Source organism: Mobula birostris, chromosome 1 (assembly GCF_030028105.1).
Source record: "Mobula birostris isolate sMobBir1 chromosome 1, sMobBir1.hap1, whole genome shotgun sequence".
Taxonomy (NCBI): Eukaryota; Metazoa; Chordata; class Chondrichthyes; order Myliobatiformes; family Myliobatidae; genus Mobula; species Mobula birostris.
In genome coordinates this window covers 242,975,861-243,047,949 of record NC_092370.1, presented here as the reverse complement: position 1 = coordinate 243,047,949, position 72,089 = coordinate 242,975,861, and the positions used below count along the sequence as shown (strand labels likewise).

The 72,089-nt window shown below is 41.4% G+C and overlaps 1 protein-coding gene across 1 annotated transcript; it reads left to right on the top strand.

Moving 5' to 3' along the window:
* The first annotated feature begins 13,218 nt into the window (after nucleotides 1-13,218).
* LOC140206153 (protein sel-1 homolog 1-like) lies at nucleotides 13,219-69,009 on the top strand. Its single transcript, XM_072274395.1, has 21 exons — nucleotides 13,219-13,401; nucleotides 26,329-26,363; nucleotides 27,452-27,611; nucleotides 33,460-33,618; nucleotides 36,900-37,005; nucleotides 39,966-40,128; nucleotides 43,129-43,182; nucleotides 43,298-43,357; nucleotides 43,580-43,661; nucleotides 49,638-49,792; nucleotides 50,028-50,084; nucleotides 50,461-50,529; nucleotides 50,612-50,689; nucleotides 52,659-52,721; nucleotides 55,175-55,262; nucleotides 55,868-56,016; nucleotides 58,301-58,466; nucleotides 61,154-61,228; nucleotides 62,068-62,240; nucleotides 66,006-66,134; nucleotides 67,566-69,009. Exons 1-21 carry the CDS (start codon nucleotides 13,317-13,319, stop codon nucleotides 67,731-67,733), a joined length of 2,274 nt encoding a protein of 757 aa, XP_072130496.1. The 5' UTR covers nucleotides 13,219-13,316; the 3' UTR covers nucleotides 67,734-69,009.
* The last annotated feature ends 3,080 nt before the right edge of the window (nucleotides 69,010-72,089 follow it).

Genomic DNA, 72,089 nt, shown 5'->3' with positions numbered 1-72,089 from the left:
CCGTCCGTGGACTCACTTTACACCGCATGCTGTTTGAGCAGTGCTGCCAGGATAATTAAGGACACGACCCACCCAGCCAACACACTTTTCATCCCTATTCCCTCCGGGAGAAGGCTCAGGAGCCTGAAGACTCGTACGGCCAAATTTGGGAACAGCTTCTTTCCAACTGTGATAAGACTGCTGAACAGATCCTGACCTGGATCTGGGCCGAACCCTCCAAATATCCGGACCTGCCTCTCAGTTTTTTTGCACTACCTTACTTTCCATTCTTCTATTTTCTATTTATGATTTATAATTTAAATTTTTAGTATGTACTAATTTTTACTATTTTTAATATTTATTATTTGTAATCTAGGGAGTGGGAAGCGCAGAATCAAACATCACTGTGATGATTGTATGTTCTAGTACCAATTGTTTGGCGACAATTAAGTATAAAGTATAATGAAAAGGCTTGGCCCAAAGTGGGAAGTCACCAGAACAAAAAGGTGGGGGAGCGGAAGGAGGACGAGGTAGAAGGTGATAGGTGAAGCCAGGTGAGCACCCCCCGCCTTCCTTCCCATTCCTGATGAAGGGTTTCGACTGTTCATTCAACTTCATTGATGCTGCCTTACCTGCTGAGTTCCTCCAGCATTTTGAGTATTGACAACAGTTAAGCTGCACCACCACATTTAAAATACATTACAGTCTGAATATTATCAAAGACAGCATAAATTGTACAGAATATTTGTACACAGTGTTGAAAACACGAGGATGGGTGAAGAAAGCAGAGTAAATGTAAGGTGATATGTAGTAGATTGAAATGACTACATTAAAATGCTGAGGCGATGGAAGACACAAAAGTCTCATCATTGAGTGCGGTGGCTGTTATTGAGAGGTTAACGAGCCGCATCTCTTGGGATGCCCAGTGAAAAGGGGTTTCATTGTAGGGGCTATCATCCTGGATTGAATTTATTGAATACTGCATAATTGCTCGAAGAATTGATTGAGTGGTTTTGTGTTTAAGCCATGTGAAACTATTGTCCAGGAAAGTGATTAAGATACGTGGCTATGGATGCTGCAGGGATCAAGCGTTGGTGTGATTCAAAGAGATTACCTGTTACTAATGTTTGTGTTCTGAGCAGGGTGGATACCTGCAGGCCAGAAGAATTGTTGATTCGGGTTTTAAGTACCGTTAGAGTACTGTATTAGGGAATGTTATGATCAGGGAATGGCAGTTTGACCAAACAGTGAGCAAATATGTCATTTTAGTTCAGGCTAGCTATGATGTGACGGCAGTGGACCCGCCTGGTACCATTGGGGTACCCAGGGAGACTGGGCCATGGGCCTTCCACACTTTCAGAGAAGACGTGAGTGTAGGTGAAGGTGCTGAATAGGAAGTCATATTTCCCATAGCTGAGGGTGGAGATTTTAAAAAAAGTCACTCTCATTTCTGTAGAGTGAGGAGAAGGAATTGTCCAATGTGACCAGTCTAATAAGGCTTTCAGCTGTTGATTTAACTTCTGAATTCGTTTTGGCTATTACATCATTGGTTGATAAATGCAGAAGTGTACCTGCAGAGAGCCAAAGTTATTGTAGGCTGGGAGTGTTCTCTGGGGTGAAGCCCACAGCCGATGGGGAAGAAGAATATGAGGCTTGGGCTGAGCAGACATCTCAGTTACTGGATGAATAGCCGTGTTCAGATAATATGAAAAAACAGACACTGGTACAGAGCTTAAAGGGGCCGGTGACTGATATAGTGAGGTTCCCCAAGGCAGAAAATCTATTAGCCACATCAACTAATTATCTGCAAGCTCTGGAAGATGCTTTTGGCACTGCGGAATGTGCAGCCGATCTAAGATAAAGTTTAGGCACACATTCCAAGAGGAAGGAGACAAGTTGTCTGGCCACATTTTCAGGTTGGAGAAGCTACTGCACTGTTTGTGCCACAAAGGGGCCATTCTACTGTCTGAGAGAAATCACTTGAGGACGGAGCAGTTGTGAAGAGCGTAACATGACGTAATTAGAAACATAGAAAACCTACAGCACAATACAGGTCCTTCGGCCCATAATGCTGTGCCGAACATGTACTTACTTTAGAAATTACCTCGGGTTACACATAGCCCTCTATTTTTCTAAGCTCCAGGTACCTATCCAGGAGTCTCTTCAAAAACCCTAACCTATCCGCTTCCACCACCATTGCCAGCAGCCCATTCCAAGCGCTGACCACTCTGCGTAAAAAACTTACCCCTGACATCTCTTCTGTACCTGCTCCCAAGCACCTTAAACCTGTGCCCTCTTGTGGCAACCATTTCAGCCCTGGGAAAAAGCCTCTGACTATCCACACCATCAATGCCTCTCGTCATCTTATACACCTCTATCAGGTCACCTCTCATCCTCCGTCGCTCCAAAGAGAAAAGGCCAAGTTCACTCAACCTGTTTTCATAAGGCATGCTCCCTAATCCAGGCAACATCCGTGTAAATCTCTTCTGCAACCTTTCTATGGTTTCCACATCCTTCCTGTGGTGAGGCAACCAGAACTGAGCACAGTACTCCAAGGGGGGTGTGACCAGGGTCTTATATAGCTGCAACATTACCTCTTGGCTCCTAAATTCACTTCCACGATCGATGAAGGCCAATACACCGTATGCCTTCTTAACCACAGAGTCAACCTGCGCAGCTGCTTTGAGTGTCCCATGGACTCGGACCCCAAGATCCCCCTGATCTTCCACACTGCCAAGAGTCTTACCATTAATACTATATTCTGCCATCATATTTGACCTACCAAAATGAACCACTTCACACTTATCTGGGTTGAACTCCATCTGCCACTTCTCAGCCCAGTTTTGCATCCTATCAATGTCCTGCTGTAACCTCTGACAGCTGTCCACACTATCCACAACACCCCCAACCTTTGTGTCATCACCAAACTTACTAACCCATCCCTCCACTTCCTCATCCAGGTCACTTATAAAATTCACGAAGAGTAAGGGCCCCAGAACAGATCCCTGAGGCACACCACTGGTCACCAACCTCCATGCAGAATATGCCCCATCTACAACCACTCTTTGCCTTCTGTGGGCCGCCCGTTCTGGATCCACAAAGCAATGTCCCCTTGGATCCCATGCCTCCTTACTCTCTCAATAAGCCTTGCATGGGGTACCTTATCAAATGCCTTGCTGAAATCCATATACACTACATCTACTGCTCTTCCTTCATCAATGTGTTTAGTCACATCCTCAAAAAATTCAATCAGGCTCGTAAGGCATGACCTGCCCTTGACAAAGCCATGCTGACTATTCCTAATCCTATTATACCTCTCTATATATTCAATATACATTATACCTCTCCATAATTGCTCTACATATTCAAATGACCCCCAAGATGCACCCTCCTCCATCTTTTACCGAGTTACTTAGAGAAGTTCGAGGGAAGGAAAGCACGGTGGACGAGCGGGATACCTCTATCAGCAGGGTACAGTCTTCAGTCGTAGCCTCTGTTGCTACAGCAACCCCTGATATCACACCAGCGGGGGTGTTGCAGGATGTCATGAAAGATATGAGGGCTGAGGTATTTCAGATGATATCTGTTGGTGCTGCCACCAAGCATGATAAGGCCAATAGGAAGCTGGATCCACTGGTGAGACATATCAGGGCAAAATCTGCTACTGAGCAGCGTCTCTTGACCAGGGAAGCGATTGGTGTTTTCTGTTACAACTGGGAGTATGAGAAGAGAGAACGTTTTGAGAACCTTTTCCATTTACTGTGTTCAGAACTGCTTTTGAGAAGGTGCAAGTTCCTCCTAAGCAAGATGACGAGCAGAAACGAAGAATTGTGTAGTACACCCAATCTAAACCTGTCATGTTACATTGGGAAGGAGTAGCTAAAGTGACAGGAGCCCCTGAATTTGCTGGAATGTCCAAGGATTGCAAAAGGAGATTCACTGAGAAGTTGGGATGTGAAGGTGTGTTTTCGACTGGTGAGTCTGATGTTGGTTACTCCAGGAGCACTTGCCACATTATTGGAGTGAATCAGGACACCCCTTTCCGAGAGAGATCTCACTGGTTAGCAGCACCAGAGAATGAAGATGTTTGGCAACACCAACTTAAACTGATGCAAGGATGCTCTACTTTTAGCATGTTTGGGTTTGAGCTAAAGATAAGGGGCTTTATTGCTCAACTTAGGAATGTTGTGTCAGCCAATCAGGATGGTGGAATCGGGAGAAGGCTCTGGAGAGCACTGAGCAGAGAGGTTTTTGTGAGGCAAACTGGTGTGGGTCGAGGTTTTTTCAGTGGGAGCTGGGAGAAGACAGGATGGAAGATGGCTGAAGATGCCATCCCTGTTGCACAAGGTGCTTTGTGCAGATGAATGGCTCCAAGCAGGAAGGACCAATACTCCCATGGGGGAGCCCATTTGTTCTTGATTTTGAGTGACATTCGGAAGGTGATATGTACTGAGGGGATTTAAGCCTACACAGAATAGCTGTGGGGATAGTATATCACCCTGGTATATTCCATATCTGATGGCCACTTGTGCTCTTGGCTTTGAGTTAACTTCTAGCATTCTCCTCCAATGGTCCATTGAGTTCTTGATGAAGGCCCTTAGTGTCTTGTTGACCTTGTATAGAGACAGGTATTCCAGGATCCATGCGTGGGGCATTTCTGGTAGTCAATCCAGACTGTGCTTAGGTTGGTTTGCCTGGTTTTGGAGTCTTGCATGACTGCTTTGTGTACCCATAGTTGGTGCTCAAAGCCTTTGGTTCCTTTAAAAATTACCCTCTGAGCAGGGCTCAGGAATTTACATACATGTTCCTTCAGCTTGGTGGCTACGATGCCTGATAGGAGCTTCCATGTTATTGACAGGCAGGTTATAGGCCAATAGTTTGATGGTGTTGCTTCTTTGTGAGAATCCTTCGTTATGACTACTGTCCATCATTGAGTTAGCCAGTCAGGGTGGGAGTCTGCTTCACTTGCTTCAAGCAATATATATATAGCCAAGCACACTCATTTCTCAATTGTTCAGAACTTTTGGACTATTTTAGTGGTGTTTAGTATTGGGGCTTTCTGAAGATTTACATAAATATTGCTGTGTAGCTATCTGTAATAATGGATCAGTCATAACATAATTTGCAGGACTCTGACTCTAAAACTGGATCAGGCTTGTATTCATAGTAAGGTATGAGGTCTTTTATGAGTTTGTATTTTAATGCAAGGTTTTGGTGAATAATGTTCTCCACTTGATTGTGCCTGTGTAAGTAATCAGATTGAGTTAAATTTCTGCAGGATTCTGTAATGTGCTGGATTGTTTCTAGTTTCTCTTGTCATTTTCTATATTTATCATCTTGAATCTGTTGGGTTTTTTTTGTATTTTTGATAATTTTTTTGTGTTAACCACCTGATCCTGTTTTGCCACAAGGAACCTTCTGTTTCTTTAAAGAGGTCTGCAACTTTGAACCAGGTGTTCAATGCTTTCTTGTTGACATCTAGTCTGTTCAGATTATGGGGATGTCTTCCATGGAGGGTCATGCTCTTCCATAACTTTTTCTTCAATAATGTTAATTTCTTCATTTTTCTGGATTGTGCTTCCATTTATGTTTTGTCGTGTTAACATTCCAAACGTTAAAAGGCCTGAACAGATGAGATAAAGCAAAGTTAGGTTCTTGATTAGCCCGGGCATCAAAGGGAATAGGGAGAAGGCAGGGGAGTGGGGATGACCGGAAGAATTGGATTAGACCAGGATTAAATGGCAGAGCAGACTTGATGGGCCAAATGGGTTACTTCTGCTCCAATATCTTATGGTCTTATCAGAATAGTATATGCTTGCATGGAATGCTGAATCCTGTTTTCATTGGTGAAAATATATCTGTAGAAGTTTTATCTGACTGTTGTGTCTGTTATATATCTTCCTCCTTCTGTCCTAGGTGGTGTTAACCTAAGTGTGTTCAAGTGTGCATTGCTCTTTCTAAAATTTGTCATCTAATTTCTTATTTTTCTTTGTAAATTTTCCAGATCAGTTTCAGACCAAGATATTATGCCAAATGAGAAAGTTAATATGGGTATACCAGAAGTGTTAATTGTCTTTATTATATTAAAGGAAACTTTGTCACATGGTATGAGCAGAATTATCTGCAGCTTAATGTGAAAAAGACTAAGGAGCTGGTGGTAGACCTGAGGAGAGCTAAGGTACTGGTGACCCCTGTTTCCATCCAGGGGGTCAGTATGGACATGGTGGAGGACTACAAATACCTGGAGATACGAATTGACAATAAACTGGACTGGTCAAAGAACATTGAGGCTGTCTACAAGAAGGGTCAGAGCCGTCTCTATTTCCTGAGGAGACTGAGGTCCTTTAACATCTACCGGACGATGCTGAGGATGTTCTACGAGTCTGTGGTGGCCAGTGCTATCATGTTTGTTGTTGTGTGCTGGGGCAGCAGGCTGAGGGTAGCAGACACCGAGAGAATCAACAAACTCATTCGTAAGGCCAGTGATGTTGTGGGGATGGAACTGGACTCTCTGACAGTGGTGTCTGAAAAGAGGATGCTGTCCAAGTCACATGCCATCTTGGACAATGTCTCCCATCCACTACATAATGTACTGGGTGGGCACAGGAGTACATTCAGCCAGAGACTCATTCCACCGAGATGCAACACATCAAAGGCTATAGGGAGAAGGCCAGGAATGGGCTTGAGGAATGGAAGAAAGGATCTGCCATGATTGAATGGCGGAGCAGACTTGATGGGCCAAATGGCCTCATTCTGTTCCTATGTCTTATGGTCTTATGAAGGAATGTAGAATTGTCCATGATATAATTTGTGTGTCTTGATATAATTTGTTGTGTTGTTTCTGATTTGATACCCAATTTTCATTTTTGTATTTGCACATTTTGTTGTGTTTGTCTACCGTTTGGGTCAGACTTTCATTGATTCTATTTTGTTTCTTATATTTACTGAACTGTTTAAGGCATCTGTTAGTCTTGTGAGACCATGGATCTGCGCCTGGAAAGTCTTCACTCTCCAGGGCGCAGGCCTAGGCAAGGTTGTATGGAAGACCAGCAGTTGCCCATGCTGCAAGTCTCCCCTCTCCACGCCACCAATGTTGTCCAAGGGAAGGGCATTAGGACCCATACAGCTTGGCACCGGTGTTGTTGCAGAGCAATGTGTGGTTAAGTGCCTTGCTCAAGGACACAACATGTTCCCTCAGCTGGGGCTCGAACTCACGACCTTCAGGTCGCTAGTCCAATGCCTTAACCGCTTGGCCATGTGCCCACATTTACTGAACTATAAATATATTTACTTATAGTTACATCTCAGGGTTGTATATAGGGACCTACATGTACCTTGATGATACATGGAACTTTACACTTTGATCTTAGAAGAACAGCAGAACAGTCAGCTGTAACGCAAATGTTGACTGGCCATTTCCTTCCATAGATGCTGTCTGACCCACTGATTCAATCCATCTCCTTTCTGTGTTGCTCCAGATACACTGAGATGCTTGAATCCACTGATGCTGCCTGACCAGTTTCTTTATATTTTTGTTTGTGTTTTCAGCCCGAAATGTCAACTGTCAGAATCAGAATCAGAATCAGAATCAGGTTTAATATCACCGGCACAGAAACATAGAAAACCTATAACACAATACAGGCCCTTCGGCCCACAATGGTGTGCCAAACATGTACTTACTTTAGAAATTACCTCAGGTCCCTCTTCCCTCCGGGAGAAGGCTCAGGAGCTTGAAGATTCGTACGGCCAGATTTGGGAACAGCTTCTTTCCAACTGTGATAAGACTGCTGAACGGATCCTGACCCGGATCTGGGCCGTACCCTCCAAATATCCGGACCTGCCTCTCAGTTTTTTGCACTACTTTACTTTCCATTTTTCTGTTTTCTATTTATGATTTATAATTTATATTTTTAATATTTACTATCGATTTGTAATCCAGCGAGCGGGAAGCGCAGAATCAAATATCGCTGTGATGATTGTACGTTCTAGTATTAATTATTTGGCGACAATAAAGTATAAAGTAAAGTAAAAGTAAAGCCCTCTATTTTTCTAAGCTCCAGGTACCTATCCAGGAGTCCCTATTGTATCTGCCTCCACTACCGTCACCAGCAGCCCATTACACGCACTCACCACTCTGTGTAAAAAACATCTCCCCTGTACCTACTTCCAAGCAGCTTAAAACTGTGTCCTCTTGTGTTAGCCATTTCAGTACTGGGAAAAAGCCTCTGAGTATCGACACGAACAATGCTTCTCATCATCTTATACACCTCTATCAGGTCACCTCTCATCCTACGTCGCTGCAAGGAGAAAAGGCCAAGTTCACTTCTCATAAGGCATGCTCCCCAATCCAGGCAACATCCTTGTAAATCTCCTCTGCACCCTTTCTATAGTTTCCACATCCTTCCTATAGTGAGGTGACCAGAACTGAGAACAGTACTCCAAGTGAGGTCTGACCATGGGCCTATAAAGCCGTAACATTACCTCTCAGCTCTTGAGCTCAATCCCACAGTTGATGAAGGCCAATACACTATATGCCTTCTTAACCACACAGTCAACCTGCATAGCAGTTTTGAGTGTCCCATGGACTTGGATCCCAAGATCCCTCTGATCCTCTACACTGCCAAAAGTCTTACCATTAATACAATATTCTGCCATCATATTTGACCTACCAAAATGAACCACCTCACACCTACCTGGGTTGAACTCCATCTGCCACTTCTCAGCCCAGTTTTGCATCCCATCGATGTCCCACTGTAACTTCTGACAGCACTCCACACTATCCATAACACCACCAACCTTTGTGTCATCAGCAAATTTACTAACCTATCCTTCCACTTCCTCATCCAGATCATTTATAAAAATCACGAAGAGAAGGGGTCCCAGAACAGATCCCTGTGGCACACTACTGGTCACTAACCTCCATGCGGAATATGACCCGTCTACAACCACTCTTTGCCTTCTGTGTGCAAGCCAGTTCTGGATCCACAGAGCAATGTCCCCTTGGATCCCACGCCTCCTTAATTTCTCAATAAGCCTTGCATGGGATAACTTGTCAAATGCTTTGCTGAAATCCATATACACTATATCTACTACTCTACCTTCATCAATGTGTTTAGTCACATCCTCAAAAATACAATCAGAGTCATAAGGTATGATCTGCTTTTCACAAAGCCATGCTGACTATTCCTAATCATATTATGCTGCTCCAAATGTTCATAAATCCTCCATGATCTTCTCCATCAACTTACCAATCACTGAAGTAAGACTCACTGGCCTATAATTTCCTGGGATATCTCTACTCCCTTTATTGAACAAAGGAACAACATCTGCAAACCTCCAATCCTCTGGAACCTCTCCCATCCCATTTGATGATGCAAAGATCATTGGTAGAGGCTCAGCAATCTCCTCCCTCACCTCCCACAGTAGCCTGAGGCATATTTTGTCCGGTCCCAGCGACTTATCCAACTTGATGCTCTCTAAAAACTCAAGCACATCCTCATGAGAGAATCGGACCAATCAAGTATGACAGTGGAAAAGAGTGTATGGAAACGGGGGAGATACAGAGGTACTTAATGAATACTTTACTTCAGTATTCACTACGGAAAAGGATCTTGGCGATTGAAGGGATGACTTGCAACGGACTGAAAAGCTTGAGCATCTAGATATTAAGGAAGAGGATGTGCTGAAGCTTTTGGAAAGCAACAAGTTGGATATGTCACCAGGATCGGATGGGATGTGCCCCAGGCTACTGTAGGAAGTGAGGGAGGAGACTGCTGAGTCTCTGGTGATGTTCTTCGCATCATCAATGGGACGGGAGAGGTTGTGGAGGATACTTTATACTTTATTGCTGCCAAACAATTGGTACTAGAACGTATAATCATCACAGCGATATTTGATTTTGCGCTTCACACTCCCTGATTACAAATATTAAATATTAAAGATATTAAAAATAGTAAATATTAAAAATTTAAATTTTAAATCATAAATAGAAAATAGAAAAAATGGAAGTAAGGTAGTGCAAAAAAAACCTAGAGACAGGTCCGGATATTTGGAGGGTACGGCCCAGATCCGGGTCAGGATCCGTTCAGCAGTCTTATCACAGTTGGAAAGAAGATGTTCCCAAATCTGGCCGTATGATTCTTCAAGCTCCTGAACCTTCTCCCGGAGGGAAGAGGGACGAAAAGTCTGTTGGCTGGGTGGGTCGTGTCCTTGATTATCCTGGCAGCACTGCTCCGACAGCGTGCGGTGTAAAGTGAGTCTACTGATGGAAGGTTGGTCTGTGTGATGTGCTGCGTCGTGTTCACGATCTTCTGCAGCTTCTTCCGGTCTTGGACAGGACAACTTCCATACCAGGTTGCGATGCACCCTAGAAGAATGCTTTCTACGGTGCATCTATAAAAATTAGTGAGGGTTTTAGGGGACAGGCCAAATTTATTTAGTTTTCTCAGGAAGTAAAGGTGCTGGTGGGTTGGAGGGTTGTGAATGTTTTTCCCTTATTCAAGAAAGGGAGTAGAGATAGCCCAGGAAATTATAGACCAGTGAGTCTTACTTCAGTGGTTGGTAAGTTGATGGAGAAGATCCTGAGAGGCAGGATTTACAAACATTTGGAGAGGCATAATATGATTAGGAATAGTCAGCATGGCTTTTTCTCCTTGCATTAAAATAGACACATCTCAAACCATCAGAGCGCCTCTACCACCTGCCTATCCTCCTTCTCACACTGCCTACAAGCTTTCTCTATTTGTCAGCTAACCACCCCTTTCTCCATTTCTTCAGTTCAGTTACCACCCCCCAGCAATTCTAGTTTAAACTCTCCCCAACAGCCCTAGCAAACATCTCTGTCAGGTTACTGGTTCCCTCGGGATTCAGGTCCCTGCTCTCTGCTCCAATCCCTCACCCACAGATTTACCCTCCACCTCACTCTGTTGCTATACTCACTGTCGCATGGCACAGGCAGTAATCCCAAGATTATAACCTTGGAGGCATGTGTCATGAAATTTGTTAACTTAGCAGGAGCAGTTCAATGCAATATGTAATATAGAAGAAAAATAATAAATCAATCAAAATCGTGCAAAAACAGAATATATTTAAAAAGTGAGGTAGTGTTCACAGATCCATTTAGGAATTGGATGGCAGAGGGGAAGAAGCTGTTCTTGAATTGCTTCAGGCTTCTGTACCTCCTGCCTGATAGTAATAGTGAGAAAAGGGCATGCCCTGGGTGCTAGTGGTCCTTAATAATGGACACTGCCTTTCTGAGACACCGCCCCTTGAAGATGCCTTGGGTACTTTGTAGACTAGTACCCAAGACAGAGCCAACTAGATTTACAAACCTCTGCAGCTTCTTTTGGTCCTTTGCAGTAGCCCCCCACCACATACCAGACAGTGATGCAGCCTATCAGAATGCTCTCCACAGTACATCTATAGAAGTTTTTGAGTGTATTTGTTGACATGTCAAATCTCTTCAAACTCCTAATGAAATATTGTCACTGTCTAGCCTTCTTCATAGCTGCATTGATATGTTGGGACCAGGTTGGGTCCTCAGAGATCTTGACAGCCAGGAACTTGAAACTGCTCACTCTCTCCACTTCTGATCCCTCTATGAGGATTGGTGTATGTTCCTTTATCTTACCCTTCCTGAAGTTCGCAATCAGTTCTTTTGTCTTACTGACGTTGAGCGCAAATTTGTTGCTGTGACATCACTCCACTATTTGATATATCTCACTCCTGTACACCCTCTCGTCTCCGTCTGAGATTCTACCAACAAGGTTGCATCATCAGCAAATTTATAGACAGTACTTGAGCTATGCCTAGCCACACAGTCATGGGTATACAGAGAGTACAGCAGTGGGCTAAGCACACACCCCTGAAATGCGCCAGTATTGATCGTCAGCGAGGAGGAGATATTATCACCAACCCACACAGATTGTGGCCTTTCGGTTAGGAAGTCAAGGGTTCAATTGCAGAGGGAGGTACAGAGGCCCAGTTTCAGTAACTTATCAATCAGGATTGTGGGAATGATGATGTTAAATGTTGAGCTATAGTCGATGAACAGCATCTTGACATAGGTGTTTGTGTTGTCCAGGTGGTCTAAGGCCATGTGAAGAGCCATTGAGATGGTGTCTGCCGTTGACCTATTGTGGCAAAAGGCAAATTGCAGTGGGTTCAGGTCCTTGCTGAAGCAGGAGTTCAGTCTAGTCATGACCAACCTCTCAACGCATTTTATCACTGTCAATGTGAGTGCTACAGGACAATAGTCATTAAGGCAGCTCACACTATTCTTCTTCAGACACTGGTATAATTATTGGCTTTTTGAAGCAAGTGGGAACTTCCGCCCATAGCAGTGAGGGGTTGAAAATGTCCTTGAATACTCCCGCTAGTTGGCTGACACAAGTATTCAGAGCCTTACCAGGTACTCTGTTGAGACCTTCTGACTTGTTAGGGTTCGCCATCTTTCAAGACAGCCTAACATCGGCCTCCGAGAGAGAGATCACAGGGTCACCGGGTGCAGCAGTGATCTTCACAGCGGTAGTTATATTCTCCCTTTTAAAGCGGGCATAGAAGGAATTGAGTTCATCTGGTAGTGAAGCATCGCTGCCATTCATGCTGTTGGGTTTCACTTTGTAGGAAGTAATGTCTTGCAAATCCTGCCAGAGATGTCGTACACCCGATGTCACCTCCTCGTTCGAAATTGTCTCTTCACCCTTGAAACAGCCCTCCGCAAATCATACCTGTACACTTTTCAGCTGATGCTGCCTGGCCTGCTGAGTTCCTCCAGCATTTTGTGTGTGTTACTTTACATTTCCAGCATCAGCAGATATTCACTTGTTTGTAATTTCTAGTGTTCTCAGACATACTTTCTGATTTTTATTGATGCAATAATTGACGAAATGAATAATGATGTTATTACGTCTTGGACAAACCTTTCAAACAAAATATTTTCCCCATACATATACCCGTTGAACGCATTTAGCTTTGTCAATATCCTAGGGAATTGTCGGTCACCATTAAAACACATCGCAATTCGATCCCTCTACGCATGCGCGTACATCCACCCCGCACACCCAAGCAAACTAAGATTCGGAGACGTAACACGTGACCTTTCAGCTCCGTGCTGAGGCGCTGAGGATTCGGCGCCCCGCCCCACGCCGTCGCAATTGACCAATCGCAATGTGACATGTAGAAAGAATACGTGGCGTCCCTTCACTTTCCCGGCGCTGGGATGTGTGGGGCCTCCTGATTGGTCGTCGAGCTGTTGACGAAGTTGAGAAGGATTTAAAAGGAGTGCAACGAGCTCATGGCGGCGGAAGTTTGAGTGAAGTGGAGTCGTAGTGGTGTGGATGCGGGAGATGACCAGGAAACGAGTAGGCATGCTCTGCTTCTGGCTGCTGCTCTTGGTGTCGAGGCTTAAGCCGGTTTCAGGGGGTGAGTGCCTGGGTGACGGGAGGGAGGCGGGTGGCCTTGATCACAAGCCTAGCCTGGTGCTAGGCCCCGCGTAGAGGCGCCCGCCGTATCCGAATGGTGGTTGGGCTGCCGCTTTCATACCCTGACAGGGGTGATGGGGAGGCTTGCAGCTGGAGGTATGGGCTAACCGGCTGGTGTGGGGCAGATTGGTGCCACCTCGGTCAGTGTGTCTGGGTGGTGTATGCAGGACCCCGTCTCACATCGGCAGTGGAGTGGAAATGTGTTTTGGAGTGATGTGGAAAGAGGAAGGATGTTTCTAGCATAATGCAAGAAATGAAATTAGGACTCTGATCCTGTTCTGCCGTTCTTTAAGATCATAGCTCAGTTTGGCATTGGCTCCAACTTCTCACCTGCTCCTCGTAAGCAAGCACTGTACAGGCCTAAGTTGTATATTGCTCGTGCACGTTTCCTTTTTCATGCAATGTTTTCCTTTGCTCTTCATCATTATGTACCCTGTCGTATTATAGGGACAGTCTACTCTAATCTGAGAAGTTATAATAAACTCTTCAAAACTTTTGCCTGTCCATCCCATCCATGAATGTCATGCGCTGTCAACTGCGACTTTTTATTCTATCAATTTTTTTTCCGTCACTACAAGATGTTCGAGCTTTTCTTTCCTCAGTACATGTCCCAGAAATCCCAGCTGCCGTTTCCTGATGGATGCTATCAGCTCTCTTATTCTGGTTTATGGCAACACTTTCTCATTTGTTTCTCTGTCCTTCCACGATATTTTTATTCTTTTCCTTACGGTGAGCAAAAATAATTCCCTCCCACCCATTCCCCACTCTGACCTTTCACTACTTCTCACCTGCCATTTGCTTCCCTCTGGTTCCTTCCCTTTTTCCTATTATCCACTCTCTTTTATCAGATGCTGTCTTCAGCCTTTCACCTTTCCCACTCACCTGGCTTCACCTTTCACATTCCAACTAGCATCTTTCTCTTCCTTCCACCTTTTATTCAGGTAGTTCGCCCCTTCCCTCTAGTCTTGAAGAAGGGTCTTGGCCTGAAAAGGCAACTGTTTACTCTTTTCCATAGCTGCTGCCTGGCCTGCTGAGTTCCTCTTGCATTTTGTGTGTTGCTTTAGATTTCCAGCATCTGCAGATTTCTGGTGTTTGTGATTCCCACGTATTGCTTTGATATTGTCCAACATTCATTTTCATATGTTAGTGTGGAATGAATGTAGCACTGCACCAGAGTTTTGTATCCATAGCAATTAGAAAGTTATTCTTTATTACCTTGCTCGAACATGCATTTAGTCTTAATGCCAGCTATTATTTTACTAAAATATTCCAGCATTTTCCCAGTTATCCTATCTGTACTTTTACTTCTCACTGCATTTCTGGAATGTGTTCTATTCAGAAACTCTGTTTGATAGGTTGAACATGCTATTCTTTGGCTGTTATGATTTGGCACTAGAGTCTGGTTTTCTGGGTTTGAATTGGACAGACAGAGTAGTGGGCAGCTGAAAAGTCACAGAACTAGGCCATTTGGCCCATTGAGTCTGCTCTGTCCCTTCATCATGACTCTCAGCCCCAAACTCCTGCCACCTTCCTGTATTCCTTCATGTCCTGACTAATCAAGAATTTATCAACGTCTTAAAAATATCCAGCGACTTGGCCTCCACAGTTGCCTGTGCCAATGGATTCCACAGATTCATCTCTCGCTGGCTAACAAAATTTCTCATCTGTGTCCCTCTATTTTGAGGCTGTGTCCTCTGGTCTTAGACTTCCCCACCATAGGAAACATTTGCTTTATTGCATCTTAAAATACAATGATTACTGGACGAGAATTTTGTTCTGGTTTTGGTGTGCCACTTTAAGATTAGATTATAGTCTAGTTCTTTACTGTTTTTATTCCAAATTAAATGTCCTCTGCCAAGAAAATCTCAAAACAACAATGGTCAGAGAATGGCATATGTTACACATGTAGGTTTTTCAAATGCATACTAATTTCAAGTACTATATATATAATGTTAGTCCGTAGGTTTGTACATGTATCACTCATTCGAGTTGATAGATCTGGTTATCCCAGAAGCTACTTAGTTGCAGTCTGTTTTTAAAAATTCCTGTTCAAGATCATTTAAGAGGGTTAGTGGGTGGTGGTGTTGGATCAGCCTTACTGTTTGGGGAAAGTAACTATTCTTGATTCTGGTGGTCCTGGCGTGGATGCTTCATAGCCTCCTTCCTAATCGGAGTGGGACAGGCTGTAAGCTGTGAGTGTGGGATCCTTCATAATGTCACTGGTCCCTTACGTGGATTGTGAAATAAGAATGGTATCCATGAATCAGTACAGCTTTTGTTTCGGACTGTCTTTTTGTGGTGCCAGAGCAATGGATAGTGCCAGCATTCCTTGTTTTTCCCTATTTGATCCTGAATTGAGCAGCCAGTTATGCATCTGTCAGTCAGTGGATCTGAAGTTGCATGTAGGCCAGACTGGATAACTATGACTGTTTTCTTCTAGGGCACCAGTGAACTAGAGTGATTATTTGTCGTAATCAAATGCTTTTATAGTTACTGTTACTGACAATATAGTTAAAATTAAGTTCCAAGCCACCATAATGGACTTGACCACGTTTTTCAAAATTCTATTGAGATATAGCACAGAGTTGGCCCTTCTGGCCCGTTGAGACATGCTGTCCAGGTTTAATCCTAGGCTTGCTATGGGACAATTTACAGTGACCCATTAACTTATTAACCAGTATGTCTCTGAACTGTGGGAGGAAACTGGAGCATCTGGAGGAAACCCATGCAGTCACGGGGAGAACGCATAGACTCTCCTGGGGATTTGAGCCTGGCTGCCCGAATTGTGAAATGTTATCTTCCTGGATCAATGATCCAGAAGTCTGGATTCTCATCCAAATTAAACTCTCATATGGTAACACAAATGCGGGTTATGTAAGTCACATCTGAAAACTACGAGGATTTTTTTTCTATTGCACAACTTTGCATTCCTGTTTAGAAGGTATTCTCGCTGTTAGGAGGTTCTAGTTAAAGTAGGAAAAGTTAATGCAATGTTTACCAATGGGAAATTACAGATAGACCCATGTACCTGTTATCCACTCTCCAGTAGAACCCCTGGTTTTGAGTAATTAATGTAGGTAACACAGTTCAATCACTGAGCCAGTGCACAAGAGAATTGAGCTTCAAATGCTGAAACAAGTCAGCTGTTTAGTCCAAGCAGGTGTTGCGTCTTTTGGATGCAGAATCGGCGGTCTAACAGTGTCATCCATAACCTGTGGAAAAGCTGAGGTCTGAGTCGTCTTTTTCCGGGAATCCCAGCCTCTGAATCATTCATCTACTGAGTGTTGAACTACTTTTCATTTCTAGCACAGTTGTTGAGTTGAATTTAGTAACTCAGATTGCCAAACAAAGATCCATCTCAATAGTCTCTGCTTGCTTTGCCCAACCATTCAATTTTTTTTCGCTTGTCTCCCCATTCTTTCCTTTGTCTCCAGCAAGTTTCATTATCTACTGTGGAAATATTTTTTTTTAATTATTTGGAGTTTTAGCAAAATACAGCTGATTGCCTTCAGGAAAAATGCTGCTTTTTATTAAAACTACAATGGCATTTAATAGTAACTGCATAGCTTGTTTTGGCTTCCTTTTTAAAATTCCTGGTACAATGCAAGTCAATCTTGTTTGCCTTTGGATTGTTAATTGGTGTTACAGTGAAAAAAATGAGTGTTACTGAAGGTAGTGTAATGGTTAGCACAACGCTTTACAGTACCAGTAACTTGGGTTCCATTCCTGGTGCTGCCTGCAGTGAGTTTGTATATTCTGCCTGTGACCACGTGGGTTTCCTCTGGGTGCTTTGGGTTCCTCCCATAGTATGAAGACATATCGTTTGGTGGGTTAATTAATCATTGTACATTGTCCTGTGATTCGCCTGGGGTTGAATCAGGAGTTGCTGGGCAGCGTGGCTCAAAGGGCACATTCTGTGCTGTGTCTCAATAAATTTTTTAAAAAAAGCAAAAGTGTGATTTGGTCTAGAATTCTTAAATATAAAGATGAACATTATTTGCCACATTTTTGATGTTTCAGTGTACATGTAGTGAAAAGCAGCAGCACACTGCAAGTGTGTGCTGGGTGCAAGTTGGTGTTGGAAGCATGGTGAACATAGCATAACTAACCATAATCATAAGGTTAGGGGAGGAAACTGGAGCATCCAGAGGAAATCCAGGCAGTCACAGTGACAGCATAGAAGCTCTTTTATGGAGAGCAGTGGGAATTAAACCTTGATCACTGGCGCTGTAAACTATTATGCTAACTACTATCCTACTATGCCAAACTCATTGCTGTCGTTATCATCATCATTATCTGCCGTGTTGTCCCGAAACGTCGACTGTACTTTTTTTTTTCCATAGATGCTGCCTGGCTAGCTGAGTTCCTCCAGCATTTTGTGTGTGTGTTGCTTGGATTTCCAGCATTTGCAGATTTTCTCTTGTTTGTACTGCTCTGACCATGATTGTTCTTGGTGAATTCTACAGAAGTGGAAACCCCAGCCATTATCTCAGACTGTCTGCTTGGCGTCAGTGGGCACATAACCAGGATTTGTGATGGCTCTACATGATGCTGATCGTTGGTGGGGGGTGCGGGGGCAAGGTGACTTGCAGGCTAGTGGAGGGAAGGAGCACTTTATACTTCTGGTAGTGAAGTGTCTCCACCCTGCCACCCATGATATTACTGTAACACACATCAAAGTTGCTGGTGAACGCAGCAGGCCAGGCAGCATCTCTAGGAAGAGGTGCAGTCGACGTTTCAGGCCGAGACCCTTCGTCAGGACTAACTGAAGGAAGAGTGAGTAAGGGATTTGAAAGTTGGAGGGGGAGGGGGAGATCCAAAATGATAGGAGAAGACAGGAGGGGGAGGGATGGAGCCAAGAGCTGGACAGGTGATTGGCAAAAGGGGATACGAGAGGATCATGGGACAGGAGGTCCGGGAAGAAAGACAAGGGGGGGGGACCCAGAGGATGGGCAAGGGGTATATTCAGAGGGATAGAGGGAGAAAAGCCTCCAACCTGATGGCATGAACATCGACTTCTCTAACTTCCGCTAATGCCCCACCTCCCCCTCGTACTCCATCTGTTACTTATTTTTATACACACATTCTTTCTCTCACTCTCCTTTTTCTCCCTCTGTCCCTCTGAATATACCCCTTGCCCATCCTCTGGGTTCCCCCCCCCCCCTTGTCTTTCTTCCCGGACCTCCTGTCCCATGATCCTCTCGTATCCCTTTTGCCAATCACCTGTCCAGCTCTTGGCTCCATCCCTCCCCCTCCTGTCTTCTCCTATCATTTTGGATCTCCCCCTCCCCCTCCAACTTTCAAATCCCTTACTCACTCTTCCTTCAGTTAGTCCTGACGAAGGGTCTCGGCCCGAAACGTCGACTGCACCTCTTCCTAGAGATGCTGCCTGGCCTGCTGCGTTCACCAGCAACTTTTATGTGTGTTGCTTGAATTTCCAGCATCTGCAGAATTCCTGTTGTTTGCATCATATTACTGTATTCTCTTGCAATTAGATTGTTAGATTTTGGTGTGTGAGCGCTATTTTCTGAATTTTAAAGCTGGACTCAACTGAGCATCACTGTAGCTAACAAAATTCTCAGAAATGAAAAGAAAGCTAAAAGGAAGTATCATGTCAGTTAAGGCAATGGTGCAATAAGAGTTCGATTGTGTCAAACACATGAACACTAAGTTGCTTTGCTAAAGGGCTTTTGCTGTGAGGCCTCTGCCAAATGCATGCTTTATCTATATTTTTAAAAATGATTGGTCTTCTAGTGAGGCAAGTAATTTTATTTTTAAAAAATCCTTGATGCAACCCCCTATGAAATATGACAGCTCATCTGTAAGTTCAATGCTACCAAGTACTGTAAAGCAGAGGTCCCCAACCATCGGGCCGCAAAGCATGTGCTACCGGGCCACAAGGAAACGATATGAGTCAGCTGCACCTTTCCTCATTCCCTGTCACGCCCACTGTTGAACTTTAACGCATGCAAGGTCACCAGTGACCCAAGACGTGCAAAGGAATGGGTCTGTGACCCATTTGTGAATGTTTCCGGTGAATCTTCCATGTCAGCACGGGAAAAAGATCAACTCCGATCGCGTCGCCTCTGATCTGGTCCGATGTTTATGTGCTAGGCAGCACCTAATCAATTAGCTTGCTTATTTTGCCTTTTTTCTTAAAGATGTGCTGGGTGCGTTCCAGCCACTGCTGTACTGCTGCATTCTTCACGGCAATGTATCAGTCCGCGGCCCGGAGGTTGGGAACCACTGTTATAATTGACTTATCACTATATTCATGCGAGGAAAATATGTGCTGTGTGTTTAATAAATTTGTTAGATAAACCCCCTTAGAAACGAAATTGAGTGTATTAGTCACTTATAAGTGACCTATCACCTATATTCCGGTCATGATTAACATTTCCCCCCCCCCCCCGCCCCCAAGTCGGCTGGTCCACAAGAATATTATCCACGGTGCAGAAAAGGTTGAGGACCCCTGCTGTAAAGTCTGAAGTAGGAACTGTGCAAGCATACAATTCCTGCTCTCCAGATACTATTGTTGGAAATTTGGCAATTTTAGGCTGGCTCAGTCTTGATCCGAACTTTTGCCTATATTTGTAATCTGCTTTCCCTGTGACCATTCTTGTCTTTTAGTGGATCGTGGGATTGATTAACCTGGAAGCCTGTATTTTCTGGGAGCCTTCTCTCCCCTCTTCCCCTTTCCACACTCACGACCTGTTCATCACCTCCCTTTGGTTCCCCATCTCCTTCCATTTATTCAATGGTCTACTGTAGTCTCCCATAAGACTCGCGATCCAGCCAGTTGCTTCTTTCTTTTCCCAGGTTTTCTCTCCTTTCACTTCTGAGGTTCTCATGCAATTTTCTTTAATCTCCCCAACCCCACCAATAGCTTCCCTCTGAGCTGGACTTGCCTTTTCCTGACAAATTATGCTCTGTTCTTTTCCTTACTGTCATATTCTGGCTTCTGCTCCCTCCCTGCCAAGTCCAGATGAAGAGTCCGGGACTAAACCATTGATTGTTCATTTCCCTCTGTAAATGCTGCCTGGCCCGAGTTCCTCCAGCATTTTGTGTTGTCTGCTATGCCGTTCTAGCTGTCCTGCAATCAGCTATTTGCAGGTGTCAGACCATTAACTGTATTTAAATGTCTCATCGTAAACATTTGAATAGTTCAGTTGGATTTAAATATAATTGTAGGCTCAATGAGTAATTTAAACTGTTGGTAATGCTAGCAAAAAGAAAAATTAGCTCCTGCCTGTAAGGGTAAAGCTAATCAGAGTGCACATTTCCTGTTGGACAAAGTTTTCCTGCTAGACACGAGTTCCATGACTGACTAGCATTTGGCTTTGTGTTCCTCTTGATTCATTTGATGTATTGGTGCTGTAGATGTGTTAACTGGCACATTACAGTTAGCTGGCAGTTTTCTAAAACGGGTTCCCAACCTATTTTATGCCATGGGCCACTACGATTAACTGAGGGGTCTGTGGAGCCCAAGTTGGGAATCCCTGGTTTAAAAGAACAGATCATTCTGCCTCTTGATTTTTTAGCAAAAAAATTATATCGGTTGCTGCCCTGCTTACTTGTTAGAAGACTGGCTTAATATGCTTTAAAGGAGGTAGCATTCTAAGAAGGAAGTGGTACCAAGCCTCAACAGTGAATTTGCCATGGTGAACATGCATTTGTTTTGTTGCATTGAAAGGTAAAGTTGATTAACTGAATTTTTAATAACCAAAATTAATCTTGTGCAACCATACTAAATGAAAACAAAAATATTCTACCTAACAAAGTAGAACTTGCATCCACAGTGATGAGGTATTTTGAGTGCTTGGTAATGAAATATATCAGTTCCTGCCTGAGAGATGACTTGGATCCACTCCAATTTGCTTATTGGAGCAACTGGTCTGCAGCAGATGCAATCTCATTGGGTCTTCACTATATCCTGGAACATCTGGGCAGAAAACATGAGTACGTCAGGATGCTCTTTATCGACGATAGCTCAGCGTTCAATACCATCATCCCCTCAAACCTAACCAATAAGCTCCTGGGTGTTACTATTTCAGAGACTGTTCTGGACCCAGCATGTAAGTCCATTTGCAAAGAAAGCATGCCCAGCCCCTGCTTCCTTAGGAGTCTACGGTGATGTGGCATAAAATCAAAAACTTTGGCAAACTTCTGTAGATGTAGTGTAGAGTGTATTGACTAGCTGCATTCGGGCCTGGTATGAAAATGCCAATACTTTTGAATAGGAAATCCTGCAAAAGGTAGTGACTTCAACCTGGTACATCATGGGTGAAGCACTCCCAGTCACTAAGCACATCTACATGAAGGACCATAAGACATAGGAGCAGAATTCGGCCATTTGCCCCTTTGAGTATACTCTGCCATTCAATCATGGCTGAACTTTTTTTTTTCTCCCTCATCAGACCCACTCCCCGGCGTTCTCCCCATAACCTTTGTGGTTGCCAATCAAGAACCTATCGATCTCTGCCTTAAGTACAAATTCCACAGTTTCACCACACTTTGGCTAAAGAAATTTCTCCACATTTGTTTTAAGTGGACGCCTCTCTTTGCTGAGCCTGTGCCCTCTTGTTCTACCATGGGAAACATTCTGTCCATATCTACTCTCTCTCAGCCTTTCAATATTTGAAAGGTTTCAGTGAGATTTCCCCCTCTTCATTCTAAATTCCAGCGAGTACAGACCCAGGGCCATCAAATGTTACTCATATGATAACCCTTTCATTCACGGAATCATCCTCCTGAGCTTCCTCTGAACCCTCTTCAATGCCAGCACATCTTTCTTAGATAAGGCGTCCAGACTGTTCACAATATCAAGATGAGGCCTCGCTAGTACCTTATAAAGCCTTGGCATAACATTGCATTTGCCTTCCACACCACCAACTCAACCTGCAAGTTAACATTTAGGGTGTTCTGCACAAAGAATCTCTAGTCCCTTTGCATCTCGGATTTTTGGATTTTCTCCCCATTTTGAAAATAATCTGTACATTTATTTCTACTACCAAAATACATGACTGCATTTTCCAACATTGTATTCCATTTGCCACTTTCTTGCCCATTCTCCTAATCTGTCTAAATTCTGCAGCTTTCCTGTTTCCTCAGTGCTGCCTGCTCATCCACCAATTTTCGTATAATCTGAAAATTTGGCAACAAAGCCATTTAAATCATTGTTATGTAGCATAAAACAAAGTGATTCTAACCCTGACTCTTGCAGAAGACCACTAGTCATTGGCAGCCAACTTTGGCAAACTCTTCTTTCTTACCGTGACTCCACTGAAATACTGCTATGCCAGACTTACTTTCTCCCTATCAAATTTCAAGTTGAACTCAGTCATCTTGTGATCACAGTCTCCTAAGGATTCCTTTACCTTAAACACCCTAATTGCCTCTGGCTCATTACATAACACTGAATCCAGTATAGCTGATCCTCTGGTAGGCTCAATGACAAGCTGCTCTAAAAAGTAACCTCGTTGGCATTCATCAGATTCACTCGAGATCCATTACCAATCTGATTTTCCAATCTACCTGCATGTTAAAATCTTTCTTAACTATCATAACATTGCTCTTTTGAAATGTCTTTTCTATTTCCTGTTGTAATCTGTAGTCCACATCCCAGCTGCTGTTTGGAGGCCTGTTTATAATTGGCATCAGGGTACTTTTACCCTTGCAGTTTCTTAAGTCAGCCCACAAGGATTCAACATCATCTGATCCTATGTTAATCTTTCTAATGATTTGATTTTTTTCTTATCAGCAGAGCCACACCACCCCCTCTGCCTACCTTCCCATCCCTCTGATACAATGTGTAACCTTGGACATTCAGCTCCCAACTACAACCATCCTTCAACCACGATTCAGTGATGGCCACAAAATCATAACCGACAATCTATAAAAGTGCAACAAGCCATCCACCTTATTTCTTGTACTCCATGCATTGCGATAATAACACTAAGTACTGTATTTGCTACCCTTTTTGATACTGCATTCCTAGTGCACTGATATTCACCATGCTGGCTGTAATTTTGTTCTATCATCTACCTGCCATTCCCAACGGTCTGACTGCATGTTATCTTTGTTTTTTTTTTTAACCACCCATCCTATCCTGAGACCCTTCACTCCGGTTCCCATCCCCCTACCAAATTAGTTTAAACCCTCTCCAACAGCTGTGACAAACCTGCCCACGAGAATATTGGTCCCCCTCAGGTTCAGGTGCAACAATTTGTACAGATCATACTCCCACAGAAGAGATCCCAGTGATTCAAGAATATGAAGCCCTGCCCCCTGCACCAGCTTCAGCCACACATTAATCTGCCACATCATCCTGTTTGTACCTTCACTGGCGCGTGGCAGAGGCAGCAATCCAGAAATTACTACCCTGGAGGTCCTGCTTCTCGTTTTCTGCCTAGCTCTCTAAATTCTCTTTTCAGGACCTCTTCGCTTTTCCTTCCAATGTCATTGGTACCAATGTGTTCCAAGACATATGGCTGCTCTGCCTCCCCTCCAAAATGCTGTGGACAAGATCCGAGATGTCCCTGGCACCTGGGAGGCAGTATACCATTTGAGTGTCCAGTTCATCTATTTGAATCTCCTGTCTGTTCCCCTATTGAGTCCCCTGTCACCACTGCTCCCCCCTTCTCCCTCTTTGCCTTCTGCTCAGTGCCACAACCTGGTCTCCGTGGCATCGTTCCCCTGGAAAGATCTTCCCTCAACAGTATCAGAATAGTATACTGGTTATTGAGGGGAACGGCCACTGAGGTGCTCTGGGCTAACTGCCTATTCACCTTCCCATTCATTCTGACAGTCACCCAGCTGCCTGCCTCCTGCAATGTAACTTGGGGTATGTGGTAGGAAAGCAGCATCCAAGTTCCTCACCACTGATACCATGCTCTTTTCTTGCTGCTGCCATCAGGTAGAAGGTACAGTAGCCTCAGGACTCTCACCACCAGGTTCAAGAACAATTACTACCCCTCAACCATCAAGCTCTTGAACAAACGGGGATAACTACACTCACTTGCCCATCATTGAGATCTTTCTCACAACCAATGATCTCACTTTAAGGACTCTATCTCATTATCTCATGTTCTCATTATTAATTGCTATTTATTTATATTTGCATTTGCACAATATCTTCTGCACTCTGGCTGATCATTCATTGATCCTGTTACAGTTACTATTCTATAGATTTGCTAAGTATGCCCATAGGGGAATGAATCTCAGGGTTGTATATGGTGACATATGTATGTACTTACATAATAAAATTTACTTTGACTTAGAAGCTTGGAATGGAGATGGTTGTGAAACACATTCAGTCCCAATAAGTTTATAGTTAACAAGACTACTTAACTGACAACTACTTCTAACTCTTGTTAACATTGGGAAATGTTGGTCTTGCTCCAGAAGCATGGTATTTATTACCCAGTGTTTGTAAAGTGGTCGAGCTTTATATATTTAAGAATCATGAGATGAAAAGTAAATATTGCATTTTCAGGACACTGCCTTGAGTTTTTTTAATGAGTCCAACCAGTGCTTGGGGAGCATGCCTTATGAGAATAGTTTGAGCAAACTCGGCCTTTTCTCCTTGGAGCGATGGAGAATGAGAAGTGGCCTGATAGACGTGTACTAGATAATGAGAAGCATTGATCAATTGGATAGTCAGAAGCTTTTTCCCAGGGCTGAAATGGCTAGCACGAGAGGGCATAGTTTTAAGGTGCTTGGAAGTAGATGTCAGGTGTAAGTTTTTTTTTATGCAGAGAGTGGTGAAATGGGTTGCCGGTGGCAGTGGTGGAGGCAGAAGCGATAGGGTCTTTTAAGAGACTCCTGGATGGATACATGGAACTTGGATAAATAGAGGGCTATGGGTAAGCCTAGGCAGTTTTAAGCTAAGGACATGTTTGGCATAGCTTTGTGGGCCGAAGGGTCTGTATTGTGCTGTATGTTTTCTTTGTTTCTATTCTGGGATTGTTTTACAAAACATGAAGATTCAGTTGTAAAATCCTGCTTTCCCATATTATCTTTGGATCTTTGTCCTTTCCTTCCAACTCAAATGGTTCAAAGTGGTTCATGTTACTATCAAAGAATGTATACAGTATGCAACCTGAAATCTTACTCTTCACAGACGTCCATGCAATAAGAAACCACATAGAACGAATGATAGAAACATTAGAATTCCAAAGATGCTGCAGCCCTCCCATGCACAAACAAAAGCAATGACCCTCCCCTTCCCCCACGCTGGAGCCAGCAGAAGCACTGACCCACTTAGCAAAAGCACCCCCCCCCCCCCGCCCACCACCACCCGAGACCTTGATCTGGAGTCCATCAAAAACTACAGTCCATAATCCACCCAGCACTTTGTCTCATACAGGCTCTCTTGATAATGTAAGTTTGAGAGAGAAAGCTAGAGAATGCGATTCTGTACGAGCATGAACTTGATGGGCTGAAAAGCCTATGTTGTAAAAAGAGTGATACTTGAAAGTTCAAATCATTGTATAGGTCACATTTACTTCATAAACAGAAGTGGAATGAGATAGTTTCTTACTCCACCATATTTTAACAGTCTGGCTACTTTTACCGATATGTATAATTGTAAAATATACTTGCCCCCAGAGGTGTTTATTGGATGCTTTTGATGCTTTGAATGATTACAAGAAATTTCTCTGCTGCAAAAGTAAACATTAACTTGGTTTGGCAAACATTGATGAGCAAATCACTGTATTGTGTGGACATTTGTTTAAGAAATAACTATTTTCCAGTGTCTAAAAACTTTTTAATTCATTTTTCATTGCTTAGGTTTTAAATGTTTGAAGTGTGACTGTCTTGTGCTTTTAATCCAAGTTAATAATGTGTATCTACTTTTCTCCCCCAGATGTGCAAGAAATTGATGAGTCACTGGAGTCAAAGGTAAGCTTCCATCTATCCTGCTATGCCAAGAAGCTGCAGCAGAGCGAGATTGATAGCATGGTTCTGAGTGAGAAATACCTGATGCAGAATGGTAAAAGTGTTTGAGCCATCTCACACAATTAAGGCAAATGGTATAGATATTTAAACTTACCATTAACTTGAAGATAAATTCATATCTCTTTGAGGAAAGGAGTTGAATAGGATACAAGATGGTTGAATATATCTGTTGAGGCAGCAAAATTGTGCCAAACATCTTATTTGGTTGATGCAATGATCATCGTGGTCCATAAAGGGAATGTTTTCATAAGTGGCCCCTCAGGATTGAGGTTGACTTATCTGTGTGTGCATCCTCTGGTGACAGGTTAATATCGCACTTGTCCACATGTGGGACATGTGCCTGATGGGATAAGATGGTGCACTACCTTTGCAGTTACACTGAGCGTTCATGAAGCTCCTGCCTTAAACATCAAATTTCCTTGTGCCATCCCAAATACTCTTCTGTCACCTCTTGGATGGAGGATTCTCAGAAGTTAGTGAGATGTTTCATTTTTATCAGGAAGGCTTTGAGACCATCATTTCCCCTGACTAAGTGGTAGTCTGTTTGACAGAGCTTGCAATGATCTGTTTTGGGAGCCTGGTGTCAGCCATAGGATAACAAAAACTGACCTGCATGCCAAAGCTGGCTATGTAAGTAGGTTCCAAGTGATGGGGATGTTGTTCTTGAAGGGAGTGCTGATGTCCTTCCTTTGAATTCGGAGGAGATGGCATGATCATTGGAATGTACTGGGTTTTAGACAAGTTCTAAATTTGTGTTGCAATTTTAATTGTGCGCTTTGTGTGAACACCATTCAACTCCTTTTGCAAACACTTCAATTTAAATATCTTTGTATTCTGAATATTCTATAACTTCTGAGCCAGCATTTAATCTTCACTAAACAGTACTGAGGTAGAACCTTTTTGTTCAGATGAAGAAGCATGACTTCTCTGGGGCGGTGGCTTCTCTGCTTCCAGCCATTTATTTTATATTTTAAAAAAAACAGGCAATGTTTGTCAGTGATTGAATTATGAATGTGCATATTCCCTTTCAGCCAAATGAACACAGTGATCAAATGAGAGATCAGCCAACAGGAACCAGAGTTGTTGCTGGGCAGATCATGGACGCAGAAGACTTCGAGGAAAGTAAACCTGACAAACATGAAGCTGCCTCTGAAGAAGAAAGTGTAAACACAGATAAAGATGTTCAAAAAGGCAAGACTCCAAAATCATGTTTTAGTTGACTTCGTAATTTATTTTATTAAGTTACCAAGGAGAGCAGCCATTGTGTATCTAATCAACTCATCCCCCTTCTGCCCTACTCTCATCATATTTGGGCCCCATATCTCAAAAAAGATGTGTTCTTATTGGAAAGAGTTCAGAAGAGGTTCACGAAGATGATTCCAGGAATGAAGGGGTTAACATATGAGGAGCGTTTGGCACTGAAATTTAGAAGAATGCCTGGGAATCTCATTGAAACCTACTAAATGTTGAAAGGACTAGATAAGGTCGATGTGGAGAGGATGTTTCCTGTGGTGGGAGTATCCAGAACTAGAGGGCGCAGCCTCAAAATTGAGGGGTGACCTTTCAGAACAGAGGTAAAGAGGAATTTTTTCTAGCCAGCGTCGTGAATCTGTTAAATGCTGTGCCACAGACTGCAGTGCGGGCCAAGTCTGTGCATATGTTTAAGCAGAACAGGACATCAAAGGATATGGGAAGAAGGCACGTGTATGGGGTTGAGTGGGATCCAGGATCAGCCGTAATGGAATAGCAGAGGAGACTCGATAGTCTTATGGTCTTATCACTAACGTCTGAGTTTCTTTGGTATTGAGCCAAATGCAACAGCAGTTTGTTGTATTTGCTTTGCAAATGCTTTAAGGAGGTGGGCACTGCAGATGCTGCCTAACGTACTGAGTTCCTCCAGCATTTGGTGAATGTTGCCATTAATCCTGCTAGTTATTTATTGACAACCTCAAGGCTGTGCCTGTAGGTCACATGAAAGTAGCTGGCTTGGCTTCAGTTTTTGAATGTTTGGTCCATGTATAATTAAAGTGAGTTACTGGTACTGCAGTGATGTTATTCTAATAAAGGCAGGTACTGAAGTGCTAGGATGACGGGTTGGAGATAAGTCTTTACCAAAGGAAGTGTAAGGCGCTCCTTCCGTCTGCTAGCCTGCAGGTCGCCCTTGGGCAAAGGTGTAGCACCTGTTTAGTGTGCCTAATCAGGGTCACATGAAGCCATGCAAGCAGGTGGTGAATGGTCATATGAGCAGCTGGTGCATATCACAAGTACAGATTATGCAACAATTTATAAAGTGTATTGATAATGCAGATATCCCACCCTGCAAAAATTCATTTCAGGGAGGTAGCACCACCATTTCAGGGAGGTAGCAGCCCAGCAACCCGATATTCTTTCCCCCCCAACCCCCCGGTTGACCTCCAAGGGTGTATGTAGTACTTTGTCTAGTGATTTTGTCTGATCTGTAAACCAAGTTGGGTATATGCAGAAAATGTGACATTAAAATATGTGCATATATTATATTATGTTTATTCTATTACAACTTTAAGCAAGTCTAGGGAGTTTGGCATCATCACGTAGGACATCAATAGAGTAGCTCCTGAGCAGCTAGCCAACTAGTTTAAATAACGTTAGCTACGCTAATGGATGAATGACACCTGTTAAACTCACCTCAACATGTCTTTTACATTTTAACCCACCATGGGCAGTAGAAAACTCACTGTTGCAAACAGTGCAGCAAGCAACACTGTCGTTATTTTCGAGGTCGACTGTAAAGCCTGCCCACAAAGAAAACTGATAGGTCTACTTAGCATGAAGAGAGACCAATCAAGATGCTCCCTCTCTCTCTCTCCCTCTCAAAAAAAATTGACTTGCGGGATATTGTATGTAATTTCCGGGCATCAGGAAGCCACTATCAATAAGTGGGAGACTCCCGAAACTTCCAGGAGAGATGGGATGTCTGATAATGGCTGGGGGCATCCATCTTGTAAAGACACTCCCCAGGAAATGGAAATTCACTTCTGTAGGAAAATTTGCCAGGAACAATCATGGTCATGGAAACAGCATGATTGCCTACGTCATACAATACGTCTTTTAAGAAAGAGGATGCGCTGGAGCTTTTGGAAAGCATCAAGTTGGATAAGTCACTGGGACCGGATGAGAGAGAGGAGATTGCTGAGCCTCTGGCAATGATCTTTGCATCATCAATGGGGATGGGAGAGGTTCCAGAGGATTGGAGGGTTGCAGACACAGTTTGGAGGGGCACCTAGGTGCAACTCGAATAGCAGCTGTACTGTCAATGGATACAATTAAATATTCTCATTTCAGCCTGATACAGCTAAAAAGCACAACTGCTTCCAAGGTCAGTAGAACATAGAAAACCTACAGCACAATGCAGGCCCCTCGGCCCACAAAGCTGTGTCCTTACCTTAGAAATTATCTAGGGTTACATGGCCCTCTGAGCTCCATGTACCTGTCCAGGAGTCTCTTAAAATACCCTATGGTATCCACCTCTACTGCTGTCGCCAGCAGCCCATTCCATGCACTCACTACTCTGCATAAAAAAAAAACAACTTACCCCGACATCTCCTCTGTACCTACTTCCAAGTACCTTATAAATGTGCCCCCTCGTGCTAGCCATTTCAGCCCTAGGAAAAAGCCTCTGACTATCCACACGATCAATGCCTCTCATCTTATACACCTTTATCAGGTCCCCTCTCATCCTCCATCACTCCAAGGAGAAAAGGCCGAGTTCACTCAACCTATTCTCAAAAGGTATGCTCCCCAATCCAGGCAACATTCTTGTAAATCTCTGCACCCTTTCTATGGTTTCCACATCCTTCCTGTAGTGAGGCGACCAGAACTGATCTCAATACTCCAAGTGGGGTCTGACCAGGGTCCTATACAGCTACAACATTACCTCTCGGCTCCTAAACTCAATCCCACAATTGATGAAGGCCAATGCACCATATGCTTTCGTAACCACAGAGTCAACCTGCGCAGCAGCTTTGAATGTCCTATGGACTCGGACCCCCAGATCCCTCTGATCCTCCACACTGCCAGGAGTCTTACCATTAATATTATATTCTGCCATCACATTTGACCTACCAAAATGAACCACCTCACACTTATCCCTCACACTTATCTGGGTTGAACTCCATCTGCCACTTCTCAACCCAGTTTTGGATCCTATCAGTGTCCCTCTGTAATCTCTGACAGCCCTCCACACTATCCACAACACCTCCAACCTTTGTGTCATCAGCAAATTTACTAACCCATCTCTCTACTTCCTCATCCAGGTCATTCATAAAAATCACGAAGATTAAGGGTCCCAGAACAGATTCCTGAGACACACCACTGGTGACCGACCTCCATGCAGAATATGACCCATCTACATCCACTCTGCCTTCTGTGGGCAAGCCAGTTCTTCATCCACAGAGCAATGTCCCCTTGGATCCCATGCCTCCTTACTTTCTCGATAAGCCTTGCATGGGGTACCTTATCAAATGCCTTGCTGAAGTCCATATATGCTACATCTACTGCCCTACCTTCAATGTGTTTAGTCACATCAAAAAAATTCAGTCAGGATTGTAAAGCACGGCCTGCCTTTGACAAAGCTATGCTGACTATTCCTAATCATGTTATGCCTTTCCAAATGTGAGTGGTGAGTAAGGTGACTGTTAGACACTACAATGTGCCTGGAGCAAGCAGATTTTAAATAGCTTTAGGTGTGTTTGCTTATGTTCAAAAAGCAGTGATTTTTGTCACTGATAGTGAGAAATAAGCTGTGAGGTGACCTCAGAACTGTTTTGCTCACTGCAGTTTCAAGCATTCAGGTTTGGAGATGCCTGACATGAAAAAATCTGCAGATGCTGGAAACCCAATGCAACATATATGAAATACTGAAGGAACTCAACTACTGGAGGCATCGTCTATGGAATAGAGTAAACAGTTGAAGTTTCAGGCAGAAACCTTTCTTCAGGACTGGAAAGAAGAGGGGAGGGTAGAAGTACAAGGTGGCAGGTGATAGTGAAGAGAGGGAAGGGGGTGAAGTAAAGCGCTGGGAAGTTGGTGAAAGAGGTAAAGGGCTAGAGAAGGGGGAATCTGAGAGAGGACTGAAGACTATTTTAAGAAAGGGAAGAACATCAGAGGGAAGTGATGGGCAGGTAAGGAGATAAGGTCAGTGAGAGAAACAGGAATGGGAATGCTAAAGGAGAGGAAGGGGGTGGGCAGTTACCAGAAGTTCAAGAAATCTATGTTCATGCCATCAGCTTGAAGGCTCCTCCAACCTGTGTGGGCTTATCGTGGCAGTAGAGGAGGCCTTGGATTGACATGTCAGAATGGGAAGTAGAATTGAAATCAGAGGCCACTTGGAGATCCTGCCTTTTATGGTGGATGAAGTAAAGGTGCTTGGCAAAGAAGTCTCCCAATCTGTCTGATATACAGGAGACCACACTGGGAGTACGTCTCAACAGACTCACAGGTGAAGTGTTGCCTCACCTGGAAGGACTGTTTGTCACTACAAGAATTTGAAGGTGCTGATACTCAGCTTGAATGTTCCAGTAAAATGAAGTTTTGGAGGATGCAATTGTTGATAGCATTGTTTAAAGGCAGTCCTTTACCTACACTGGGTGTCTGCGGTGATTTTGTTCATTTACAGTCAATCAAAAGAAAGTGGCTGCATACACATATTAGGAACTAATAGTTTTATAGTACTGTAGTAGTATTAAGTGTTTGAAATTGGACTGTATTTTCTTTAAATCCATAATTTGCTACTCAGTTAAACAGGAGCTTGTCTTTTTACACCTTTTTAACTATTTTCATGGAACTTTGGTTAATTGGGGCATCTGTTTAATTGGGCCAAAATGTACTGGCCCTGGTGTTTCCCAATTAACCAAAACCAATGTATTTGTGTTTTTAGGCTTGCTGTATCTTAGTTTTCAGAATAAAGTTTGCCTTTCATAATGTTATGGTTACCAGCAAAAAAAATGTTGTTGAAAGCTACAGCTTTTTTGAAGCCATCTGAAACTCTTTTGTCTAAAAATAAGATTTCAGTTCTATTACTTGTATACTATAATGAGCAGCAGCCTAAGCAGGTGCTTAGTTCTTCCCTTCCTCCACAATTAATGTTGTGCCACGTATGCAAAGGGAAAGTTCTTGTACACAGTGCAAAAGTTTGATGGGGGCGAGCCAAGTTTTGATAAATATTTCTTCTTATCACTTGATCAGTCAGATAACTAAGAAACAATAAGGTTGCTTGTCCAGGTAATTTGGGACATGTACAAAATGTTAGCCAGATTCCTGCAATTTATTTGTAGAATTTAAATTTTTGAGTAAAAATTGTTACTTTTTTTTAAACCACAATTTTATTTTTAAGCAACTATTTTGTCCTTTTAATCTTTGTCACCTATATCAATGATGACGGTTTAGGTGCCAAACCAAATTAAGAAGTTCAGGTTGTTGGGTCCCGAGTCGATGTACAGGCCGGTTCAACTCACTGCTCCGTAACGCTTACACCGCTCTGCGCTGAACTAAGGGTCCGAGGATGGAGTCTCAGTGACTTCAGTTCAGAATACTATTTGCTTGTGCTTATTGTTTGCATGATTCTTTTTTTTCTGTCTGGGCATTGGATGCTTAGTCTTTTTTGAATCTTTTTTTGTGTTGGTTTTGTGGCTGCCTGTTTGGAGACGCATCTCAAGATTTTGTAATGGAAACATACTTTGATAATGTACCTTTGAATTTTGTTAATCTCATTTTGTATTCTCACTACAGCATCTCCTTTCAAGTTGTCTGGTTCTAAAAACTGAATCTTTTTCTAAGTTGAAGAATACTTGAAAGCTATTGGTTTCAAAAAGTAACGTGTATTTTGGAAATCGGAATTGAATACTTGGGTCAGGAAGGATTTATGGAGAAGCAAACTCTTCACAATTTATAGCCTTTTAATCAGAATTGTAGTTTGTGTACAAGTAAAGCAAAGTAATTCTTCTACATTCCTTCCAGAGATGCTTTCTGATTAAATTAATATATTTTGCTTTAAATCCTTTAGCAATTGGTGGGACTGCTGACGGAGAACCCTGTGTATTTCCCTTCCTCTTCATGGGCCAGGAATACCTGAGCTGTACCACCGATGGAAGAGATGATGACAGACTCTGGTGTGCAACAACATACAACTATAATCAGGACAAGCAATGGGGGTTTTGTGAAAGTGGGTACTTTTTATTGTGCATTTTACATATCTAGGTGATTTTGGAAAGGTTCAACATATTTAAAACTTAAGTGTTAAATGTTCAGGTTCTAAAGTGCATTACAAAGATTTGGGCAAATTGTTAACTTCCATGTAATGACACAATAGGTCATAACAAAATAGCTGTTGACAAGCCAAGTTTGTGTTGGGTACCCAGGCAATGTAAGAGTCAGCATTTTAAGTTTTTAAATATCGACTCCCTCCTCTTGTTGAGGTAATCTTAAGATCTTGATCAGCACATTTCTTTCCCCTGTAGTTAAGTTGCAATATACTTCGGACAGCACATATTGGTTGACTTTAGTAACCACATATATATATATATATTTTTTTTTTCCTCACCCCCTTATGAATGGTGTGTATGTGTATCTCTGGTCCTCTACCATGAAGGCAATTTGGTCTGTTTCTGGAGTGAACTATATTATTGGCTTGTATTAGCCTGTTTTTTTTTTAGCTACAAATATCCAGCTTGTGTATTGATGCAGTGATCTGTTTAAATATTGACCCGCAGACAGTTTGAGCCCTTATTGTTCATCTTATTTACCCACCTTCCAAGAGACCCTTCAATATGAGCCAAGTTTGTATGATTTTTGTTCTTAACTGCAGGATGAGGTGATTTTGATCTGTGTTTCTTTGGAAGTCAAAAGTGAGGCATAAGACTTCATGGTTGAATGTTATAAGCACAACGAAAGAAAAGACAATGAAAATAAGTTATGGCCGTCTTGTACTCTGTCTATAAGATCAAAAGAGTGCAGAGAAAATTTACAAGGATGTTGCCAGGACTTGAGGTCCTGAGTTAAGGAAAAGTTGAATAGGTTAGGACTTGATTCTCTAGATTGTAGGAAAATTAGGGGAGATTTGATGGAGGTATACAAAATTGAGGGGTACAGGTAGGGTAAATGCAAGCATGCCTTTTCCAATGAGGCTGGGTGAGATGAGAAAGAGGTCATGAGTTAAAAATGAAAGGTGAAATATTTAAGGGTGAAAGGTGAACTGTTTAAGGGTAACTTGAGAGGGTAGTACAAGTATGGAATGAGTTGCCAATGGAAATGGATGCTGGTTCAAATTTCAATAGATTGAGAAATTTGCATGGTTACAGTTGCAAGAAAAAGTTTGTGAATCCTTTGCAATTACCTGGTTTTCTGCATTAATTACTCATGAAACATGGTCTGACCTTCATCCAAGTTACAATAATAGACAAATGCAGTCTAGACTAATAACACACAAACAATTGTACTTCTCATCAATACTGAGTACACAATTAAACAATCACAATCTAGGTTAGAAGAAATTGTGAGCCTCTGCGGTAGTGCCTTCTACAAAAGCTATTTGAAGTCTAGTGTTCTATCAATGAGATGAGGTTGGAGATGTTGGTTATAGACATTCCCTGCCCTTTATATATTAAAATAAAGGCACACAGATTACTGACAGAGCCTGCTATTCAAGAAAAATATATTTATGTGCACCATGCTTCGATCAAAGCAACTTTCAGAGGACCTTAGAAGAAGAATTGTACAGATACATGAAGCTGGAGGAGGCTACAAGAGCATTTCTAAAGACAGTGTTCAACCCTCCATAGTAAGAGAAATTGTCTGCAAATGGAGGAAACTCAGTACTGTTGCTACACTCCTTAGGAGTGGGCGTCCTGCAGATATCACACCAAAAGCACAATGGGCAATGCTGAAGGAGGTGAACAAGATCCCAAGGGTAACAGCAAAAGACCTGCAGAAATTTCTAGAACTTGCTAAAGTCTCTGTTCATGTGTCCACTACAAAGGAAACACCGAGTAAGAATGGTGTTCATGGAAGAATACCACAGAGAAAACCACTGCTCTCCAAAAACAAACATAGTTGCACATCTCAAGTTTGCAAAAGACCCCCTAAGTTTCACAATGTATCTGGGGTAATGTTCTTTGGACAGATGAAACAAAAGTTGAATATCTTGGCAGAAATGCACATCGCTATGTTTGGAGGAAAAAGGGCACTGCACATCAACACCAAAATCTCAATAAAGCTGCGAAGCATGGTGGAAGGCGCATGATTGTTTGAGGCTGCTTTACTGCCTCAGGCCCTGGACACCTTGCAGTCATTGAGGGAACAATGAATCCAAAATTGTATTAAGACATTTTACAGAAGAATATCGGGGTAGTAGTCTGTCACCTGAAGCTCAATAGAAGTTGGATAATGCAACCAGACAGTGATCTGAAACAGGAGTAAATCAACAGCAGAATGGTTTTTAAAAAATGGTTTAAATTTGTGTTTTGGAATTACTAAGTCAGTCCAGACCTTAACCCAATTGAGATGCTGCTGCATGACCTGAAGAGGGCTGTTCATGCATGTTATCCCAGAAATATTGATGAACTGAAACAGTTTTGTATGGAGGAATGGTCTAAAATTTTTCCTCGCCATTGTGCAAGTGTGATCAGCAGCTACAGGAAACGTTTGGTGGAGGTTATTGCTGCTAAAGGAGGTTCTACCAGTTATTAAATACAAGCGTTCAGATACTTTTCCCAGCCTGGACTGAATGATTAAACAATATGTTCAATAAAGATATGAAAAATATAATTGTTTGTGTCCTTAGTTTAGGCAGATTGTTGTCTATTGAAACTTCGATGAAGATCGGACCGCATTTTACGAGTAATTAATGCAGAAAACCAGGTAATTGCAAAGGGTTCAGACTTTCTCTTTCACCTGTATATGGATGGTAGGGACATGCAGGGCTGTGGTCTGGGTGCAGGTGTGAATGGGTGTGGGCAGATTAACAGTTTAGCATGGATTAGATGGGCCAAAAAACTTGTTTCTGTTCAATGACTATGACTAGAGATGAAGCATATTGTTATTAAGATATAACCTTTGAAATGACCAGAATCAAGTGGTGTGACATCTACTACAGAAAAACTAAAAGTTGTAGAATATATAGAATCAGGAATGCTACAAGTATTGAAAATTCACTGAATGATTACACATACAATATATAGGTGAGTGTGTAAAATTTAAGTAAATATAGGAAAATTAAATAACAAAAAATAACAATTTTACACCCTAATCTAATGCAACCCATCTAAAATCTAGCCTAAGCCAGCTAGTAAACAATTTTCTCTCAATTTGCGACTCAAGTCTTTGCTTTTTTAAGTCAGTTTATTTTAATTCATAGAAAACCAAGACGTCTTGAGTTACTGCAATGGTAATTTTAAGATTAAAACTCACGTTGGCTGTTCACTCATTACTCTAATACCTCTGTTCTAGCTGATGAAGAGGCCAGTCAACGCAAGGTTGCACAGGAAGCAGAGAGAATTTATCATAATGGAATGAAAATGATCAATAGTACAAGTAAAAAGAACCAAAAGAAAGAGTAAGTATCCTGATCTCATTTGGAAGTGGTCGTTGTGCTTCATTTACTGGATGTGAACAACCTGCAAGCTGATATTTCCAGCATCTGTTGAATGAAGTTGATTGGGCCGTTTGGAAGGGTAGTTGTTCAACTACTGTTATAGTCTGAAGTGAAGCATGTGGATCAGATTGGATCAGGATAGCAACTTCATTTCCCAAAGACATAATCAGCTAGGTGAGAGCTTTTATTTCATGGTCACCATTACTTGAAACTGTTAATCCAAATTTAATTGGATTAAATTCCCCAATTTGAAGTTGCACATTTAATCTAAACCTCCTGGTTATCTTCAATAACGTGATAGCTATGGTAATATATTTGTAAATCAAGGTTCAAAGTGAATTTATTAAAGTGCATATGTCACCATGTGCTACCCTGAGATTTCTTTTGTTATGGACGTTCATAGTAAATGGAAAGAGAAAATCTAATCAGTAGAAAAACCACACATGACAGAGGCGGACAGGCAACCAATGTGCAAAAGACAACAAACTGAAAATACAAAGAAAAGGGGGAAAAAATCAGGAAACTACTTACTTTCCATACCCTATAAGTGGAAATCGGTGTTGTGGTTCAGTTTGACTGTTTTACCAATAAAATTTCGAATGTGCTGTCTTAGAACTTGAGAGACAGTTGGAGCTGTCTGGGAACTACTCAATAATTATTTGGAGTTTATACTTAGACCTTTTGCAATGTTGGATCAAGTTCTGGTGTGCAGGCACTTTCTAAAAGGAGCTGCCACCTGTCAGCTTTCCACTTTGTCACACCATATTACAGCAGTTGAAAATGTGCTGGAGGTAACATGCTAAATATCTAATCTTTTTGCTGGACTCCAAATTATTTTCATCGTCTGGCTATGTCACCTTGAGGCCTTCTGAAGACTTCTGGAAGTAGGATGATGTAGAGGTGTCCACTCAATCTAGTGAAGTTTGGCAATGAGTTTGGGGTGTTAGCCACTTATGACAATTCACAAGAAAATCCACAGATGCTAGAAATCAAATTAATAGACACAAAATGCTGGATAAACTCAGCAGGTCAGGCAGCATCTATGGAAAAGTGAAGTGTCTGGTGTCCTGATGAAGGATTTTGACCCAAGTGTTGACTCTTTACTCCTTTCCATAGATGCTGCCAGGCCTGCTGAGTTCCTCCAGCATTTGGTTTGTATGACATTTGACAAGTGTCAGGTTAAGCATGGGTCTGGCTGATTTTTAAGTTTGGGAAATTGAAAAACTTAAGATCTTGTTGCTATCTTGTTATAATGTTGCTATCTTCATGTGAAAACTTTAGTAATTCTTTTAGATCAGGGGTTCCCAGCCATTTTGTGCCATGGACCCCTACCATTAACTGGGGGATTCGTGGATGCCTAAGTTGGGAACCCCTGCTTTAAATAGAGGGGATAATTTCACTAGCATCAACACTGCACTGTTCCTACAACCTATGGACTCACTGTCAAGGACTCTTCATCTCATGTTCTTTATTTATTGTTTTTTTTTTGCGTTTGCAGTTTGTCTTTCACACATTGCTTGTTTGTCTGTCTGGTGTGCAGTTTTCATTGATTTTTGGTTTCTTTGTATTTATTGTGAATGTATTGTGAAATGACTAACCAAGCTTAAACTTGATATCAAATTAAATGACAAACATCTACACAATGATCCACACACAGAGTACTTGGGAGTCACAATATTTTGTCAATACTTTGGTTATAATGCTTATCTTGCATTTGTATTTTATTTTTATCTTGCACTCGCAAAATCCACTTCAAAGTGTTGCAAAGAAACTAAAATCCAAAACAGCCAATATCAGCAGATAGTTAGAATCAAATGGGGTGCTAAGAAACATCTAGCCTCGCACTGTTTCTGAATATTGTGCATCCACCCTGAGAGAAGTGCTCACACAAACATCATCAATACACAGCTCCATACTTCTATGAGAATAATCTCAGGAGCCCTGAAATCCACACCTGACCAATGGTTCCCAACGATGAGTGGAATGGCATCCCTGGAGATTTTGTATAAGAGTATCTTCAGCAAAATTCTACAAGCATATGCAAAATATGTCCAACAACATTCCAGTTCGTAAGCTCGGGAAATGCTCCTCCAACTTCTCAACTAAAATCTCTACAACTGGAAAAACCTCAAATCTTTAGAAATCAACATGCCAAAACAGCGCAAACATTACACCAACACGATGCCTGACAAAACCCAGCTTTCCCCTGTGGTGCCCCAAACCAGGACATCCTCCACCTGATCTAAACATTCCCCCTCACCAAGATCCGAGACAGCTTGGCCACGGTCCTTCGATGCGGCCGCCAGCTGGAAGAGTGGCTTGACAAAAACCAATTAGTGAAGAGAAAAATAGCTGACATACAAAACAAAAAAAATGTGAATGCCTACAAGAAAATGAATCTCAGGGTTGTATATAGTGAAGTATATGTACTTTGATAATTTATTTTGTTTATTTTTTGTTTATTGCAGTAGTGTAGAATAGACCATCCCTTTGAGCTGCCCTGCCCAGAATTCCTCCAATTTAATCTTGGCCTAATCACAGGACAATTTACAATACCATTTAACATATCAACCCATATATCTTTGGACTGTGGGAGGAAACAGGAGCACCCGGAGGAAACCTATGCAGTCATGGGGAGAACATACAAACTCCTTACAGGCGGTGATGGGATTTGAACCCATGTTATTGGTACTGTAAAGCGTTGTGCCAACCACTACGCTACCGTGCTGTCCCATTTACAAAGTTATTTTGCACTTGTGATGGGATAATGACTGCTAGGCAAGTGATTGATCTAGCAATCTTTGTGTCACTATATTCAGTGAAATTAATGCAATCCACTTTTAGCATCACAATATTTTGTCAATACTTTGGTTATAATGTTTATCTTGGATTTGTATTTTTTTCATTCATTTTTACTTCAGAGGTTATAAAATACTAATGCAAGCTGCTGAACTGGGAAATATTAAGGCCATGGAGAAAGTGGGCTATGCCATGCTACTGGGTGATTATATGAAGTTGGACATTGGATCTGCCAAGGGTTTCTTTGAGAAGCTTGCAGAACAGGGTTCACCGAAAGGTCAAACAGTAGGTGTGCTTTACACAATTTTTTTTCACCAACTCTTGTTGCTGTTAATAGCAAAAGCTGAGTGCCTTGAACTGAATGTTAACGGCGGTGGAAAAATTGGTCTGTTGCACTGTTCCCTTTTAGAGCTACAACTTTAAAAATTAAAAACAGTTTTGGTATTTTAAAATCAGAATCTGAAGTTCTACTCAGTAACTTGTGACTTCATCTATAGATGTATCTAAAATGGGCTGCAGTTAAGTTTCTGAATTTTGTAGATGCTTCAGAGCAAAAATGCTTTGCAGTTATCAGCTGTTATTTTGTACCATTTCATCTTTGAAGTGATTGATCCAGATCATTTATTCAAATGGCCAGTATAAATTGTTTATTTGAATTGAGGAAAGGGGTGAGAGCATGTCGATTTCAATCTTCCAAGGTTTCTTGATGACAAGAGAGCCAGCAGTAAACAGCTTCACTCACTTGCCAAATATATAAAGCTTTTAGTTTGAACAGAATTAGACCATGTGGCCCATTGAGTCTGCTCTGCCATTTTCCCTGTCTGCCCAAATCCTCTGCCTTCCCCTTCATAGCCCTTCATGTCCTGACCAGTCAAGAATCTATCAACCTCTGCCTTAAATATACATAAAGACTTGGTCTCCAAAGCTGTCACTTGCAACAAATTCCACAGACTCACCAACAAATGAGAAAATCTACAGATGCTGGAAATCTGAGCAACACAAAATGCTGGAGGAACTCAGCAGACCAGGCAGCATCTATGGGAAAAAGCTATAGCCGACGTTTTGGGCTGAAACCCTTCGGCAGGACTGGAGAAAAAATGCTGAGGAGTAGATTTGGAAGATGGGGGGAGGGGAGAGAGAAACACTAGGCGAAAAGTGAAACCTGGAGGGGGGGGGATGATGCCAAGAGCAAGGAAGTTGATTGGTGAAAGAGACAGAAGGCCATGGGAGAAAGACCATGGAGACATCTCATCCACCGATGTCTATTATAAATCAACGGACTCTCACAGCTACCTGGATTATACCTCGTCCCACCCTGCCACTTGTAAAAAATGCTGTCCCCTTCTCTAAATTCCTCATTCTCTGTCGCATCTGCTCTTAGGATGAGATTTTTCATTATAGAATGAAGGAGATGTCCTCTTCTTCAAAGAAAGGGGCTTCCCTTCCTCCCCCATCAACCTTAACCTCAACCACATCTCTTCTATTTCACACACTTATGCTCTTACCCCATTCTCCCGCCATGCTACAGGGATAGGGTTCCTCTTGTCCTCACCTACCACCCCACCAACCTCTGCGTCTAGCATATAATTCTCCGAGACTTCCTCCATCTCCAACTGGATCCCACCACCAAACATATCTCTCCCCCCCCCCCAACTTTTTGCTTTCTGCAGGGATCGCTCCCTACGTGATTCCCTTGTCCCATTTGTCCCTCCCCACTGATCTCCCTCCTGGCACTTACCCTTGCAAGTGAAACAAGTGCTTTACCTGCCTCTACACAACCTTCCTCACTACCATTCAGGGCCCCAAACTCTCCTTCCAGGTGAGATGACACTTCACTTGTGAGTCTGTTGGGGTCATATACTGTTTTGGTGCTCCTGGTGTGGCCTTTTGTATATCAGTGAGACCCAATGTAGATTGGGAGACTGCTTCGCCGAACATCTGCGCTCCATCCGCCAGAACAAACGGGATTTCCCAGTGCCCACCCATTTTAATTCCACTTCCTATTTCGATATGTCCGTCCATGCTCTCCTCCACTGTCGGGATAAGGCCGCACTTAGGTTGGAGGAGCAATGCCTTGTATTCCGTTTGGGTAGCCTCCAACCTGATAGCATGAACATCGATTTCCCAAACTTCCAGTAACGCCTCCAACACCCCCTTCACCACTTCCCATCCCTTTTCCCTCTTTCATATTATCTCCTTGCTTGCCCATCGCCTCCCTCTGATGCTCCTCCCCCCCCCCACCACCACTTTTTCTTCCATGGCCTCTGTCTCTTTCACCAGTCAACTTCCCAGCTCTTCACTTCATCCCTTCTCCTCCAAGTTTCACCTGTCACCTAGTGTTTCTCTGTCTCTGTCTGTCTCTCCTTCCACCTTTCAAACCTACTCAGTCTTTTTTCTGTAGTCCTGTTGAAGGGTTTCGGCCTGAAAAATGTCGGCTGTACTTTTTTCCATAGATGCTGCCTAACTTGATTTCCTCCAGCATTTTGTGTGTGTTGCTCCATTTATTCACTGCCCTCTAGCTTAAGAAATTCCTCCTCATCTCAGTTCTAAAAGGACGCTCCTCTATTCTGAGGCTGTCCCCTCTAGTCCTAGACTCTCCCACCATATCAGTTTCCTTGTGCTTCAGCCACCTGGCACTTTGCTGCTTTGAGCAATAGCGAACTGATCTTACCATTGTTATGCGTGTTCAGTTGCTGTACATATGATCCCTTTGGCAGACTTGACTTCCCTGCCCCTGTTGGCTTCTTGCAACACAGCTGGAGATTGGTTATCAAGCTTCCAGGAGAGAAATCATTTGCTTTCCCTTCTGCTATTCAGTAACGTTTCAACAATGTTATTTTTGATCACATGCCTACACTAGACAAATTTAGTAGCCAATAAATCTGCCAGCATAGTCAGCATCTGAGCTACGATCAAACTCATCTCCCTGGAGCTGAAGCAACAGCACCAACTGAGTTTATCCTGAGTTTTATTGTTGCTCAGTTTTGTTTAATTTTTTGCTGGAAAAGAAGGATACACATTGACATGGACTAGATTGGCCAAAGGGTTTGCTCCTGTGCTGTACTTTGCCATGACATGCAAATCAAAGATTTTGCAATACACTGAGCTAGCTGTTTTTTGCTCTTTTTGCGCTCTTTAATTTGTATTTATTTCTAAGTTCAAAGTAAATTTCTTACTGTAATTTAGTTTTTTTTATTACTATATATTGCAGTGTAGTACTGCCGTAAAACAAATTGCATGATATAATGCCAGTGATGTTAAATCTGATTCTGATCCTCTCTTTAGGCACTTGGGTTCCTTTATGCATCTGGTGTCGGTGTCCATTCAAGTCAAGCTAAGGTATTTGTATATGTTTTTAAAAAAAAAAAAAAAATTAGGCTAACTTGTCTTCCTGGTGAATGTGTTAATTTTTGAGAAGGGGATTGCTCCTAATTTTTGCCTTTTACATTTAAAGGCATTAGTGTTTTACACATTTGGAGCTCTTGGAGGAAACTTGTTGTCACACATGATTTTGGTAAGTAATCCTACATTGTAACAAAGCCTTACAAAGTTAACTATTTTTGGCTTGCTATCCAGTATAATTGAGTTATCGTGTGCAAAGGTCATTTTTAAAACCTGTAACCTTTAGGTTAGTAGCATAATTGCCTGAAGTTAAATTGCTCTCTATGGATGTTATTTTGCAGCAAGTTTTGAATATTTAGTTGATGGAAATATAACACATTTCTTAATCCTTCAGGGCTATAGATATTGGGCTGGCATTGGAGTCCCTCAGAGCTGTGAATCTGCTTTAACTCATTACAAGCTCGTGGCAAATTATGGTAAGCAATCAAATTGGCCTCAAATACTGCGTTGTTATGTACCCCTAGGATTCATATTTTCTGTGGACTGTCACTTTAAAACGTCGGGAGAATGAGACTGACTTCTCACAACATTCGCCTTTTGGATTACAAATATCTCTCATTAATTAACCTGAGCATTGAACTGAACTATCTTGCATTCCATCGTAAGACTGTATCCCTTACCACCTAAGCTTGAAGAAGTTTAGGTTTATATTTCCAAGCCTATATATGTACCCATAATCTCTGCTAACCTATTTGATTTATCTGGTTTTATGTTACTTCATTAAGTAGTCACTAATAAAATTAGAGAACTGCAAAACCAGACTTCAGTTGTGTTCCATTTCTGCTGGTTCTTTAAACCCGTTACGGGATACGTAACAAAATTGGAGGCACTGCTGGGATTCGAACCCAGGATCTCCTGTTTACCAGCTGTTTTTTTAACCTGTCCCAGGTCCCTAACAATATTGGGGCCTGCGTCTGAAAATATGAACCCTGGGGGTACATAACAGCGTGTACTTTTAGAAATATTGCATGTTTTTCCTATATTCAACTAACAATGTAGGATTAGTGGGACATATAAAAAAAACAGAATGACTCTTTGAAGATTTTAAGGGAATAGATTAGAATCCTATCATTAGCTTGCGAGTCTAGGTTAATGGAAAATGTATCTGGAGAAAATGCTCTCCATCCAAAAGATGGTAAAGATGTCAATGTAACAATTCAGTAAGTAATGCTACAGTGGTGCTAGAAAGTTTATGAACCTTGTAAAATTTTCTTTTTCTGCATAAATATGACCTAAAATATGATCAGATCTTCATGTAAATCCCAAAACTAGATAGAGAACCCACTTAAACAACACAAAAAGCATTATACTTTTATTTATTGAGAAAACTGATCCAATATTACATGTATTTGTTGGAAAATGTGAACCTTGGCTTTCAGTAACTGGTGTGACCCCCTTGTAGGGTAATAACTTCAACCAAACATTTCCAGTAACTGCACATTGGCTTGGAGGAATTTGAGGCCATTCCTCCTTACAGAACTGCTTCAACCCTGGAATGCTGGTGGGCTTTCTTGCATGAACTGCTTGCTTCAGGTCCTTCCACAACATCTCTATAGGCTTAAGTTCGGGGACTTTGACTTGGCCATTCCAAAACACAGATTTTCTTTTGAACTATTCTGTTGATGATTTATTCTTGTCTTTCAGATTAGTCTTGTTGCATTATCCAACTTCTATGAAGCTTCAGGTGATGGACTGCTACCCTGATATTCTCCTGTAAAATGTCATGATACAATTTTGAATTCATTGTTCCCTCAACTATTGCAAACTGTCCAGGCCCTGAAGTAGGAAAACAGCCCCCAACCATGATGCTCCTGCCACCATGCTTTACAGCTGGGATGAGGTTTTGGTGTTGGTGTGCACTGCCCTTTCCCTCCAAACATGGCGATGTGCTTTCCTACCAAGAAGTTTAACTTTAGTCTCATCTGTGCACAGAACATTGTAGAACATCCAGGTAGTCTTTTGCAAACTTGAGACGTGCAGCAATTTTTTTTTGTAGAGCAGTGGTTTCCTGTGGTGTCCTTCCATGAACACCTTTCTTGTTCGGTATTTTCCTTAGAGCGGCACTAACAGAGACTTTAGCAAATTCTAGAAATTTGTGCAGGTCTTTTGCTGTTACCCTTGGGTTTTTCCACCCTCTTCAGCATTGCATGTTGTGCTGTTGGTGTGATATTTGCAGGATGTCCACTCCTAGGGAGTGTAGCAACAATACTGACAATTTCTCTCTGTGGACTGATGAACACTTGGCTTTAGAAATGCTTTTGTAGCCTTTTCCAGCTTCATGCATCTCTACAATTCTTCTTGGGTGCTCTGAAAGTTGTTTTGATCGAGGCATGGTGCTCATAAGTAGATCTTTCTTGAGAGGAGCAGGCTCTGTCAGTAACCTGACTTTGTGTGCCTTATTTTAAAATCAGGCAGGGCAGCTATATAACCCTCACCTCCAATCTCATCTCATTTATTGGAACACCTGACTGTAAATAGCTTTTGTAGAAGGCATTATCCCAGAGGTTCACATACTTTTTCCAACAAATACATGTAATATTGGATTGTTTTTCTTAATTAAAAAATGGACAAGTATAATGTTTTTTTTGTATTATTTCTTTTGCTCTCTTTATCTAGTTTTAGGACTTGCAAGAAGATCTGATCACTTGTTAGGTCATTTATGCAGAAATATAAAATTCTACAAAGTTCACAAACTTTCTAGCACCAATGTAATCAGTTCTTTCAGACTTTGCTAACCATAAGCATAGAAGGATATAGAGCAAAGATGCATAGATTGGAGTTCCATTACAGTATCAGTCATGATCTAAGTGGCAAAACTGGGCTTTTTTGTCCTAGTTCTTCAGGTGTTCTATTTTTTTAAAATTCTGTTTTTTAATGCCCATCATAATGTGCCATGTAGGCAATCATGGTCTATCCATGACCATGATTGTTCTTAGCAACTTTTTCCTATAGAAGTGGTTTACTATTGCCTTCTGGGCAGTGTCTTTACCAGATGGGTGACCCCAGCCATCATCAATACTCCTCTCAGTGTCAGTCTGGCATCAGTGGTCGCTTAACCAGGACTTGTGATATGTACCAGCGGCTTGTACAGCAATCTACCACCTGATCCCATGGCTTTGCATGACCCTGATTTGGTGGAGTGGGTGGTGCTTAGCAGGTGCTTCAAGGATGAGCCATGGGCTTGTGGAAGGAAGGAGCACCTTGTTCCTCCTCTGGTAGAGACATATCACCTGTCACCTAATGCTAAGTCAGTTAAATTTAATCGGATTTTGTTGCTAGCTAATCTATTAAATCAGTGACTTGCTATCTGCTGAGGAGAATTTTGGCCACAAGTCGAGTATTTTAACAAAATTGAATTGAATAATCTTTATTGTCATTATACATAGGTACAATGAAACTCTGTTTGGCTTCCTCTCAGGCAATTAAATAAAGCGGTAGATAAAAACAAGACAGTAATAGAAAAACGGTATTAAATAGATAAGTAGCGGAAAATAAGTTGCAGCAGCACCAGATTATCACAGTGATGCACAAAGTGCCGTTAGTGCAAGTATTTGAGTCCTTGTGTGCTCACAGTTTCAGTCATTGTTCTGTGGGAGTGGTGTGATGGAGGCCACAGCTCTGGGATAGAAGCTGTTCCTCAGTCTATTTGTTCTGGCTTTTAGTGTCCTGAACTTTTTTCTGGACGGCAGCAGGTCAAACAGGGAGTGGCCGGGGTGTGTGGTGTCTCTGGTTATGCTGATTGCTTTCCTCCTGAGTCTGCTGGAATAGATGGTGTCCAGTCCTGGAAGCTCCATCCTGGCAATCCGCTGGGCCGCCTTCACCACGCGATGCAGGTCTTGTCGCTCAGCGGCTGTGCAGCTGGCATACCACACTGTGGCGCTGTCGGTCAGGACGGTTTCAATTGTGCTTCTGTAGAAGTTAAGCAACAGCTTTTGTGGGAGTTTGGCCTGTTTCAGCTTCTCCAGTATTTTCTCTACTAGAAAGGTCAGAAATTGTCGTTTTGGCTCCCTTGTGCAATTACATCGGTCGATGATGAGGAAGCTAGCCATGCATTTTGGTCACTAAGTGAAAAGTGTACTTGATGTTTTGGTCCAGTCATGGAATATCTTTCTTCACCACTCAGCCTTCCCCCATCTTATCTATACCTTTTTACAGACCTTCAACTCTTTAAGCAAAGCAATCAAATATTGACATTTTTCTACCAAGCCATTTTTTAAAAATATTAGAATAAAAGAACTTATTTTAATAAGTTTAAGAGTTCATACCTAATTGAACCAACTATCATAGGCATCCAATTAAGTTGCAGTTTTAGGTCAACTTGTTTACATTTACTCATGTGGAACACCTCTTTGGCATCTACCTGCCCCTTACTCACTTATCTATCTATCCAATCTAATTTCCCAGCTTTGAAATGTCTGCAAAGTTGTATTTTAATTCCTTACTTTCAATTGTATATTGTATAAATGGATGTGTGGAAATTGTTAATGTATTCCTATTATGTGAACTTGACTTTGCCTTTTTGTCTTAACTTAAAATTAGAAACAGTAAGATACTGCTGGTCAGCTTTGAGCCATTAACCTTTTATCAGAAGTCTTTAATCTGAAATAGTAACTTATTGGTACAGGTTCCCCCCCCCACCCACCCCACACTATCCGAAGGTAGAGCATTCCTATGAAACGGATCATAAGCTGGAAGGTCATAAAGTGAATAAGCAATTACCTTTTTATTAATATGGGAAAAATTTTTGAGAATTCCCAGACCCAAAAAATAACCTACAAAATCATGCCAAATAACACACAAAACCTAAAATAACAGTAACATACAGTAAAAGCTGAAATGATATGATAAATACACAGCCTATATAAAGTAGAAATATTTTTCTGTAGCACTGTCTAGTGCAGCGAAAATCTCGTGGAAGCGCTCTTGGCAAAAACACGGCACAAGCGCTCTCAGTAGAAACACTCTCTCCTGTAACCTTTAAGCTATGAAGCTGCCATATCACACCAAATAACACACAAAAATACATGGCCTATATAAAGTAGAAATAATGTATGTGCAGTATGGTTTCACTTACCGGAATCGGGAAGACTTCAATAAATCGCAGTTTCGTCACAGTTAAACACTTATACGGATAACCACCTGACGCAATTGGCAATCGCCTTTGATCTGGGCCGACATTTACGTGCTGGGCGGCACCTAACTAATTAGCTTGTTTATTTCGGCTTTTTTCTTAAAGTTGTGCTGGGTGCATTCCAACTACCGCTACACCCCTGCATTCTTCACGGCAACGTATCGGTCGGCGGCCCGGAGCTTGGGGACCACTGCTTAAACTGTGAAGCTGCCCTCGCCTCAGAAACCAATCAAACCACCCATGACTACCTTGAAATTCCACTTTCATCACCATCGTCCAGTGCTTTCTGTTTCAGCTTATTAAAAAGACCGACTGATTTCTCCTTAAGTATAAGAAAACTTAACGGAACACCACACTTTGTACACCCATCAATCAATCAACCAAGCAATATATTTTCCATTTTATCCACTATTGGATGCCGACTAAGAGAGACCACTTTGCTACAAGCAGAACCAACAATAACATAAGCAGCTTTCAAAATTCTTTCTCTGCGTATAAATAGTGCGAATGGTGGATGCAGGCAAGTTCAACGCGCGGACAATGACCTTTCTTCATTCACCACGATCGAAACACTTAATTATGTCTCGATTTACGCTAAGTGTTACACCCTTTCGAGCTCTTTTAGACTTTTCCGATACCTTAGAACTCATCTTGCTAACGGATGCACAAAATAAATCGAGATAAAGCACGTGTTTAAGCAATGCCGACTAGAATGCAGTTCCGGGGGAGGAGCTTGGCTGTTTGGGCACGCGCTGCCTTTTTTCATAACAGTGAAAACGCCTTCTGTTAGCGAAAACAGGTAACTAATGTAGGTCTTTCGTAACAGCAAGGTGTCGTAAAGCGAACGTTCGGAAAACGGGCCACCTGTAGATGACTTTTCATACAGACAGTGTAATTCAAAGTGCTTTACAATGGGATAAAGTGTAAACATGAAAACAGAAGAGAAAGATGTTAGATAAAAGCAGGGTTAAATACAGGTTAGCAGCTCAATCTATTTAGGAAATGGTTTCTTTCATGAATATTGCCTAAGATGATCACTTCCAGGGTTTTGTATTTCAGGTTTCAAAAATCTGTTAAGTATTGTGGTACAGTGAAATGTATTGTACACCTTGTTCACTTGTAGTTCCTGTTTGCTGTGGCTGCAGAAAATTTTGAAGTTTCGTCGTTTTGGTGAATATTGTCATTAAACAGAAACTATTTCCACAGCCTTCCACATATGTTGGTTAATGTAGCTCATCAGCTTTTAAACTTTTCCTTTTAGTTGCCAGTGATGTGTCCTTAACTGGTGGTAATGTTGTTCAGAGAATTCGTCTTCTTGATGAAGCTGAGAACTCTGGTGTTAGCAGTGGAATGCTGGAGGATGATTTAATTCAATATTACCAATTCCTGGCTGAAAAAGGAGATGTCCAAGCACAGGTACTTTGTTGACATGTTCTGTGAAAGTCTGGCTTAGTAAAATTCAGAGTGATATGCAGGTTTTGTTTATTACTGTTCACCCAGATTAAATATATTCAGATATAAGCAGCTTTGTTAGAAGCTTTGCATAATGCATTGTATTATTTTCCTGTTTAAAACTTGAAAGAAAGTCAAACCATCTAACATTCAGATCAAAGGTGCTGAAAGTTTGAAATAAAAATGCTATCTCTTTAAGGTTGGACTTGGTCAATTACATCTGCATGGAGGACGAGGTGTAGAACAAAATTATCAGGTAACTATTTGAAAATAATTGAGCAGTTTAATGATCAAAATTGTGCCAAATAGTGGCGACTATTATGTTTGGTACCTTTTTCAAAAGAGTACATTCTTAAGATTTGTGTACTGCTTAGACAATTACTTTGCTTTGTCACTTATAACATCTTTTTAAGTGATGTCTGAATTATAAATAGTGTGCTGTGGTCTCCTGATACAGAGTCTTAAACTGCTTTAATGTCTGTAGAAAGTGTTCTGGCCACCTCTGCATGATGTCCTACAGTACTTGACATTGAGTAAATATTCCAAGTGCTTGTTTCTTTTCGTTTTGCTTTATATAGAAGGAATTTTCTTACTTGTTCTGCGCATTATGTTGATTTACTTTGCTTTTGTAGAGAGCATTTGATTACTTCAATCAGGCAGCAGCCACTGGAAACGCTCATGCAATGGCTTTTCTTGGAAAAGTAAGTACAAAGTGAAATGATTCATACACACAAAACTGGGTATAATAGTAAATTTGAAGATGAACTTCTAATTTTTTTTCAGATGTATTCAGAGGGTAGTAGTGCTGTACCCCAGAACAATGACACTGCGTATCATTACTTCAAGAAATCGGCAGACATGGTAAGTAGATTCAGTAGCTTTCAAGTGATTTTGGATTTGGTGCTCTGATTGCTTTCAAAGCTGAATGTTTAACAAAGGCATAAATAAGTTATTCCTGTAAGATGAACAATGCAAATGTTCTCAAGGTATCAGCAGCTAACTTTTCCAGCCTTTGTGCTGAGGATCAGTGGTACCCAAATTCCAATTGTCATTCCTTTAGTTTAACTAGACATGACCAACACAGAAGTTTCTGATTGTGTAAATGAAGGTTAAAAATGTTATTTCAATTTTCTTATTGCCACCAAATAAACATTACACCCTTCATACTAAATGGCATAATTTGCTTTAATTCTTATAAGTTGTATAAGTCTCGGAGAAAATCAACAGCAAGCTATTCATTTGCTGGACATGTTGACTACTGCTAGCATTATTTTCTGATTTCAGCATTTGAAGCTAATGGATTTATAAATTTGCAAGTGGTTTATACTCAAGTATGTAATCAATAACGTGCAGTTTTGGTGTCCTGGTATAGTTCCCCCTCGCTACTGTGTTCTGTAGTATATGATCACTTCCGGCAACCTGTTGTAACTCAGTCCAAGAAACAAAACCAAGAATTTTGATGGACTGTATCTTGTACTAGCAAGGCAACAAAACCTTGAACTGGGGAGGGTGAATGGAAATTCCTTTTATCAATCAATAGCTTGGTTTGTGTGTGTCGTTTGAAACCATTCAAGAAGTTTCGGGTTGTGAATGTTAATTTAACCACGACATTTATTTATAGAGACACAGTGCCCTTCAGGCTCTTTGAGCCACACTACCCAGCAACCCTTGATTTAACCCTAACCTAATCACAGGACTATTTAAATAACAATGAACCTAACCTAATCACAGGACTATTTAAATAACCAATGAACCTACCAGCCAGTATATCTTTGAACTGTAAGAGGGAACCAGAGGAAACCTACATGGTCATGGGGAGAACGTACAAACTCCTTACAGCACTAGGATTTGAACCCGGGCTGCTGTTACTGTAAAGTATTGTACTAACCACTACGCTACTGTGCCAGTGTAGGAGCAGAGTGAGGCCATTTGGCCAATCAAGTGTGATCTGCTATCTCATCATGGCTGATTTATTATATCTCTCAACCCTATATTGGGTGTGATCTTGGCTGTAATCTATGAACTACATTCCATTTCTTTTAAGCATTGACCACGTCCCCATGTGAGGTGAACACTCCAAGTCCTGGCCAATAATAATCTTCCCACAACCCAAGCTGAAACTAGAGGAATTTGGCATTTTTTTGCATACTGCCTTGTGTCATCTCAAGACCAAACACTGTAACCAGTCCTTCAAGTTCAGTCGCAATGTAAGCAGTATAAATCCTCATAAGTGCTTTTCATTTTCACCAAGTTGGTCAATAGCTGCTCGCTGAAGAGGTTTTGGATATTTGAATATGGCCTCACAGGGAAATGTGTGTCATACAATTGTCTAGTGAGTCCTGGTTATGTGACCATTGATGCCAGGCAGACAATCTCTAGGAGCATTGATAATGGCTGGAGTCACCTGTCTTGTAAAGACACTGCCCAGAAGAAGGCAATGGCAAACTTGTACGAGCAGCTGGTGCATATCACAACTATCCCATGGCTTCATGTAACCCTGATCAGGGGCTAAGCAGGTGCTACACCTTGCCCGTGGGTGACCTGCAAGCTAGCAGATGAAAGGAGCACCTTACACCTCCTTTGGTAGACTTATTTCCATCCTGCCCTCCAAGGTACACACTACCCTCTGTAAAGAAGTTACCTCAGTTCTCTTAAATCTTGCCTCTCTTGTATCTGTGCCATCTAGTTTGAGATGCCCCAACCCTGGGGAAAAGACTCTGATCACCAATTTTTCATTATATTTGGGAAGCTGTAATGTGATATTTTGGGCTTCTCTAATTATTTCTTTGATCACTCTTGCAGACTTTATAACAAACTGTTCAATTTCCAGGGTAATCCAGTTGGGCAGAGTGGCCTGGGAATGGCTTACTTGTATGGAAAGGGTGTCCCAGTGGTATGTATGAGTGTTTTTAATGGTCAGATTGTATCTGATTGGAATAAATAATTGTCTGGGTCAAAATGATACTGGTTTTTCATATGCAGGAAAGTTTTGAAGTGGAATTTATTATAGCTTTAAATCTGTTTTTGTCAACACTGATGGTTGCTTTTGCTATTTGTACTCTCCCACCTCCATCTCTACTGTTTCTTCCACTTTAGAACTAGAGGTATAATGAGGAACAATTTGTATTCTTTAATGAATTGCAGACCTACCAAAGCCAATTTTACAAAGGTGACATTGCATTTGACTATCTGATTAACACATTTGCAGTTTCAATACAACCTTCCTTCCTTGAGCTGTGACTAACTTTCTGAATTAGAATGATTTGATCTGTTGTAAAAATCCTGCCTAAATTGTGCAAATTAAGCAGGAACCTCCTCATTGTGAAGATGTAACAGCAGAGATCCTATAACATAGCTCTTCAAGATAAAGTGAGCAGGCAGGATTGTGGAAATTTAAGAATCTTTGTGTTGTGGTTTGTATCAAAAGTTGCCACCACAATGTCCAATTGAGAACTTAAGGTTTGCTTATTTCCTGTCCATGTCCCTGATTGAACATTTCATAGAACTCTGTGACCTAGAAATGAGCCATTGGTGCCCATCTTGCAGACTTCAGATTTGCATGAGGTCCAAGTTTTCTGCTGCAATTGGGATGAGTGTTGCATTTTCGTCATCAGAATATACTGCTTTATAGCCTAGTCCAAAGCCAGGTTTCAGAGGAAAGGGGGAATGCAATAAAGATAATAGCTATGTACAGTGCTGTAGGTCAGGATGGCCAAAGAGGTATTAGAGCCCTATCATGTGCTATTGTCACAAGTTGAGCTTCGTCCCTTACAGCACTTCCCTTCCCTTCCATGTTACCGTCTTTACCTGCTCCAGACTTTTCACTTGTGGCATTACACCTAATTCTGACTTAAATTTGTGACCCTTAAAATACTTCATGCTGCCAGATTTTGACTTATCTCCTGAAATGTTGATTCATAGTTTTGCAATTTCTGGTGAATACTTGCTGTACTGGCCAATGTTGATTTCCAACATCCATACAATGCACTTATTCAAAGCAAATCATATCTTTAATCCAGGACAAGCAGATTTCACTTCTAGAATCAGTTATACCGGATGGAAACGGGCTCCTTCCCTCAACTTGTCCATACTGACCAAGATGTCTATTCAAGCTAATCGATTTGACTCCATTTGACTAACCCTTTTCCATCTGTGCGCATGATTTAAATGCCTTTTAATTATTATGATTGGACCCACCACTACAACTTCCTCTGGCAATCCATCTCATGTGCTGATCATGCTCTTGGGAAAATTTTGTTTTCTACTTGAGTCCCTTTAAATCTTTACCATATCCTGAAATGGGTGTCCTCTTGGTTTAGACTGGGGCGGAAAAGACTTTATTCATTCCTCTCATGATTTTATGTATTCGTAAGGCTACCCTTCAAGATTGAACATTTTAGGGAAATAATACCAGCATTTTCAGTCTCTCCTTATAACTTCAGTCCTCCAGTCCCAGTAACAGTGCTTGAAATATTCATATTTGAATTCATATCTTTCTGTGATTACCTCTACTTTGCACCCCATGCCTCCCCTACTTTGCCTTCCAAGTATTCTGTAATCTTGTTTCTCTAACAGGCTATCATTCCCCCCCTCCATTATTCAATGGTTATTGATTCACATCTAGTGTATGCTGTTGTAGTATATAGACATAGAACTGTACAGCACAAAAACAGACCTTTCAGCCCATAACGTTGTGCCAGTCCATTAACTTACTAATCAAATGGGCAACCTATCTAATCCCCTCTGCCTTTGCAATGACCATATCCTTCCATTTTCCTCACATTCATGGAGCTACTTCAAACATTCCAGGCACCCACCACTTAATAAACAATAACAAAAAACTTATCCCCCATAAAACTTTGACATGCCCCCCCCCCCCCCACCTCCACCGTAAATGCATGCCATGTGGTATTAGACGTTTTAACTCTGGGAAAGGTGCTGTGTGTCTACTCAATCTGTGCCTCACATCTTCTAGACCTCCATCAGATCTTGCCTGTGCTGCTCCAGAGAAAACAACCAAAGTTTGTCCAACCATTCATTGGCACATGCCCTCCAATCCAGGCACAAACCCTTCTGCACCTCCAAAGCCTCTGCTTCCTTTCTATAATGAGGCAACCAGAGCTGTATGCAGTACTCCAGATAGCTTTAATTGTACCCATCTGCAATATCCAGTACCTTGCCAAAAATAAACACTGTACAAAATCAAATTGGTATCAGGATTGTTAAAGCTGAAAACTATTTTGTGTGGTAGCAGGACAAAGTTGCTACCTGATTTTACAGTACCTTTAAAATTATGTTTTGATTTGAACTGAATCCCAAGTTGCTTTGTTTTTCCCTTCTTAATAGAATCATGAATTAGCACTGAAATACTTTCAGAAAGCTGCTGAGCAGGGTTGGGTGGATGGACAACTTCAGCTGGGCTCCATGTATTACAGTAAGGAATCTTTTCATATTTACTATTTATAGACCTATCTTAAAAATATGCAGATCTAGTTGATAATCAGCTGCTTGTCAAGTACTTTTAAATATGACAAACATCAATCAATAGATTAAAATATTATTTCAAAACTTGATGTCAATCTTTTCATTACAAGTTTGTTTTTTTGATTTTGATTAAATCAAATTTCTGGTTCAGAGCATGTTTTAGATTAATATTTGCAATTATGAGTTTGAGCAGTTGCCTTGCTCAGTGTTTCTTTTGAATGTCTGGAATTGCATTGTTCAATACTGAGAAAGTGTATTTTGATTACAAAATCAGTATTAACATTCTTGGGGCAGTTTCTGACAAAACAGCTTGTTCTACCTCCTAGTAAACTGTTCTACTCAACAAACTTAGTGTGCTGTATAAAATTTATCAACTGGTAGAGCAGTGGGGATGATAAGTTAGGGAAGTTTGGTTTCAACTCAAAGCTGTTGAACAAAACTACAAGTTGATTGAATGATATTCTTCTACCATTAATGCATATTTGTCTCCAAATTTATTTAAGGCTTACTCTTGGTGGGTTTTCTGTCACCTCAAATAAAATGTTTGTTTTATAGATGGCGTAGGTGTGAAGAGAGATTACAAACAAGCCTTGAAGTATTTTAACCTTGCATCACAAGCTGGACACATACTGGCTTTCTATAACTTGGCTCAGATGCATGCAATAGGCAGTGGTGTGATTCGATCTTGTCATACAGCTGTTGAGGTAAGAATGCTTACCATGATGCTCTTTGTAAGTGGGGGTAGTTAATATTTCCAGTTAACATTTCAAGTCACTGAAAAGTTCCTCCTGAAATATTAACTGTTGCCAGATGCTGCTTGACCTGCTCAGTATTTCTAGTCTTTTGTTTTCTAGTTTCCAGCATCTAGTTTTTTAGTTTTTGGTTTTCTAAGCGTTGATCCTTAATGCCTTCGCAGGTAAGTGTATACTGTTGAAGGGATGCTTATAAATGTGTTCCACCGCATGATTAGGTCTCTGGTACTGAGTCAAATAATGCTGGCTATTGTCAGTGGGTGGCTGGATTGAGATGCGTCTCAACCAAAGGAGGTATAAGGCACTGCTTCCCTCTAGCCTGCAGGTCACCCCTTAGGAAGTTGTAGCATCTGTTTAGCCCTCCAATCCAAATCATGTGAAACCGTGGGAGCAGATGGTGGATGGTCATAATGAGCAGCTGGTGCATATCGCAAGTCCTGGTTATGTGACCACTGATGCCAGGCAGTCAATCTCTGAAGAGTATTGATAATGGCTGGGGTCACCCATCTTGTAATTACTGCCCAAAGGAAGGCAATGGCAAACTCTTCTGTAGAGAAATTTACCTAGAACAATCATGTTCATGGAAAGAACGTGATTGCTCACTTCATCAGGCACATAATGAATGACCGATGGCCAGTAGTCCAGCAGTGAATCCTGGTCATGGATCAAACTGACTAGTCAGTCCAAAATGAGCTGGAAGAACGATCCTGGCACTTCTGAAAATTTTTGTAAATACAAAATAATCTGCAGATGCTGGGGTCAAAGCAACACTCACAACACGCTGGAGGAACTCAGCAGGTCGGGCAGCATCCGTGGAAAAGATCGGTCAACGTTTCGGGCTGGAACCCTTCGTCAGGACTATAGAAGGAAGGGGCAGAGGCCCTATAAAGAAGGTGGGGGGAGGGTGGGAAGGAGAAGGCTGGTAGGTTCCAGGTGGAAAACCAGTAAGGGGAAAGATAAAGGGGTGGGGAAGGGGAAGCAGGGCGGTGATAGGCAGGAAAGGTGAAGAAGGAATAGGGGAAAACACAATGGGTAGTAGAAGGAGGCGGAACCATGAGGGAGGAGATAGGCAGCTGGGGGAGGGGGCAGAGTGAAATAGGGATAGAGGAAGGGAGGGGGAGGGAATTACCGGAAGTTGGAGAATTCTATGTTCATACCAAAGGGCTGGAGACTACCTAGACAGTATATGAGGTGTTGCTCCTCCAACCTGAGTTTAGCCTCTTCATGGCAGTAGAGGAGGCCATGTACGGACATATCCGAATGGGAAGCAGAGTTGTGTTTTCCCCTATTCCTCCTTCACCTTTCCTGCCTATCACCTCCCTGCCTCCCCACTCCCACCCCTTTATCTTTCCCCTTACTGGTTTTTTCCCACCCTCCCCCCACCTTCTTTATAGGGCCTCTGCCCCTTCCCTCTACTGTCCTGACGAAGGGTTCCGGCCCGAAACGTTGACCGATCCTTTCCACAGATGCTGCCCGACCTGCTGAGTTCCTCCAGCATGTTGTGAAAATTTTTGTGATGTTTCTAAACCAGTTGTTCTTACACTCCTAATCTCAAATCATTTTAAAAACAATTCTGCACATATAATTTCATAGAATTTAACTTTGGCTCCTAACAAAGCCTGTTGAGTGTTTTGGGATGAAACCTCAGCAGTATACCTAATTAGGCCTCACTGCATTTCCTGAATTCAGTGGGTGTAGTTAATTGGTCTTCAATCCAGCCAATGTAAGTGGCATTGGGCTGCATCTAGCACAGGTTGTCCTTTATTGCAGTTCAGTAGTTTTAGTCAGGTTTGGTATCACTGGCATATGTCATCATGAAATATGTTGTTTTGCCATAGCAGTATATTGTAATGTATAATATATAAAACTATAAATTGCAATCAGAAATGTATATGAAAATTAGTGCAAGAAGAGGGGAAAAAAGAAGGGGGCTGTGTACATGGGTTCATTGTCATTCAGAAATCTGATGGTAGGGGAAAAAGATATTACTGAAATGTTGAGTGTGTTTTATGGGCCTCTACTTCAGTTGGTACAGTATTTGCATTGCAAACATCCATTCTCTGCACAAGTGAAATCAAGGTTCAGAAATGACTATTTTGAGATTGCAGTTTTTTTTCTCTCTCCATATTACAACTCTTTTGTCTGTGGATTTTTACTCATTTGAGTACTTGGGATAACAATCTACTTGTACTATATACTTTGCATTTTCTGATTTGAATTGCTTCATCTTCTGCAGCTGTTCAAAAATGTCTGTGAGCGAGGTCGCTGGTCAGAGCGGCTGATGTCTGCATATAGTAGCTATAAGGAGGGCGACACTGATTCTGCTTTGGTCCAATACCTGTTGTTAGCTGAACAAGGCTATGAGGTGGCCCAGAGCAACGCTGCCTTCATACTGGATCAAAGTAAGAAAAACCAGGCTTGTGGCATTTCAGCTGTCTTATTCATCTTTCAAAATATTATTGCTGGCCATATTTGTATAAATTCTGCTTTCTGTGAAAATGCGCTGTATAACAAGTGTGACCTTTGTGGTTAAACAATTACTTGCTATTACATCAATATTCTAGTTTGTTAAGTTAGTGGTAAAGCATAGAAAGAGGCTCTTTAGCCTACTGTATCCATACTGACTGTCATGTCTTTATTGTCAGTTGGTTCTGAAGAAAGGTCTCGACCCAAACTATCTGTTCACTTCCATACATGCTGCCTGACCTGAGTTCCTTCAGCATTTTGTGTGTTGCTTTGGATTTCTAGCATCTGCAGACCCTCGTATTTGTGCCTTTACTGATCCTACTTGTCTGAATTAATTTCATATGTCAATCTATCGATCACTCAAGACTGTGTTGAAATGGTTCTTAAATATTTCTCCTGCTTGAGTCTTTTAGGGATCATTCCACATGCTAACTAATCTGGAAAAATGTACTTCCAGAATCTCCTTTAACCTCCCCAATCCCTTTAAATCTTTGCTCTCTAATGTAGACACCTCTGCTATAGAAATAGATGCTGGCTACTATCTTTACTTATCCATTTTGTTCACTGTTCCCTGTAAGCTGCATGGCTGCACAGTAACTGAAATGGTCCTGCATAGCCACGCAGCTAGAAATGGACACAGCTAGAAAGTTAACGAAATGTGAAAGATTCTCATGTTCTGTATTGTGTTATACTATACCCTTCAATTAACAAAGTATGTGATTTTTCAATTTTCATTCTAAATATTTGCAAAAATAAAAAGCATTTAGTGCTGTGCAGTTTTCAGGCTGTGTATATAATAATGAAAGAAGTCCTGCTCAGAGCAATGGTTGGCCCAGGCAGCTGTAAAAATAAATAAAAGGGATTGTTGATTTTATACCTCGACCATGTCACCTCTTTGCTCCAAGATAAACAACCCTATCGCATCTGATTTCTCCTCTTAAAGACCTCCAGTACAGGCAACATCTTTTTCTGAATTCTTTTCCTTGATCACTGAAAACCATAACAAATGAATGTAACTCATTTGTGCAACATTGTAAAATGTGATGGTTTCAGAGGATGTAGAAAAGGTTCATTGGAATATTGCCTGGATTCAAGTATTAACTACTGGAGAGGTTGGATAAATTTAGGATTGTGTTCTGTAGATGTTGGAGGTTGAGGGATATCTTGAAGTAGATAAAATTGAGAGAGACTGAACTGATGGAAAGTCGGTGGAACTGTAAAATGATCGAAGGCATACTAGAAGACAAAGCAAGAGGGGTAAAGTTTTTAAAGGAGATTTGCATGGCAATTTTTGGGGATAAAGGTATCTTAAATGCCAGAGGAAATGGTAGAAGTAGAAACATTTAAAAGGTGTTTGAACAGATAAATGAACAGGCAGAGAATGGAGAGATATAGACCACTTTCTATTAGATGTGCAGTTTAATTTATTTAGAGATACAGTACAGAAGAGACCTTTCTGGCCCAATGAGTTGTGCTGCTCAGCACTCCACCTATTTAACCCTAGCTTAATCACGGGATAATTTACAATGGCGCGTTAACTTAAACCGATACGTCTTTGCACCGTGGGAGGAAACCCACAGTCATGGGAATGACACTAAACCTTCTGGAGGACGCTGGAACTGAGACCCTGAGCTGTAATAGCATTGCGCTAACTGCTATGCTGCCACAGTGCCCCAGTCTTTAGATTTTTTAATTAATTGGGCATTGTGGTCCGCACATACAGTACTCTGCCAAAGTCTTAAGCACCCTAGATTTTTTTGTGGTTTTAGATGGTGTGACATTGTCTGGGATTACCTGGAGAGGCAGAAACAGAGAGACAGCCAAAGTCTGCCAAACAACTGTGACAGGTTCTCCAAGATGCTCGGAGCAACTTACAAGCCAATTCTTAAAACTGCCTGTCAGTGTACCTGAGAGAATTGATGCGTTTTAAAGCGAAGAGTGGTCAAACCAAGTATTGATTTGATTTAGCTTTTTCACTGTTGGCTTTTTTGCTCTTTACAGTAAATGTTTTGATATTTAGAAACTTTTCATTTACAAACATGAGAAAATCTGCAGAATAAAGCACACAAAATGCTGGAGGAACTCAGCAGGTCAGGCAGCATCTAGGGAAAAGAGTAAACAGTCAATATTTTGAGCCAATGCTCTCAGGACCTTCATTTCATAATTTTTGAAAGCATCTTCACTTTTCAGTTTTTGCATGTGCACATAGGCTGAAGGACTTTTTCCTCTGTACTGTATCTTCTAATTGGATTTAATTAAAGGGGCTTGTTGCTGTACCATGAAATGCCTGGTGGTGGCACTGCTAACTCCAAGTTGATAGAAACAGCAAAATATTCTCATGGTTTATACTTGTTCAAATCTTATTTTTTTTAAAAGTCAAGTTTGGAATTCTGAAATATTGCACAGCAGACTCTTTATTTATAACTGAAGATACAGAATTATGACTGACTACCATTCTATCAAATAATTTTTATTCAGGTTGAGTTAATGTGAACTTGAGAATGTGGATAAACCAGTGGGTATGCTGAGTTTTTAAGGAGTCATCTAATCGAGTTCAGTAATGTACTCTTTATTCAAGACTTCAAAGTTCAATAATAGAATAAATACTTATTCTCTTTTGCAGAAGAAGCTAACATTTTTGGTGAAAATGAGACCTATCCTCGAGCACTGTTACACTGGAACAGAGCAGCAGCACAAGGTGAGATGAACATAAAGAGCCTTGTACAGTGAGTTCTGGTCAGTCTTACTGCAGTTTGATTTTTGAAACCCTAGTGAGTGGAAGGACTTTATTCTCTATTTGAGCCATTCCTTTTTTGAGGCACAAAGCCTTCTGAAACCTGAGTTTTTGTGCACTTCAAAATGCAAATGCAATGTCCAGTACACTTTAAATTATAAAGTAGCACTCTAGGAAAGTCCAGATTATACTGTAAAATTCAAATTGTGATTGCACATTGAAACAGATTTTTTATACAAAGCACCTTCCAGACTAAATACTGTACAAGTCATTAATTCCACTTAAACTGTCCTAGGAAGCAGTTTGATTTTGGCTGTTTTAATTTGATTTAGATGCCTGGGGTATGCTGTTTCAGATGAAAACTTTTCTTGTCATATTAAATGTTCAATTTCAAAGTATGCTTGTGAACTTTCTAAATGACACTCAACTGTAACCAAGAAAATTTTAACCAACGCTTTTAAGAATTGTAATCTTTATAAACAAGCTGATACGCTAATTCTAATTTGGATACTATATTACTTCCTTAAAATTAAAAGCAGCAAATCTTGGCCTGATCTAAAGTGCAGTCAGAATAAGGGTGAGATCCACATTTCATTCGGATAGTTGAATAGAAAATTGCTACAGAAAGCTCTGCATTTCTAATTGGAGAATAATTCAGTTTACCAGAATCTGCTCAAATAACATCCATTGCACTTAAGCTGGCAAGCATCAAAGAAGAGTTGTTGGGGAAGGGGCATACATCTTTGTATGATTATGATGAACATCAAGTTCTGTAAGTACTTAAATATTGACTTTTGTTTTAGGTTATACAGTTGCAAGAATCAAGCTTGGAGATTATCATTTCTATGGCTACGGTACAGACATTGACTACGAAACTGCTGTAATTCATTATAGACTTGCCTCTGAGCAACAACACAGTGCACAGGCCATGTTTAACTTGGGCTACATGCATGAAAAGGGTTTGGGCATTAAACAGGTATGCATTTAAAATTATCATTTGTATTTACCGACATGGTTTCAGTTGAAGGATGGTGTCACTTTTCAGATTTGTTTGACATGGATTTATGAACATTTGGAGAGGTATATTATGATTAGAGATAGTCAGCATGGCTTTGTCAAGGGCAGGTCGTGCCTTACGAGCCTGATTGAATTTTTTGAGTATGTAACTAAACACATTGATGAAGGAAGAGCAGTGGATATAGTGCATATGGATTTCAGCAAGGCATTTGATAAGGTACCCCTTGCAAAGCTTATTGAGAAAATAAGGAGGCATGGGATCTAAGGGGACATTACTTTGTGGATCCAGAACTGTCTTGCCCACAGAAGGCAAAGAGTGGTTGTAGACGGGTCATATCCTGCATGAAGGTCGGTGACCAGTTGGTGTGCCTCAGGGATCTGTTCTGGGACCCTTACTCTTCGTGATTTTTATAAATGACCTGGATGAGGAAGTGGAGGGACGGGTTAGTGAGGTTGGTGATGACACAAAGGTTGAGGGTGTTCTAGATAGTGTAGAGGGCTGTCAGAGGTTGCAGCGGGACATTAGAACCATAGAAAACCTACAGCTCAATACAGGCCCTTTGGCCCTCAAAGTTGTGCTGAACATGTCCCTACCTTAGAAATTACTAGGCTTACCCATAGCCCTACTAAGCTCCGTGTACCTATCCAAAAGTCTCTGAAAAGACCCTATCGTATCCACCTCCACCACCGTTGCTGGCAGCCCATTCCATGTACTCACCACTCACTGCATAAATAAAAAAAAACTTACCCCAGACATCTCCGTACCCAGCACCTTAAACCTGTGTCCTCTTGTGGCAACCATTTCAGCCCTGGGAAAAAGCCTCTGACTATCCACACGATCAATGCCTCTCACCATCTTATACACCTCTATCATGTATGGCAGAATATAATATTTATAGTAAGACTGTCGGCAGTGTGGAGGATCAGAGGGATCTTGGGGTCCGAGTCCATAGAACGCTCAAAGTAGCTGTGCAGGTTGACTCTGTGGTTAAGAAGGCATACGGTGTATTGGCCTTTATCAATCGTGGAATTGAACTTAGGAGCTGAGAGGTAATGTTGCAGCTATATAGGATCCTGGTCAGACCCCACTTGGAGTACTGTGCTCAGTTCTGGTCGCCTTACTACAGGAAGGATGTGAAAACCATAAAGGGTGCAGAGGAGGTTTACAAGGATGTTACCTGGATTGTGGAGCGTACCTTATGAAAACAGGTTGAGTGAACTCTGCCTTTTCTCCTTGGGGCAACGCAGGATGAGAGGTGACCTGATAGGGGTGTATAAGATGATGAGAGGCATTGATCGTGTGGATAGTCAGAGGAGGCTTTCTTCCAGGGCTGAAATGGCTGCCACAAGAGGGCACAGGTTTAAGGTGCTTGGGAGTAGGTACAGAGGAGATGTCAGGGGTAAGTGTTTTTTTTTTTACTCAGAGTGGTGAGTGCGTGGAATGTGCAGCCGGCAACGGTGGTGGAGGCAGATACCATAGGATCTTTTAAGAGACTCCTGGATAGGTACCTGGAGCTTAGAAAAATAGAGGGCTATGGGTAACCCTAGTAATTTCTAAGGTGGGGACATGTTCGGTGCAACTTTGTGGGCCGAAGGGCCTGTATTGTGCTGTAGGTTTTCTATGTTTTCTATGGATTCCCAGCACGGTTTCCAGTGGCTTTGAATTGCATCTATATGGAATGCTGTTTTTTATAATCTGGCAGTGTTTCATTCCCTGTTACAAATCCGATGAGCAGTCATCTTGCATTTTTACTTCATTCCTTGAGTACAATCTCAAATATATTGCCCATATTTAGAGGGGTGTCCTTTTAGAATGGAGATATTTCTTTAGCTGGAGAGTGGTGAATCTGTGGAATTCATTGCCACAGGTGGCTGTGTAGGCCAAGTCATTGGGAATATTTAAGGCAGAGGTTGATACACCTGCAGCATACTACCACCTACAGTGGGCCTCCTACAATTCGCCTACTGACACAACCGATCGACAGATGACGCAATAGCCACAGCTCTACACACCATCCTTATACATCTGGAGAAGGATGCTTGTATGAGAATGCTGTTCTTGGACTACAGTTCAGCATTCAACACCATAATCCCCTCCAGGCTTGACAAGAAGTTCAGAGACCTCAGCCTTGTGCAGCTGGATCCTGGACTTCCTGTCAGATCACCAGCAGGTGGTAAGAGTGGGCTCCCTCACCTCTGCCCCTCTGACCCTCAACACAGGAGCCCCTCTGACCCTCAACACAGGAGCCCCTCAGGGCTGTGTCCTAAGCCCCCTCCTTTGCTCTCTGCATACCCATGACTGTGTCTCCACCCACAGCTCCAACCTGCTAACTAAATTTGCTGACGATACTACATTAATTGGCCTTGTCTCAAATAATAATGAGGCAGCCTACAGAGAAGTCGTCATCACCCTGACACTGGTGTCAAGAAAACAACCTCTCACTCAATGTCACAAAAACAGGAGCTGGTTGTAGACTACAAGAGGAATGGAGAAAGGCTAACATTGACATCAATTGATCTGGGGTTGAAAGGGTAAATAGCTTCAAGTTCCTCAGCATACACATCACCAAGGATCTCGTGTGGTCTGTACATACAGGCTGTGTGGTGAATAAAGGACAACAGCGCCTCTTTCACCTCAGATGGTTGAAGAAGCTTAGCAGGACTTTCTACAGGGGCACAACTGAGAGCATCCTGACTGGCTGTATCACTGCCTGGTATGGGAACTTATTTCCCTCAATCTCGGACTCTGCAGTGTGTTGTGGACAGCCCAGCGCATCTGTAAATGTGAACCTTTAACTATTCAGTGCATATAGAGAGGTGAGTAAAAGGGGTCCGAAGGATCATTGGAGACCAGAGTCACCACAACCACAAACTCTTCCAGCTGCTACTATCCAGGAAACGGTACTGCAGCATTAAAGCCAGAACCAACAGGCTTTGGGACAGCTTCTTCCACCAGGCCATCAGATTCATTAATTCAAGTTGATACAATTAATTTCTTTGTTCTATTGACTGTGCTGTTGTGCATACTATTTATTACAAATTACTAATTGCACACTTAGACAGTCATAACATAAAGATTTTTACTCCATGTATATGAAGGACATAAGAAATGGTCAATTCAATTGATTATTAATGGCATGAAGGGATACAGGGAGAAGGCAGGAAAATGGATCAGCCATGATGAAATGGCCAAATGGACTAATTCTGCTTCTCCATCTTATGTTTTTTTTCCAATCCATTAGTTAAGTTGGGAAGGAAAATTTAATCATGTAGTAGTCTCCAGCAGTTTAATGTGGTTTTCATGGCTAGTCCTTTAAATGGAACATTTATTATGTATTACATGTGGAGTGCCACTTTAATCTCAAAGGTTGCGTTTGGAAGTGGTGTAGGAAATCAATTTGGTAGTTTGCTATCTTGGAGGCTAAGGGAATGTTTACTTTAGTGAGTGAGTTGGCTACTAGTCTTGTCATCTCGGTAAATGCAGTGTCAAACCATGGTTATTTAAATTCCGTATATTTTTGGAATCCTGTTTGGGTACTTCTCTGTACAGTAACATTTCCAGGACCTGGTCATGTTTCTGTATGCAGCACTGTCAGTTGTATTGAGGAATCATTCTAGAGAATATTGCATATTTGGTTCATATCCTGTAATGGTAAAATAAGGAAATTAATCCTATATTCTATCAAGAGTTGATAATTTTAAGACCTTAAACTTTTTTTTGAAGGATATTTATCTTGCAAAGCGGTTTTATGACATGGCTGCAGAGACCAGTCCTGATGCTCAAGTTCCTGTCTTCCTAGCCCTTTGTAAACTGGGAATGATCTACTCAATGGATTACCTGAGTGAAACCAAAGTAAGTAAACAAATGTTAAAGTGTATTTACTACAATTATTAATGTAAAGGATCCTTGTTATCTAATGATTACACCTAAAATTACCTTTTCCTTAAGCATAAGTGTAATATCCAATGGGCGAAATGTTCTATCAGAAACTTTGCATGATGCCATTATGGAAAATTGTGCTTGTACACCCTACCATGACCGGAAGTTAAACCAAGCTGAGATTCATCAATATAGGAGAATCGTTTCTCAGAAATGAGCTTTGTACATGAGACCAGTACAACTTGAGTAGATTGTCTTTTACTAAAATCTTAATCCCTTTCAGAAAAGAACTTGGTAATAATGTCCAAAGCTTTTCATGATCCTTGGTATTTGTTGACTAGTTTTCAGAATTCCAAGCAATGGTAAACGGAAGTTTTGAAAGGACATACGAATCCTAGGCAATGTAACTGAGCAATGTGGCTTTCGAACTGCCTTAGAAGGGTTTTTGTCATCTCACTTGTCCATGTCAGGAAGGAATGTCATTTTCCTCTATTCCCTCAATCCTGTGCAATACTTTGCCTCGTGGATGTCGCCACCAGTACTACAGAGCAAGAATCTTCTCCAAGGTGGAGCTTAAACAATCGCTCATGTGGCTGCTTAACTTGTGCAGTTCACTATTAATGTCTCAGCTTGGGGATATCCCATATAGGCAGGTGGGTCAATAAGATCTTTTTATAAAATCCGCTTAATATACTTGGCTCTGCTTTTCTAACTGGACATGTTCAAGTTGGACATGCACCGGAAGTATGGTGACATTTATAGGATGCCTCAGAAATCCTCAGACTATGTTGATCGTTGATGTGGAATAACACCTATGAGACCTATTAAATGGCCTAGGCCTGGGGTTCATGGACTCCATAATGGTATTGAGCCATGGCATAAAGGTTGGGAACCCCTGACCTAGATAGAGTGGATGTGGAGAGGATGTTCTCTATAGTGGGGGAACACGGGACCAGAGCCTCAGAATAGAAGGGTGTACATTTAGAACAGATGAAGAATTTCTTTAGCCAGAGGATTGAATCTGTGGAATTCATGGCCACAAATGGCTGTGTGGGGCCAAGTCATTGGGTATACTTAAAGCAGAGCTTGATTAGTCTATACATCGAACATTGTGGGGAGAAGACAAGAGAATGGGGTTGAGCAGGATAATAAATCAGTCATGATGGAATGGTGGAGTAGACTCGAGGCTGAATGACCTAATTATGCTCATGTCTTGCTGTTGCATTTCATTGTGTTATTTGCTGTACAGGTGACAAAGCTAATCTGTTAAAGGCTTGAAAGAAAAATGGTCAAAGTTCCTGTTGGGATTTGAAAACTTTCTGACCTACCCATTATCAGTCTTGGTTTAATTCTAAAGCCACACAGTAGTTTTCCATTGTATGATTTTTTTTTTTTTTTTTGCAGTTCCGAGAAATATGGATGCAGATTGACTTGGATGCATTACTGGGCCCTGAGTGGGATCTTTACCTCATGACTATACTAGCTCTGCTTTTGGGAACTGTGATTGCATATAGACAAAGGCAGCAACAACCTCGCTTGCGGGCACCAGAACCTCAACGTGGGCAACAGTAGCAAGGATGCAGTCTTGTTCAACCATACCACCAACAGCAGTGCAAGAAAAAAGTTAATCTTTAACTTTTATGAAATGCACATTTTCTTATTAAAATAGCCTGTTTTGGGGCTTACCAGGTTTTTAGTTGTTTAGGTCAGTGCCTGAAGAATAGTTTTACAAATGCCACAAAGCTAGTCCTTCACCATTGAAACATTGTTAATTTTACTATTTTGTATTAAATCTCCCAACTTTGAGTTGAACCCAAATTGTTTTCCATGAGGATATAGAAAATTCTTCAAGAGTTGTTCTTAGAAGTGCCATTACACAAGTATATCATCACCAAATGAACATGGATCTTTTCCTGCACTTTAGTCCTTTGAATTTGCCAATGTTTGCCTCACTGTCAAAGGATTGCTTTCAACAGCTGGTCTGCTTATGGAGCTTTACTCTTTTGTCGAATGGTGACTTTGCTCCACTTCAGACATCTTGAAATCAGCTATAACTAATGCACAATTTAAGGATTAAATTTACTGCAAACCTGAAAACAAATTTGAATTTGGTTATTAGTATGTTGCAGATTTAATGTTTTCCACAGTTTTGAGTGATTGCATTGTTTTAGTTAGGGGTTCTCCTGGTACTCATTACTGTTTTCTCTGGATTTGACCATTTTGCAAGGCAGGATTTAAAAATACTAAAACTGAACTATTTCATAGTAATGTGGTGATAAGGATATTTTTTTGAAAATGTGCAGAGCCAAAACTGTGAGACTAATTTGGTTCTTGACAAGGCAAATGTTAATGGAAGTAAGTACTCCATTTAATGATGGACAAGTGACAACATGTTTGATATCTTAGATGTCTTAATTGAACTTGATAATAATTGGAGTTTAATGATGGATTTGAATAACAGCAAATGTAGAGCGCAGAATAGAATTGTGTGTTTACCTTTGGGGAACCACTAGAGTGGGGGAGGGAGGGGAGAGAGCCTAATTCTAGGAAGCCCACTTAAACACTGCTTGAAAAAATCAGTAGTGATTTCTGGAGCAAATAGTCCATAAAGATTGCACTTTGTTTTGGGGCATAACTGAACGCTCAAAGCATATGTATTCCCTTTAAAATTGGGATGGGTAGCTGTTGTAAATGTATGATATTGTAAATGCAATGAGGATTTGCTGTGTAAAATTGTTTAAAAATGTTAATAAGTTGTACAAACTTTTTAATATGCAGTCTAATTAGTCATTAAAGTGTATTTAAGCTTGTTTTAATAAAAATAAATGTAAGTAGCCTGAGACTCTTCATTTCTACATTAAGTGCTCCGTACATTTAACACTGAACAATGGGAGCCTAATTGAACTGGACAAGGTGCCAGTATCCTCTTCAAGTTGTTAATCTGACCTGTTAAGAGGATGAACTGGACAAGTCAAATTCTCTCCTTCCTGTCATCCAACTCATCATTATTTGTGATGCAGTCTACTATAGTGCTATCATCAAGAAAACTTATAAATGGAGTTAGGAGTGTAAGCAATGGAAGATTCTAGAATACTAGAAGGAAGGTGATGAGTAGAACCAAATAAGAAAGGATGATGGTCAAATGAAACCAATGGGCTAGGGGATGGTGGCCCAATGATTTAAGTGTGTGGGTGATGGGCAGATGGAGAGGCAAAAAAACTGGTAACTTGGTGCTGGGTGGCAGAGTTTGGAAAGGAGAGGGTTGAGAGAACCTGCATGGAAATTAACATCTGATGTGATGCAGCTATGTCTACAAGAGCCTCTGCAATTTCTTTCCTAGCCTCCCGTAAGGTCTGGGGATGCACTTTATCAGGTCCTAGGGAATTGCTCACCTTAATTGACCTCAGGGCCGCAAATACCTCCTGCTTCTTAATATGTATATGATTCAAGACCTCACTACCTAACACCTCCGTTCCTTTGTCATCCATAATATCCTTTGTAAACACAGTGGAAATGGGCATTAAAAGTCATAACCATCCCCTGTAGCTCCACACACAAGCAGCCCTGATAGTTTTTAAGAAGACCCAGTCTCCCTAGTCATCATTTTACTCTTAATGTAACTGAAAACCTCTTGGGATTATCGTTAACCATGCCTAACAAATCTGTCTTGTATTCCAACACTCACAACACACGGGAGGAACTCAGCAGGTCGGGCAGCATCCGTGGAAAAGATTGGTCGATGTTTCGGGCCGGAACCCTTTGTCAGGACGAAGGGTTCCGGCCTGAAACGTCGACTGATCTTTTCCACAGATGCTGCCTGACCTGCTGAGTTCCTCCAGCGTGTTGTGAGTGTTGCTTTGACCCCAGCAACTGCAGTTTATTTTGTGCTTACTGTCTTGTATTCCCTTTTTGCCCTTCTGGTTTCCAATTAAAGCCTCATCTTAAGGCTTTTTAATATTTGTTGAGAATTCATTCATACTCAGCTGCTTGAAAATGTACACCAGCTTCTTTTTACTTACCAGAGCGTCAGTGTCTCTCAGCAGCCAGGGTTCCCTGAACTCAGTATGTCCACCCTTCAACCTAACAGGAATATGTGGGCCTTTTGAAAGTTTTTACTTGCCTACTGTTCCTTTGCCTTTAAATAGAATCAGCCAGTCATCTCAGCTGGATTCTGCCTAATGCCCTGCACCAGTGGAGAACTTGAACCTGTAGACCAGTTCGACCTTATTCCATAACTATTCAAAAACTAAAGTTCAGAGTACATATATGTCACCATATGGATCCCTGCGATTTTTTTGGGGGGCAGGCAATCAGTAAGTAGAAAGAAGCACAATAGAATCAATGAAACACCACACATGACAGATGGGCAAACAACCAATGTGCAAAAGACAACATTGTGTAAATACAAATAAAAAATAAAAATAAATTAATCAGGAATGGGTATAAAGAATATAAGTTGATTAGAATTGTGGTCACTGGACCCAGGGTTTTCCCAACGGCTACTTCAGTTCACCTCCTCTCTGAGAGGAGGTACAGTATTGCAGTTACTCTATATATTGCATGAGGAAGCTTCTTGGATACCATAAAAGCTCCACCTTTCCAGGCCATTTGCAGTCAGTTGGTCCAGTCAGTGCTGTGATCAGTGAAAATTCCCACTAACGCTCCCTACTATTCTCATTATATTTTTACCTAAATGGCTTTGCTAGCTAATCCCTCGAGAATATTGTCTCAAAGTACTGCTAGTATGTCATCCCTAATAAAATAGTAGCTTTCAGTCCACTTTGTATGTTCCTTGGTCACACCTGAACCATTGGTATCCCAGGACATTGAGCTGCCAGTCTTGCCCTTCTCTCAGCCATGTTTCTCTTAGATTGGCCGCTACGTCCCAGTCCTAAGTGACAATCCACTCCTTCAGTTTATGCACCCTATGTTCGAAGACCTTTGTATATGTTGTCTTGAACTGTTCTCTCTCAACTGGACTCACTTTTAAGGACTCTTCATCTCGATATGTTCTCAATATGTATTGCTTATATATTTATTATTATTTCTGTTTGTATTTGCAGAATTTGTTGTCTTCTGCACTCGGGTTGAATGCCCTGGTTGGGCGGTCTTTCATTGATTCTGTTATGGTTATTATTCTATAGATTTATTGAGTATGCCCACAAGAAAATGAACCTTGGGTTTGCATATGGTGACATATATGTAGTTTGCTAATAAATTTACTTTGAACTTTACCAATCTACTTTGTATTTTATTTGGTAATGCATAAAGTACTCATTTTTACAAGTCTTGCACCATCTTTCCCTTTGTTAGCAGAGCTTGGAATAACTACAGAATCTAATCTAATACTCAGAGGAGTGTTAAACTGTTAGGTACGAACTATCAAATCAAAACATCATAACGTTTGGTTTGTATTATTAGTGTAAGTGGGCTTAGAGCTGATTTATATTGTTGCCCCAGTCAAGAGGAATCAAACTGCCATGTTTCATCACATCGTTAATTCAAACAGATTACTTAATTATATTTGTTTTGCAATATATCAGACAGTTTTTCTTCTTAGCTAACTGATTTTTTCGGTTTCTAGTAAATGATATTTATAAGTGAATACATTTGTTTGAAAAGAAATGTTAAGTTCAGTTATTACATCAAAGTGTGTTCAGCTTTGGTATGTGGTCTTAAGCAACGTTAATGCTAAGAGTTGATAATTTATCAAATGGATTTGCATTCTAAATGTACTATGGATATCAAGATAAATCCAGAGAGTTAATCCCGTAAACCTCTTTGAAGGTGTTTGTTTGTTGATAAATTCACCTGAATTATCAACAGAATCAGAATCCGGTTTAATTTAATTGGCATGTAAGAAGTGTGTGTGTGTATGTGTGTGTGTGTGTATATATATATATATATAATATAAAATGAGTGGTGCAA

Coding starts and splice junctions, on each gene's coding strand:
- LOC140206153 (XM_072274395.1), top strand. CDS start 13,317: ATGCGGGAGATGACCAGGAAACGAGTAGGCATGCTCTGCTTCTGGCTG. Junction 43,662..49,637: donor CAAGCTCGTGGCAAATTATG/GTAAGCAATCAA, acceptor TTTTCCTTTTAG/TTGCCAGTGATGTGTCCTTA. Junction 49,793..50,027: donor AAGGAGATGTCCAAGCACAG/GTACTTTGTTGA, acceptor TATCTCTTTAAG/GTTGGACTTGGTCAATTACA.